Source organism: Ascaphus truei, chromosome 8 (genome assembly GCF_040206685.1).
Source record: "Ascaphus truei isolate aAscTru1 chromosome 8, aAscTru1.hap1, whole genome shotgun sequence".
Classification (NCBI taxonomy): domain Eukaryota; kingdom Metazoa; phylum Chordata; class Amphibia; order Anura; family Ascaphidae; genus Ascaphus; species Ascaphus truei.
The window spans coordinates 23,850,466-23,922,554 of NC_134490.1; the positions used below are offsets into that span (position 1 = coordinate 23,850,466).

At 42.0% G+C, this 72,089-nt stretch overlaps 1 protein-coding gene across 2 annotated transcripts; it reads left to right on the top strand.

Annotated features, from left to right (window-relative positions):
• The first annotated feature begins 2,495 nt into the window (after positions 1-2,495).
• Positions 2,496-47,594, top strand: PGPEP1 (pyroglutamyl-peptidase I). Of its 2 annotated transcripts, XM_075610823.1 has the most exons (5): positions 2,496-2,650; positions 19,477-19,529; positions 40,100-40,216; positions 41,617-41,849; positions 45,825-47,593. In XM_075610823.1, the coding sequence occupies exons 1-5, from the start codon at positions 2,617-2,619 to the stop codon at positions 46,015-46,017; spliced, it is 630 nt and encodes a 209-aa protein (XP_075466938.1). In that variant the 5' UTR covers positions 2,496-2,616; the 3' UTR covers positions 46,018-47,593. The 2 variants fall into 2 exon arrangements, with proteins under 2 accessions (XP_075466938.1, XP_075466939.1); XM_075610824.1 differs by lacking the exon at positions 19,477-19,529 and having other exon boundaries at positions 2,523-2,650; positions 45,825-47,594.
• Positions 47,595-72,089: the final 24,495 nt, after the last annotated feature.

Below are 72,089 nucleotides of genomic sequence, written 5' to 3' on the forward strand. Positions count from 1 at the left end.
AGGATAGAGAACATTGGTGATGTTTCTTTTTTTAATCACATACATATTATTGAATTTTTCAACATTACATATAAATGGAACAAATCCAAGATGAAGAGTAAAATAAAATTGGCACATAGAAATAAGTAGAATAACAATGGAGAAAAATATAAATGTGGGGATTTGCGATTGGCCATATTCTTTACAGTATATGTATGTAACGGGTAAAAATCGCATATAGTGTGTGTGTGTGTGGGGAACCTAATGTTACCTGGTGTGGTGCGTTATACCTGTCAGGCTCACAAGAGGCCTGAGCCTCCGCTAGTGAGACCTGGGGTGAATCTCTGGAACGTTCTCGTCGGTCAGCGCCTCCACCTATGTAGGATTCTATAGGAATGTAGAATGGGCCGAGCATAGGAACCCACCCAGAAACCACATACACCAGGGTTATGGCTAAAAGGTTTACTGAACAAGCAAATAACACAATAACATCACATCATATTGTTTAGCAACACAACACAGAGTATCATACTTTAACAGTGCAACATCATCAGTATGCACAACGATATATATGCCACCCTCTGCCACTAGCTGGCAGCTATAACCTTGCCCCTAACTGGGCTATAACCTCCTTACACAGTATCCCCAAAGTCCTTGTACCCAAAGTCCCAAGAGTCCCACAACCCCACCCACGTGTGGAACAGCGCTGCCCACTAAGGTGAAGTGTATAGGTGTGCACTTGGTGACTTGGATAATACCTGCACGGTGCTCCTGCTACCGGGTGCGCAGATGACCTTTGCTTGGAATCCCTTGCTCCAGGAGATGATCCAAGATGCCTCCGCCTCAACGGTGGGTGGCTCCCGCATGGAGTGATCCACCTTTATAATGTCTCTTATCTCTGCTAACGCAGAGGATGTATTACCTTCACAGCACTTGCCAGGATAGTCACGGTTCCTGGCTGGACCCTCACTTGTCCCTAGTCTAAGGGGAGTCCCTGTAGTAACCACAAGCTGAGGTGAGTAGGGCCTAGCTGGGGGCCAAGGGGAGACTTCTGGCCTAGTGCAGGAGGCTACTTTCCTCCCTGCACAAACACACCCTCCCCTCTCTGTGTCCCAGCTCCTAACGGACAATCCCTGTCTTCACACAACATTGTTGCAACTTTGCAGCATGAGAATCTGTCAGCCTTATTGGCTGTCTGGCTGCCTGTGACCAGGGTGAAAGTGCAGTCCCCAGAGGCTGCTGGGAACTGTAGTCCTTGGTGGCTCTCTTTAACATTGGGGCCTCGTGCGCGCTGTGTAATGACTGCGCATGTGCGAACTGGGGGATGTCCCTGACTATGGAGTACCTCTTCTCACTCCCTGTAATGGCTGCCGTATCGCATCTGGGGCTATACTGCGCGTGCGCGAGCTTCCGCGCATGCGCAAACGCACACAAGATGGCGGCGCCCTGTAGCTGATGTCGCCGGAAGCCCCCGATGACGCGATCACCCCTGCAACTGTCCTTACTCTGTCGCAGGTGAGAGAGGGAGAACCGAATGTCTGGGGAGCCAGAGGGGACCTGGCTACATGTAGATATCCAAAAACTGTTTGGTTTAGGCCAACTTTATAGATACGGTACTATAGGTCCGGATTTACCCAAAGATATAACAACAATATTTTAGAGAAAACACATATCACAAGTAACAATGTAGGCAAGTAGATCTCTAGCGGGTTCCGGATCTCAGCTGCTCTGCATGATTAAGCCGCAATGACGCTGCTGGGCATCATTCCTGATCCTCGCCTTCGGTAGCGTTGGTGCCCCGGTTCCTTCAGCGGTCATGGATTTTTGGGGGGATATCGTTCATTCTGAGGGCCCTGCAGGGAGGAAAATGAGTCAGCAGGATAGTTGGATGTATTAACCCTTTACACATACACAAGTCACATGCTCACACGTGTGGTGTACGTGACAGACGCCATGGAAAGATTTCAATCGGTCTGGGTACCCTGGTTATGCAAAGTTTTGCCAATCTTGTAATCGCAACTCTCTTTACCTGTTATAAATTGTTTAATACATATTGTGTAACCCAAGGTGATGCTATATGAACGTGATGTGTTTGGTCTGTAATCACAGGATTCCGTTTATATTCTTGTAAGGTTATTATGCTAAAATAGTTTTATCCCTCTCCCCCACCCGCCTTTATTTATTTCTGCACACCCTCCCTGCTTCCTTTGTGAACATAAAAGAAAAAAACTCAACAAAATTGAGCTTAAAAAGAATAATAATGAAACTGATAACCTATAAAGCTACATTCATGTTATGTTCTAATTTAAAAAAAAAAACTATTAGTGATATCAGGATATGTTTACTTATAATTATATTGTATGCACATTGTTCTTTGTTCCAATTTCTACTGTTTGTCGTATTTTCTTCAATAAAGTTTATTTAAAAAAAAAAAAAGCTACTCTGAAGACATCTCTGTGGCCTGTAATTGGATACACATGATGGATGGCAACATGGAGGCGTGGCTTGGTGTCAGTCACGTGACGCACGGCTGACAGCGCTGCACGCCAGGCACTGCCAGTTGGAGCCGGTAGCCGGGCAGGAAGGGTCTGTGACAAGGCGCTGGGTGGCGGGTGATTGCTGAGACCAGGGGGCGGAATGGAGAAGCAGAAGAAGGCCGTGGTGGTGACCGGTAAGTGAGGAGTATATGACAGGGGTCTTAGTGCCATGTAATAGAGTGGTAGCAAAGGAATAAGTGTTACAGTGTATTATATCTGAGATTTGCGATTGTATTCTGCACGAACACATTTTTTATTGGTAAAAGTATAACACAGAAATGATACCCATCACTTGCCTCAAGACCACATCATAAGACTCCAGAAATGTTGCATTTATCCTACACCAGTTAGCCAGACTGGGCAAGTCATTGTTGAATGTTTGCCTAACAGTTTTTTTTTTTCAAGTGCTAACAAGGTACCATCTTTATAACATACTTGCATGATATATCTATTCTCCATCCAGCAGTAGATTAATAAGGACTGAAGATGGAAGCAGATATATAGATCTATATATCATTAATATCTGGTGGAATTGCTGCTCTAGCCAAATTGCTACAGGGTAACAAGGGTGATGAGGCAAGAAAGTCTGTATTGCTAAGAAAGTGTTGACCACGCTGCAGTGGAAGCAGTGTTATAGCTAGGAGATAATGGTGCTCACAAGTGATATTTTTATTTACTAAGAAAAGTTTAAAATCTGCGAATTTGGCAAAAAAACTATTTTCGGTAGCCCTCAATTCTAGAAAATTGTAATATTTGCAACAATAAATAATGCATGTTTAAAAAAAATTGGCATAGAGACTTTTTTTCTTATTTGCATCAGTTAATCTATTTTGCAAAATGCGTGAATATTATTTTACTTTTTGGGACAGGGACTTAAGTTTTTGGTCCTAAAAGCTTATACAATGTATCAATATTTTGGTTTCTACAGTCCAGCAAAAGGCAGCACAACATGTCTTGTCTGATAATCCAAAATGTTCTCATGAATGCTAATTCTGAGTGCACATGAAAGTTCAAAAGGACATGTGAGAGCCTGGTGTGACCTCTTGAGCAGAACATGTATTACTTACTCTTTGAGTGGTGAACTACTGTGGTTGCAAACATCCCATGGTTCTTTCCATTGCTGTGTTTTTATCACCGCTCTGCACATTTTGGAGAAATCATGAGACTTGCCTCTGTCATGAAAAAAGGCAATATGTACTGAAAGCCATGTGCATTGGGCTTAGTGTGATATTGGCTGTTACAGTAACAATGTTTGGTTAGAGTTGTGTTGATGGTTGGAATGTTTGCGTGTCAGATGTTGTGGGCCGGAATGGCAGGGAGATGTTTAGGTTGTTAAATACAGATTGACTTCTCTCTTTATTTATTTATTTTTTTTAAACCTTTTTAAATTTTGTTGAGTTTATTTGTATTTGTGGCAATCTGAGACATTGGAAGGGTATGATTTTCCTCTGGCTTCTGTCGTTCCTTTTTTTTTTTTTGTAATCTCACTTTGCTGATCTGGAATGACTTAAATACGTACAGCTTGGACAAGATAGAAGAGGGGCGTAATCCTCCTTTATTATATGGTTCTAACAGGGTCGCGTGAGCAAGAGGTTTAGTAAACACTTGATTGCCAAGCGCCTCACAATGTATAGGCCCCAAATAAAATAAAACAAATATTTTTAGTTTCCAAGTAACCAAAAAAAAACAATGTTTGCTTTAAGTATTATTGCATTTTTAGGGCAGGCGTGTATTTTAAGTTGTTTTCAAATTGTGTTTTCTCTGTATGTTTGTTTGCAAACTATCATGAATAGCACCTCTTAATGGGTTTAATTTTATAATCCCTATATATACATTTAAATATTGTTTTTAATTTATTTACAAACAGAAGTTTAACTTCTATAGCTCTCCCCTTTTGTTTGGTAATGTCTTTCAATTGAACAGAACCTTCCATAATCCTAGTGTCTGCCTCTCATCCGGTTTCCTCAATTGCTCCTCTCATGGGTAGGGTGTGGGGGATAGATTTATGAAACCCTTGAGTGACATACTCTTTAAGGTGCTTTTTAAAAGAAAACCCATCTATTGCCAAAGAAACCAATAATGTTGAAGGAAGAATAAACTTAAACTTTAAAAAAAGTCATTAATATTATTAAGCTTCTTACTAAATGTTTTTTGTAACCTAATGTGGGCACACATTAGACACATTCCCACTTGGGTTACATGCACTGTAAGGCCTCGGGCATGGTCAGTGCTTATGCGCTGACCCGTGCGTAGGCGTGCTGCTGCTCGGCAGTGAGCCCCTGCGGAGGAGGAACAACCTTTGTGAGATAAGAGACTTGACACCATTATTGAAAGCATAAGAAGGGAGTGTTTTCTTCTCATGACAGCTGAATAATGTGTTTTTATGGTTGCACGCTGCAAGGAGAGTGTCCAGTGATGACAGGCAAGCTTCCTGCTGCAGGGATGAAACCCTTTTTTCAGGGTTGATGTTGAGATGCCCTGTTCAGAGTTTGAAACAAGTGGGCATGAAATGAGGAGAGCAATCTTCGACAATCTAAGGCCCTCAGACATGGTCAGCACTTACGCGCTGAGGCGCGCTGCTGCTCGGCAGTGAGCCCCTGCAGCCGCAATGAGAGCGGCTTTAGCAGGGGCTCGCTTCCGCAAGTGTGCGGAAGCGTAAGTCGTGGGTAAATTTTAAATTCAAGCGCTCAAGGGAGCGCAGCGCCGATCACAGCCCCCGCTCCCCCCCCCCGACACGCCCGCGGACTAAGGCCAGGGAAAGCACCCGCTTTCCCTCAGCCTCCGCGCGCCTCAGCACGGCTGCAGTCCTATGGACACAGCATAAGTAGTGGATACATATAACAGCGTCTTGGCATAGGTTGCAGGGGGCGAACATGGCAAAATAATTCTGTTCCTAAATAGGGAAGGATGCCAGAGGTAAAGTGATGTCTAAAATGTTACAGTATGCAAGGAAAATGGGGAAAGTCAGTATGTCCTTACCTGCTGTGAGTTTCCCATAGCCGTTTATCTGATTAGGCACTGCAGTTTGCAGACTTAGTGCAGAGTTCAAAACGTGAACTTGGTACTTCAGGACACTATGGGGTTATGTATCAAGATTGTGCAATTTTCACAAATGTGGAGCAAAGATTTTAATCTTGTCGGTTTGCAACAGCAGTACAGCAACGATTCCAAAGTGCAAAATACTCAAGGTATATGTGAAAATAAAAATAACGCATACAGTACATAGGGGAACAGTGTAAAAATAGAGAATTCCATGTTGTAAGTGGATTTCAAGTGTTTTCTGATGCATAAAGATGATTCATCGTGCCACTTGTATCACCTCCTGGAGGTGATGTGAATCCACATGTATGAATCCTCTGAAAGAAGACCCCCTGGAACCGAGTGAGGAAGTCCATCTCTACCCTCACTGCGCACAGATCCCAGAGTGCGACTCTCCGTCCCCAGTATCTGACGTCATCTCGATAGTAGTGCCAGCACGAGTGAGCGGCATGTTCTTTTGACCGTAGCGGTCTACAGGCTCGAATTATCGTGGAATATATGAGTGCATTACCACAGTTGTTGTTTTTTTTTTTTTTTTGTTTTTTTTATACCTTATAAACATTATTCTGCTATGTTCATTATCTTCTTGCTTCTGAGTATTCATACATTTGGATTCACATTGGATGACCTCCAGAGGTGCTGATTTATGCCACTTGTATGGGAAAACGCTTGAAATCCACTTACCACACGTGAGTGGGATACTTTTTACTTTTATATTTGGATTTTTCTATTTTTACACTGTTGCACTATGTAAGCATTATTTTTATTTTCAAATAAACCTAAGGATTTTGCTCTTTGGAATCGTTGTTTGGCTGTTGGGGAAACATCATTTTTTATTATTATTATTTATTTATTTATTTTTTAAGCGGCATCTTCCCCTGGGGTGAAACGGTATTTAGTAACTTGTATGCACTACGTTTTTCATGTATTTTATTTGCACTTTTAATATTTCCGCCTGTTTTTGTGGTTTTGCACTTATTGTTGCCACTCATTAGGGAATTTTTGCACTATTCTTTTTCCTTTTGTTTTCAGTTTGCAGCAGCGGTAGTTGTATGATGAATCATAACTCTATGCCCAGGACATACTTGAAAACGAGAGGTAACTCTCAATGTATTACTTCCTGGTGACACATTTTATAAATAATAAAGCAACAATCCCATTTTGGACATAATTTGTTATACAGAATTTGTACTTGGGGTTTCTCCAGAGCTGACTAGTGCTATTTTCTGCTTCAGGGAACCCTTATTTAATTGCTGGTTTAGTTCCTAATGTTCAAAGATCGTCCTGCTGTCATCCATTTTGGAGGCTGCAGCGTTGTCCATTGCTTCCTATTTTAAAGCAGCATTTGAAACTGTTAGTTTCTCTGGAATCCCAGAGCTAAATAGAGCACAGTTAAAATAAAATATGAAAAAAACTTTTAAACACGCTTGTAAACGCTTGGCCTGGCCCTCCTATCATGTGATCGCTCTGTCACTAATGATGGAATGGGAGGAGTCATCCTTCAGTCTACCATCAGTTCAGATTGCGTTGCAGCGCAGGACGTGATATCCCCTAAGAAATAGAGTATGACGTAGTAGTTACATCATAGGGCACTCAAAGGGTAAACTTCCTTCTTTCATTTGGCGCATAACTCTGTTGCTGAGTGTTCAGCAAGTGCTTGCACAGTCTGAACCCCCTCTTCCACTGCACTAGAAAACTGCTAAGAAAACACTTGATGAACAAACACACCTCCATTCAGAAGCCCCTAAGAAATACAAGTTGTCTAATTAAAACGAAAGCAGCCAAATGTTTGCTGTTACTATTTTTCATGAAATGCTATTATAAGTTACATTTGTTATGGGGACCTAATGCGACTAAAATTATTTACTGAATGTTTCCTGGCTGCCTATATGGGATTGCACCCTTTTTTTTTTTATTTTATTTTTTTATGGCCCCTTTTTCTTCTTTTACAGACTATAACAAATGCTTTGTCACCATGTTAAAGGGATAGTGTAATACCTTTAAAAAAAAATGTATGTCTTTTATATAGCGCCATTAGTGTACATAGCGCTTCACATTAGTAATAAACGTGACAATAATACAAATAACAGATCATGAGAATAAGTGCTTTAGTCGTAAAAGTAACATTTCGGAAGAGGGGTCCCTGCTCCGAGGAGCTTACAATCTAATTGGTGGGGAGAACGTACAAAGACAGTAGGAGGGCATTCAAGTAAGTGCGTCTGCAGGGGGCCAAGCTTTATGTATCGTGTATGCACAACTCCAATCCTCAAAGGACGCAAACTGGCCAGATCTCAAGAATATCCCTACCTCGGCCAGCTGTGCTGAAGGGACATCCCAAAAACCTGGCCAGCCTGCAGCCCTCGTGGACTGGAGAGGGCTTTAGATACAAAGGGGTTAGAGAGAAGACATCCTTGAGCAGAACGCAAGAGTCGGGATGGTGAATAGCGAGAAATTAGGGCTGAGATGGAAGTAGGAGCAGAAAAGTGTAAAGCTTTAAAAGTGAGGAGGAGAATTGAGTGCGAGATTTGATAGGAAGCCAGGAGAGTGATTTCAGCAGGAGAGACGCCGAGACAGATTTAGGAAAGAGTAGAGTGATTCTGGCAGCAGCGTTTAGGATAGATTGTAGGGGAGACAAGTGAGAGGCAGGAAGACTGGACAGCAGAAGGTTACAGTAATCGAGACGGGAGAGAATGAGGGCCTGAGTCAAAGTTTTAGCAGTCCAGTAACAGAGTAAAGGGCGTATCTTTGTTATATTGCGGAGGAAACAGCAACAGGTTTTAGATACGTTTTGAATGAAAGAGAGGAGTCGAGTGTGACCCTTAGGCTTTGGTCGCGCGGCAGCGGGTCACCAGCCCCTTTCCTCCAGTCTGGAGGTCCCCGCTGGCTCCTTCCGACGTGGCTGACTGCGTGCTGTGACGCGTCAGCCGGCCGATGCTGCAAGCTCCTAGTGATTTGCAGCGCTGATGCGGCACAGTCAGCCAATGAGGGAAGGAGGGAGGCGGCTTGGGAGGGGAGCAGGGAAGGAGCTGCGGGGGAAAAGTGTGTGTGTGTGGTGGGGGATGGCACCACGGTGTCATCAAAGTTTTTGTCTGTCAAACCACGCCCTCCCGCTCCCTCTCCCTACAGACCGCCTATAGCAGTCAAGTGCCCCTCCACGCGCCGCCTGTCTGCAGTGCGGGCGCGTGGTCTGAGGCAGCGGGACCTTAGCCCTAGGCAGCGTGCTTGGGTTACTGGGTGAATGATGGTGCTTCCAACACTAATGTGGAAGGAGGTAGTTGGGCCAGGTTTGGGAGGAACTATAAGGAACTCTGTTTTTGACATGTTAAGTTTGTCGGTGGATGGCCATCAGGGATGATATTACAGAGAGACATTCAGAAACTTTGGTCTGTACAGCTGGTGTAAGGTCAAGGATTGAAAGGTAAATTTGTGTGTCGTCAGCATAGAGGTGATATTTAAACCCAATTGATGTGATAAGGTCACCTAGAGAAAGGGTGTACATAGAAAAGAGAAGAGGTCCCAGGAGAGAGCCCTGGGGTACACACACACACACACACACACACACACACACACACACACACACCGAGAGAGAGACAGCGAGAGTACGATGGGTGAGGTAAGAGGAGATCCAGGATAGAGCTTTGTTACAGACACCAAGAGTATGGAGAATGTGAAGGAGAAGAGGTTGGTCCACGGTGTCAAATGCTGCAGAAAGGTCGAGTAATATGAGCAGAGTGTAATAACCTCTGTTTTTGGTCTTGGAGAGAATGGGTGTTGAGAAAATGTATGTATGAGAATACAATACGTGGCCCCCTGCAGATGCACTTACCTGAACGCCCTCCTACTGTCTCTGTACGTTCTCCCCACCAATTAGATTGTAAGCTCTCCGGAGCAAGGTCTCCTCTTCCGAAATGTTACTTTTATGTCTGAAGCACTTATTCCCATGATCTGTTTGTATTATTTGTTATTTATATGATTGTCTCGTGTATTACTAATGTGAAGCGCTATGTACACTAATGGCGCTATATAAATAAAGACATACATACGTACATACATACATACATAAACACATACTTGTGACGGGAGCTTTGTGACAGGCTATTAATAATACACAAAAAAAAATATATATATATATATATATATATATATATAACTGGGTTGAACTGGAACCAGACTTAGATATGATAAAATATAATTTATTCCTTGATAAAGGTGAACACAACAGATTATACAAATAACAGGCAAAATATAGACACTTACTTAAAGATTAGGACAAGAAAGCCATCAGGATACAGGATGGCCATTTCTTCCATATTTCAGTTGACATCACAGCAAGACAGGCAGGTCATGAAGACTTTGCATGAAGACATGCAGACATGAAGACATTTGCATGAAGACATTTGAGTAAGGGCTGACTCTGACTTAAATACCATGTCAAACTCATCTCTTGACCCCAGATGCCGAAAAGGCTAGCAAAAGTCTTTGAAGTTGTTTGACTTCCATTGTTTAGTGTGAAGTTTCACACTTAAATTCAGTTCCTTTGGGCCCTGGGCCAAGCATAAACAATTACGGAATTTAGCCTTTGATCACCAGGCTATGTAAATTCTAGCAATATGTCCTTCCTGCTCATTATCATAACAGATGGAGTCTGCAGTGTCCAGAACAAAACCAAAATTCCATATATACTGTAAATAACTTCATAACTTCAGTTCAGTAGTACTTACTGGCACGCGATACATATTGATACATTCCGTCACACCTGACGCTCCCAATGAGACTAAATATTACCATGTCGTACTAAAATTAAGAGAGAGATTAATATCTGGCTCTTAGTATCTGTTGGATATCAAGTGTTTAGAATCATTAGTTGGGGCTAAGTCCCACGAATACACCTATGTAACTCCTAGCACGTTCAGCCAAGGACATCTCATAATATTCTTATATTTAATAAGGTCACCCATTCTTACATCTCCGGGTGTAACTGCACCCCTTGCCCCCATCAATAAATCCTTTGAAGCAGGGACCCCTGGGTAGTGGACATTTGTCACCTGGTTTTAGATTACACACTCAATGCCCCAGACCTCTTGAAGCAGAGGCGTTTGTAAGTGTGAGTTATAACGCTCACAACCCACTCTAGCTTCCTGCAAACAGGTATTAACATACTGTACACTAAAAACCCCTTCTGCTTTTCACATTCAACTTCAATCAAGCCTTTTGAAGTTCAGATTTTCTGAAAAGACACCCCACAGTTGTATTTTCTTAAACTGTAGCTTATTAACCCCTTAAGCCCCAGTGTGTGTGGTGCAGACACTGGCCCAGAAACAATACATTTTTTTTTTTACAGGGGAATAAGCATTTGTATATTGCAGTGAGGTAAAAACACATTACGGGACCTCAGTCCAGTTAACCCCTTGCTCCCCAGGTGAGAGTAGAGGGTGGCCAATTGGGGTGTAACCCCTTTAATCCCAGGCCAAATCCTCACGACCGTCACAATACATACATACATACATGACGTTCCAGGAGTTTGGAGGCAAAAGGCAGGAGGGTGACAGGTCGATAGTTAGGACAGGTAGGGTCAAGCTTGCTGTTTTTGAGTAATGGTATAACGGTTGCATGCTTGAAGGAGGATGGAAAGGTACCAGAGTAGAGGGAAGAGTTCAAAATCTGTGTGAGCGTAGGGATTGTAGAAGGAGCAAGAGGTTATAGGAGATGAGAGGGAATGGGATCAAGATGGCAGGTGGTAGACCAAGAGGAAGAGATCAGCAGTGACACATCCTCTGTGACAGCGGAAACAGAGTCAAGGAATATATATATTATATATTGGCATAATTTGAGGACAATTTTTAAGATGACCCCTTTAAAGTTACAACAATCTGTAGATGGTATGGCCCATTGTAATGCAAGTTCCTCTTTCTCATCTACACGGTGGTGGTTTGATATCTGTATCCACAAAAATTCAGTTTAGCCATGAAATAGCTTGGAGCTATTTTGAGCAGGTGCTGTAATTATGTTTATGGTGCACTTATGATTTAATGACTAAGTTACCTAGGACAGTTAAAGGTGTTATGGCATATTAATAATAATGGAATTGATCAGAATTGCATGCTGCTGCTCATCATTTTTGCTCCTTTCCTAAATGTATAAAAAAAATCTTCCCAATTTGCAGCATTAACCTAAAAGAGCTATTACATTTGAGATGCTTATTATCCTCAAATTGCACGCAAGAAGTAGTCAAACTATGAACCCTTTGTTGCCAAAGAGGTCTGCAAATAATTTGTATACAAGGTGTTGCTGATACCACTGGTAAAGAAATGATTCAAGATAATGTACAGATTTACTAAACTGTTCTAAAGTTTAGAACCTTTTTGCTGTCAGATGGGCCTTGGGTCCCATTGTGTACACAGGAGAGAATACGAGAGCGAGGTGAAAGCACTAGGGACAAGGCAAGGCGCGAACGTGGGAACACAAGGCTACCAGGAACTATGCTCCGCCAAAGAAGGAATGGCTGAGCAGGGCATATAAAGGACCAGGGGCCAATGGAAACCGGAGGAGTGGCCCCAGCGAGGGCAGTGATAAGGCAAAACAGAAGGTTGCAAGTGAGGTGGATAATTACCCTGCTGTGGTGCTTGTGGGCAGTGTACGCATCCGTGCGTGTGCGAGGGGGGCGCGCGGCCCGAGCGGGAGGCGGGACCTCATTTCGTGTGAGGGCAGAAGAAGCCCTGTGTGTGCATGCGCGCGCCTTTACAGACGCTGGGAACGGAGCTACAGCGGGGGGAGGAGGCCGCTGCCTTTGGCGGCGTGCTCCTGGAGCCAGTTGTGCAGATCGGCGGGAGCGGGGATCAGCGTGGCGGGAAGAGGTCCCCATCTCTACCGGCTAACCCCCGCCGCGGGATGCTGGCTGGGGAGAGGTAAGGAGGGAACCCTCCTTGAGGGTTGAGGACTTGAGATTTTTTTTTTAATAATATAATTTACTACACAATGAGTTGTGCGCTGTCTTTTATTTCTTTCTATCAGCTATATAAGATGTTGAGCCATCTTTCCTGACTGGCAGCAGACTCTCTGGTTGTATATTAATAAGTCATATTTTCACTTGATTTACTGATCTAATATCACACTGATAATATTCATGTTTAAAATTCACGGATATTGAAGGGTTTATCAAAATGTATTATATTTTCCTATTATAGGATTATAATCACATTGTATATATAATTGTCACAATTGATTGCGCAGAATTGTTCACTTTTTTGATTTCAGAGTCAAGGCTGCCCTGAGTGCCATTCATTTTAATAGATCAGTTGGGTGGGGGGCTAATATAGAAAGCTTTCCTATGTAAGAGTGCATTTAATTTTCGTTTCTTTCCTAAGAAAGTGCTGAAAGATTTATTTTTCCCACTATGCTAAGCTGTTTTGCTAATGAAAGCGTACAAGTCGTAGCATTTACCCATATACAGCATAACGTAGCCGAGAAAACCGTACTGACAAGTATGTTCCTGAAGCTAATATTCCATAGTTATTGAATCCAATAGCAGCTTTGCACTGGACTGGAATCTTAAACCATTACTTTGGGACTGCATACATGCTGGAAGAAATGTGTAGACCATTTAAGTGATTTGGCCGCAAACTGCGATTATTTACAAAACTGTATTACTCCATAAGACACCACCTTGACTGGAAGACGCCTTACATTCATGTCAACGGGCTGTAAAGGGTCGTTCTAAGTGGTGACAATTGTGTAATGGAGTACAGTAGCATTGTTTAAGGCCCTTAATGTGAAAAGTGCATTAATGACTTCCACTGAATACAATACGTGCTGCATGTTGGGGGCTGGCAAATGGATCATACAGGCAAGACTTCAAGAGTTGGGGCTGCACTATTCGGCATTTCTTGAACAATAAGAAATTGGTCCCAGAAGTACAGTATTACCTTACACCAATAATTCTGAGCTTGGCGTCGGGTGAAGGAATTGGCAGTGACGTGTGAAAAAAAGTAGAATTGCCTTCCAAGAGAAAATTAGAGCACTTTACATCTTATAATTTTATTACGAAGTTTGCACAGTGTGGTACAGCGTAAGCACTGGAACTTAAACTTAAAGACCAGTATATAAACATCATGGCTACAGTACTTCCACTGATGGCTGGTCCCTAAAATTATCAATACAAATGAATGGGGTGCACAAGTCATACAAACCTACCTACCTCTTTGAAAGGCTCAATACGGCTCAGGATTACGTGCCAGCAATATATTGGAAATGGAGTGTGGTGGTGCTGCTCTAGAAATATAATCTGGGATACTTAAAGCAGCAGCGCATGTGAAATTTTATGGGGTTTTTTTTTGTTTGTTTTGTTTTTTTAAATAAGTTTTTTATTTTATTTTATTTTTGTTTTTTTGTATTTGTTTTTTTTTTTTTTGTTAGTATTAATGTTTTTTATTATTATTCAGCTCCTAATGAAAATTTTAAAGCATCCTTTGATTTCTACAGCAGATTTTAGCCAACCTCCCAAGCAGTGCAAGATTTTTGCAACACTTTCCTGTTTTTGTGATAATTTGTTGCCAATATTCCTAGCTGTTTGAGCTGTAAACTGTAACAAGAAATCATGTTACCTTCGTAATATTAGGATAGATTGTAGCTGCTGAATTACATTGACTGAAGCAACCATTATGTTGGTCACACAATAAGGATTTTGACAGATTTATAACAGGAGCACCAAACGATTGCGAGTTTAGGTATGAATCAATGTAGAATTATGCATTGCCACATGCTTTACATATACAAATAAGAAACAAAAAAAGGGAGAATGTAGTGTTGCTGCTTCAATGAGAACATCGTTTTAGTCATTTTTAACAAGCCGTTTATGGTGCCCGCAGCAATTCCTGGCCTTTTTGTGCTTTTCTGAAGACCTGTCCAAACTGGGACATTTTGATGGCTTTAGGAAGGTCTCCCACCCAGATACATCTGCTATGAAATTGGTATGGTGCTATATACTGGATCTGTTAACCTTTAAGCCAGAAGGCCAACACTTACTCATAGCAAAGTCTAAAAGTCACTTCTCCTTACTAATTCTCCTGGATCTCTGCTGCATTTTACACTGTTAATCAACCCCTTCTCCTGCACACCCTACACTCCATTGGTCTGATGCAGCCCTGGTTCAAGTCCTACCTATCCATACATTCTTTTTAAATGTTTCCTTCTCTGTCTCCTCCTCACTCCCTCTTTCTGTCGGAGTTCCACAAGGTTCTGCTCTTGGACCTCACTCTTCCTCTTCTCTTTGTGAGCTTATACAATCATATCTTTCAGAACTATCTCTATGCTGAAGACACCAACATCTATCTCTCTCCTACCCCCCTCCCCCCCGTGTCATCAACGGTGTATCTGTAATCTCCTCCTGGATGTCTCACAATTGGCTGAAGTTTAACATGTCCAAAACAGAATGAATAATCTTTCTCCCTTTCACGGTCACCTGTACGCACAAACTCCCTTATTGTCAATAATACCACAATCTTATCAACACACCAAATCTGCCCAGGGGTCATCCTCGACTCGGCCCTCTCCTTCATTCCTCACATTGATGCCTTAACAAAGTCCTGCCGACCCCCACCTCTCTCGCGACACAACTAAAATCCCAATTTACTCACTTATCCTATCCCGCCTTGACTACTACAACCTTCTCCTAGTTTGCATTTCCCTCGTCTGCCTGTCCCAACTTCCGTCCATCAAAAATGCTCCTGCCAGACTCCTCTACCTTACTCACTGCTCCACTATGCAAATCCCTACACTGGCACCAATGCCTCCTAGAATAACATTTAAAATCCTAGTTCTGACATATAAAGCATTCAGCGATGCTGCCCTCCTTTAACATGTCAGCACTTATCCCCAAATATATCTCTAAATGGCCCCTTTGTTCTGCCTACGACATCCGTCTCTCACTCTCGCCTACATGACTTCTCCCGTGCTGCCCCCTTTCTGGAATTCACTACCACGTACCATCAGACTCTTTCCTAGCTTCTAAAGACTCCCCTTTTTAAGGAGCCTATCTGGCATACACCTAACATCTACCCACCAACCCAATTGGTACCAAACGTGCGGCTGGACCTAACTCCATGCTATTTGTATATGGGATGTAATCCCAGTGTTCAGGGCTCAGCTATCCTGGGTACATATGGAAAAACAGAAATAAACTGTGCGCTACTATCTATCTCCTTATAATTGAATACAGTGCAGTGACTAAACCATATATAAATAAAGTAAACCACAATACCACAGTGAATAAGTGATTAAATAATTAAATTATAACATAACCGTGTGGTTGATAAGAGCATCTGCTGCTATAAACATTAGGGGTGGCTCAGCACCCCACACACTCTAAGAAATGGAAACAAAAAGAAAACAGCGCACAACGCCAAATAGTGAAGTAAGTAATAGAATGTATTACAATGTTAAAGGGGTAATAAATCTGCGTACATCAGATAGAAATAACATGTGCATTTAGTGCATAACACACTGGTTACCACTCTGTAGCTGTAAAACAGGACGGTCTGGCACTCAGCTGTCTCTGCAGGAGCCTCTATGATGGTTCTGGGGCATGGGATCCTTCATGCACTCCTCACACAGCAGGACGCTGCTCACAAGGGGATTCCTTTCAAGCAGCCTGGTAATACTGCAGATTCAGACACTTAGTGGGACCGCTCCTCAACCGGCGATATACTGCCTCCAGGGGAATTCCCCTACAGTCCCCCGTCTCTCCTGTGTAGATTTGCTGCTTTTCCCAGCTGCTATGATCTTAGGGCAGTCCAGAGCTGTTGGAATTGCTCTGCAAACACTTCCGCAGCTGCAGGGGCTTACACAGCGTGCCACGATGCCGCTCCGTCACGTGGTATAGCGGAGTGACGTCACAGTTCTCGTGGCAATGGAGGAATCAATAGGGAGGAAGAAGGAGAGTCCCTTACAGTCTCTTACCGGCGCAGAGATCGCTCAGTTAACACGGTGGCAGCCAATATAAGCTGATAGTGATACAAATCCAAAGGATGAATATAGGCAAAATTATGGCATTAATACATCCAACATGTTTCGTAGATCCCTGAAGAAGTAGTTAGATCTACGAAACATGTTGGATGTATTAATGCCATAATTTTGCCTATATTCATCCTTTGGATTTGCCCCAGAACCATCATAGAGGCTCCTGCAGAGACAGCTGAGTGCCAGACCGTCCTGTTTTACAGCTACAGAGTGGTAACCAGTGTGTTATGCACTAAATGCACATGTTATTTCTATCTGATGTACGCAGATTTATTACCCCTTTAACATTGTAATACATTCTATTACTTACTTCACTATTTGGCGTTGTGCGCTGTTTTCTTTTTGTTTCCTGGGTACATATATATGGATGTACACCAAATCACAGCAGTAATTAATCCAGACACACGAGCATGAATGTAAGCTGTATGAGACTCACTATAATAATATAAGCAAGGAAGTGTACTAGTGATGCTGGAGGAATAAACAGATCTCCATATATACCATAAAGGTACTGTATAAACCCCCAGTAAAACAAAGGTACATACCATAATCTGCAATCCGTGTGAGAACCTCAATAAACAGCTGCTCGGTCACTGATTAATGCGTGCGTCACGCCAAATACATGTGTAGAGAGAGTGTGGTCCCGTGGGGTCCGGTGGCGGAGCACAGCAACGCAAACAGTGGGGGCTGCAGACCAGTTGAGGATTAAAAACGATTTATTGGGTGGTCATAAGGAGTACAAAAACACTCTGACGCGTTTCAGATTAATCGTTTTTAATCCTCAACTGGTCTGCAGCCCCCACTGTTTGCGTTGCTGTGCTCCGCCACCGGAGCACACGGGACCACACTCTCTCTAACTCCATGCTATCTAATACACCGGAATGGCCACGCCACCATACATTAATAGATCCAGCAGTGCCGCTATACCATACTTCACCCCACAATGAGCAGCCACTTTACCTTTTGTTTCAACCTTGCCCCTTATTCCCTCTAGACGTAAGCTCTCGGGAGCAGTCTCCTCATTACTTTCTGCGTCTGTTTACGCTTGCCTGGCCTTATTTGTATGTAATTCTGTTTATGCAATTGATGTCACTCTGTACCGCTATTTTGCCGTGCTGCGGAATATGTTGATGCTTTACAAATAAAGTATGATATGGGCTATATCCACAAAACTGGGCTTGTGTGACTTTAGCCAATTGTATCATAATGCTGTAGCATAAGGTTGCGTTGCCTGCCAATAACATGTTAATTATGCCTTGGAGTCACTCCTATGCAGACCCTGAAATAGATGTTTAACGCAAGTTCAGAAAGATAAAAAATGCAGGTATTTTATACTTGATTAACTCATGCAGAACTGTGATGATTGGTGTAACAAGACCCAATAAATTCCGAAGCCCAATTTCCAGGACTTGAAGGGCGTAACGCCAAGTTTAGGTATGACCTAAGTAACGCAACATTAAGTCCCCACTTTAACCTTAACTGAATCGTGTCTACTAGCTATTTATTGTAATGCCTCATTTCCATATCATTATCACGAATGACCTTTCTAGTTAACGCAGTGCTCCTTACTGAAGAAAACATGACCAAGTTAAATAATGGCCCTTTGAAGATACGTGTTTAGGCTTAACATGGTGTTAAGTAACTTTTAGCTTTATGGATCCGGACTGACTTTTTTTCTTCTCTTTAATGGGACTTTTCCTCTTGTATGAGTTTAGTTTTAACAAATGCAGCAGTTTCTTGCCTTTATGGCAATGCAATTATCTAAGGTACCGATCAATCCACTGTCCCGTGATCCATCGTAGAAGATCCTACTTCTCAGGGCACGCAATATGGCTGCCTATTTCAAGAGGAAGTACTGTAGCTTCCTAAATAGTCACCATAGCAACCCAAGGCAGCGTAATACATTGAAAATGAAGTGGCATAGAGTGATTTTTATTGTATTTGTTATTTTTTTTAGAGAGAATTCACTTCTACTACACAAAGTATTTGTTAAAAAATAATAGGATTTTGAATGAAATGCTCCCAGAGGCATGCAAGGAAATGCAATGCATGTCCCACTGGCAGCAAAGGAGTGAGAGGAAGCTGGGAGGGGGAGGGAATTTAAAGAAATCATAAATCCTAGTTTACATCAGTCTATAGAAAAGCAGGTTTAACTGTGAGCTTGACAGCAAAAAAAAAGCTAAATTGTCTTTGAAATAAAATATTTCAGATTACATTTATAGAGGAGCGTTCTTTTATCTGCAATATGTTGATGGATCATGTAAACCTGTCCCATATGAGCCTTTAAGGCATTTGGGTGTGTGAAAAGCAGTCCTAAAGTCAATCTCTCAGAAGAAGCTCTAAATCATTGTGAAACCAAAAGCAGTTTCAGACTTTAATTCAATGCTGACAGAGCATAGCTAAAGGCATATCCGTGTGGCATGTTGATCCCCTTGATGTATTTGAAAGTTTCTTATATCTTTCTCCCCCCCCCCCCCTCTCCTTTTATTCAACCAAAGCTGCGTTAATTGCAACTCATACTTACAGATGAATTTACTGGTATCACTTCCTAGTTTCTACAGGGGGTTTACATTGTTGTTGCAGTTTAGGATAAAAAAAATATTATTTTTCTCTCAAAATCAGTTACCTAGATGTAACTCTGCCTCGAAGGATTTCCCTTTTTTTAAGATTTTTTTTTTCCCCGTATTTCTGATCGTTTTTTTTTTCATGCAAAAACATTTACCATTTAGTTGTTCTTCCCTTCTTTATCTCCTTATGTGCTCCAGAACGAAACGCACCCTTAATTTACCACAAAATACAAAGCAATGGTACTTTTGTGCTGATCAAGAGCAGCCGGAACCCAGAGGTTTTATAATTGTGGAATCACGATACACGTATTGTATTATAATATGGCATTCTGTTATTACAGGATTTGGTCCATTTGGAGAACATTCAGTGAATGCAAGTTGGGTGGCAGTTCAGGTAAGATTTTCCCATTATTGTCAACAGAAAGTTTTCAATGTAATCAACAGTCCTACTAACGCTCTTTTGTATAAATCCCAACCTCCCTTTTTTTGGGATAGGAACCTGATGGTCCCCGGAGCTGAAACACACTATTTGCTGCTCTGGAGACCTCCTTGTTCCTAAGATAGTAATCTGTGAATTTAGTGCATTGCAGTCCCCTCTGGGGAAGACAAAATGGCAGTTTAAATCTCCCCTCCCCCCGTCATGCTTGCCAATAGGGAGTTGTGAGTTTTGTGTTAAAATGTTGTTATAGGTTAGATCATTTATTTTCAAGTCATTGAATTGACTGATTTGATCCATGCTATATGCAATAAGAGCAATAGCCCATTTGTGTTTTAAATAACTACATATATTAAATTATAAGAGTTTGTTTGTACTAACCACACTTTGGAGATAAGATTGTGTATCTGGATATCCAACAGGAGAAACACGATAGATAAGTATAATACTTCCCAGGACATTAATTTAACGTGTTCTTCAATTGGATATAGTATGTTTATTGAATCAGAAGTAGGTAGAGATGAGGAACTGATACAATGTGTACCGTTATTTTAGAAATTGATACTATTATTACTACGGACTTCTGTGTTAGTTCGTATAGACTCGTAACAATGAATCGGGTTGAGGGTCGTGAAGCCTTTATTGATACGGTCTCACTGGTTCTATCAATTAGTACCAGGACGGAGTATATACTTTAGTTCAAACTTGTCCACTCAATGAGTTCGCACTATATGTGACATCAGGATATGCTAATTCCGTCTATGCTAATATTCTGTGGACACGTGAGAAACAACTGTCAAGATAAAGGGGAGGGACTTTGTATCTGGCGTGTGTATGTAATGCAGTATGTTGTGTACTTCACTTCTTTGACACGGAGCATCTGACAAAGGGATTAATCCCCTAAACCGTTATGCACTGAAGTGTTAATGCAAATAAAAGAATAAGAATAAATAACACTGGACTAAGTCTCTTATTTATGATGGAGTGCGGCGGAGAAAATCCCAAAAACTGTGTGTGTATATATGAAGACAGAAGCGCACAAGACAAAACGCCTTAAAATATATAGGACATTTTTAATGATGATAAAAAAAAAGTAAATATAAAGGGAATAAGGATAGTGCATTTAGGACTGAGAGTCTTCAGGTATAGCTTATCTTGAGCAGAGTCTTGATGGTTTATCTTTTAGTTCTGGATTTCTCTGGTGCTGCCTCCTAATCGCTGGAAGAGAAATCTTTTAGCCTCCATAAATATTGGCGTCCCTCTAAACAGGCTGGCATCACCTGTTAGAGCCTGATACCAGTCTGCTTCAACAATAGCGCACCTCTGCAGCGCAGTGAGGTTCCCTTACCCTCTGGGGTTGGTATCTCTCAACGCTGCTTGGTGCTGTCTGTGGTGATGCCCGATGACGTGGCTACGGAAGCCACAATGCAAAAAATTAAGTATGTTTCCTCAAAGGATCTCTCTGTAGCTCTAAGATACAGCATCATGGCGTTTCAGCTTGTCCGCAGTTCCTCATCGGATTCATCAGTAGATTCAGTTGCAATTCTTATCTTATATACTGCTTCCCAATAAACCTTTTATACAGGCATACCGCGCTTTAAGGACACTCACTTTAAGTACACTCGCGAGTAAGTACATATCGCCCAATAGTCAAACGCCAGCTCACGCATGCGCCTGTCAGCATGTCCTGAACAGCAAAGTTGTACTCCCTACCTGTACCGAAGCTGTGCGCAAGCGGGGAGACTATAGAGCCTGTTACAAATGCGTTATTTACATCAGTTATGCACGTACTGTATATGACGATTGCAGTACAGTACATGCATCGATAAGTGGAAAAAAGGAAGTGTTTCACTTTAAGTACATTTTCGCTTTACATACATGCTCCGGTCCCATTGCGTACGTTAATGCGGGTTATGCCTGTAGTATATTTACTTAAATGTGTATTGAATCCTTAACTGTTAATACAGGTCATATTGTGTTTACATATACACGAAGGAGCCATGAGCATTTAAAAAAATTAAATAAATATAACCATTATTCATAAACTATCCTACATTTAAAATGACAAAAATAATGATCTTTTATCCCATAAAAAATTGAGTTTCAATGTGTTTGTGTGTCAATCTAGCCCATACAATACGTGTACAGTAAGAGTAAATGATGACTACGAATGATTACGTTTTATTACTGTATATGTACATCCAAAATATTAGGTTAATAAAAATTGTTATATTGTGTATAAAATATAAATATTTGTAAAGCTACAATAAAGTCTATAGCAAACGACCTAGTAGAGAGAAGAGATGATGGTCCATTTAACAATTTTTTTTAACACAAAGAAGATGGATACTGACTAAGATACATAACTGAAATTTAGATGTCTACATGGAAAAATGTATAATACTAATATGACAAGAGGGATACAAATCTAAGAGAAATACTTACAAATAAGGAATTGGAATATAGCTGTAAAGGTGGGGAGTGCACTCGTAGATATCTATCTGTGGGCCAGAGTAGAGGGTAGGTCATCTAAGGCAGCGGTGCGCAAACTGGGGGGCGCGCAAGATTGTTTAGGGGGGGCGCAGGAAGCAGCGGCGATTTTGCCAGGAGCAGAGGGAAAAAAGCCGTCTGCAGCTGCAATTTTTCTTTTGGCCATTAGGTGGCGCTGTGCTGTGCTGTGCTACAGTACACAGCAGCATCTCGTTGCTTCCTGCTTCCTGCGTGTGTGACATGGGGAGAGGGGATGAGTGAGACTGGGACATGGGGGGGGGGAGTGAGACTGGGACATGGGGGGGGGGAGTGAGACTGGGACATGGGGGGGGGGGAGTGAGACTGGGACATGGGGGGGGGGGGAGTGAGACTGGGACATGGGGGGGGGGAGTGAGACTGGGACATGGGGGGGGGGAGTGAGACTGGGACATGGGGGGGGAGTGAGACTGGGACATGGGGGGGGAGTGAGACTGGGACATGGGGGGGGGGAGTGAGACTGGGACATGGGGGGGGGGGTGAGTGAGACTGGGACATGGGGGGGGGGTGTGAGTGAGACTGGGACATGGGGGGGGGGGGTGTGAGTGAGACTGGGACATGGGGGGGGGGGTGAGTGAGACTGGGACATGGGGGGGGAGTGAGACTGGCACATGGGGGGGAGTGAGACTGGCACATGGGGGGGGAGTGAGACTGGGACATGGGGGGGGAGTGAGACTGGGACATGGGGGGGGAGTGAGACTGGGACATGGGGGGGGACTGGGACATGTTGGGGGAGTGAGACTGGGACATGGGGGGGGAGTGAGACTGGGACATGGGGGGGAGTGAGACTGGGACATGGGGGGGTGGGAGAGTGAGACTGGGACATGGGGGAGTGAGTGTGAGACTGGGACATGGGGGAGTGAGTGTGAGACTGGGACATGGGGGAGTGAGTGTGAGACTGGGACATGGGGGAGTGAGTGTGAGACTGAGGCATGGGGAGGGTGTGAGTGACATGAGGGGGGTGAGAGTGTGAGATGGGGAGGGGGGTGAGAGTGAGTGTGACATGGGGAGGGGGGGTGAAAGAGCTACATGGGGATGGGGATGAGAGAGACATTGGTGGGAGGGAGGGAGACACTGGCAGGAGGGAGAGAGACACACAATGGCTGGAGGGAGAGTGTGAGAGAGACACCGGGTGGAGGGAGAAACAATAGCTGGTTGGAGAGTGCAAGAGAGACACTGGGGGAAGGGAGAGGCAATCGCTGGAAGGAGAGTGAGAGACAATGGAGGGAGGGGGACACTAGGGGGAGGGAGAAAGAAAGAGAGACACACAGGGGGAGGGAAAGAGAGTGGGGGGAGACACTGAGGGGAGGGATAGAGAGGGACTGGAGGGGGAGTGAGAAATACAGGGAGTTGGAGAGACTGGAAGAGGAGTGTGAGACTGGAAGAGGGGAGAGAGTGAGAGACAATGGGGGGAGGGAGAGAGTGAGAGACAATGGGGGGAGGGAGAAAGAGACACACACTGGGGGGAGGGAAAGAGAGTGGGGGGGGAGGGGGAGACACTGAGGGGAGGAATAGAGAGGGACTGGAGGGGGAGTGAGAAATACAGGGAGAGACTGGAAGAGGTTAGAGAGGTCCTGAGGTGTTCTAATGTGGCGGGAAGAGAGAGATTAATAATACAGCAGAAATGGGAACGCTATTAGACAAATATTATAATATTTATTTTTAAGTTATGTAATTTGTGCTATAAATACTTTTTTTGTAGACGCGTGGCGGGGGCGTTACAAAGCTGGTTCGCCCTCAATGGCTGAACCAGCTCACATGCGCTGACGTCATGTGATTTTGATTACATCAGGCAGGGGGGGCCCGAGAAATTTCATGGATGAAAAGGGGGGCTCGGCATAAAAAGTTTGCTCACCCCTGATCTAAGGTATTTAAATAGACTTCATTTAGATGATGGCTGCTAGGTTCACCTCCAAATTGAGACCATGTGGTGCTAAGGTGTAGAGTGTATTGATCAATATGTCTCGTGTCTGCAAAGCTCATTGAAACGTTCAGTGTGTGTGTGTGTGTGTGTGTGTGTGTGTGTGTGTGTGTGTGTGTGTGTGTGTGTGTGTGTGTGTGTTAAACAAACAAGATGAATGTAGAGCCAAATATTGGCGCAAATATAAACTGTGATTATATACAGTATGTTGTGCTTGCATAATGCACATCTATCAGATTTGTGTGTTTATCATACATTATATATTCAATATATAACCCCCTGGGCTTGCAAGCAGCATAGGACATTGCCCCTTTAAGAGTTGTGCTAAATAGTGGATATGTGACTGAGATCAGCCAGGGAGAGAGAGTGGAACTGTCCTGGAACAGGATTACACATTTTCTGTCTCCCTTTGCAGTTTATTGATAACTGTCTCCCTAGTTTAGCTGCATGTTTTTCTCCTGATCCAGCAGCTAACTGCCTGTGTAAATGCAACATTATTGCTACATTTGCCTTCTTACACAGCCCTTGTTGGTTGCCCTGGCAACCTTCCAATCTTCTTAGCTAGAAGGTTGGTTCAGCCCAGCTCCCCTGTCTTTCTGGCAAGTTACATTGGTCCTTAGACCTTTCCTGTCTGTCACAGTAAAATGTGCTCTTTTTCCCTTCAAGCTGACTTTGTGAGTACATGCTATCATCCATTACACCCCCTGCAAGGCCATCCTTTTTTACCGTCCCCCCATACCAAGGCACCTTCATCTAGAGAAGCACTAACTCACTACATACCACCATCTGAAAGTACCTTTTATATTTCTGTTGACTCCCCCAATAAAGTTGAAGAAAATAGAAGGACTTTGTGTGCTTCCAAAAGGGGATGAGTTAAACCACTGGAGTCATTCACATCCTACATGTGATCCTGGTTCCAGAAGAGGAACACTGAGGCTGAGGGAGGGGGCCATTTTGTGGGATTGCTGATGGGACTGGGGTGTCAGTTTATGATATGGTGAGGCTGCTGCAGAACACTCTGCAAGGGCCTGACCGATCCATGGAGTGAGGAGACTGGTGGATTTTTTGCTGGCCAGTACAAAGTACAGTGACACCTCAGGGAGCACTGCAACAGCTAAGAGGAGAAATATCAGGATTTAACAGCCAGAGGAAAGAAATCCCCCTGCATTATAATACAGGTTATGTTTTCTAATTAACTGTAAGGCTGCCACCAGGGTGATGCTGAGCGGGTGCTTGTGCTCGCCACGATGAAACACATTGCTGCAATGTGTGTGGCCAGCGTGATCGAGCACCTGTGCATGCTCGTGAGCGCACGGCGCTCAGCTGCTTGCAGAGGCAAGCAAATTTGTTTATGCCGCTCTCTGGCGCGTCACGTGAGTTGTTTACACTATGAGGGCAAACCAGCTCCGTGACATGGCCACGCCCCCACACGCGCACAACTAGCTGGCCAGGAAAAGCTAGGCCAAGCAGAGAGCATGATGTCACGGCGCTCGAGCGCCAGCGCGCTCGCCCCCTGCATGGCCACAGCCTAAGGCCTCGTCCAGGGTGGTGCTGGGCGGGCACGCTCACACTGGCCGCGATGAAACACTTTGCAGCAATGTGTGTGGTCAGCGTGAGAAAGCTCCTGCACCCGCTCGGCGCTCAAAGTAAGCAAATTTGAATTTGCTGCTCGCAAGCGCATCACGTGAGCGGTTCGCCCAATGAAGGCGAACCAGCTCCGTAACTTCGTGGCCACGACCCCCAGGCGAGTGCGCGCCTAGCCGACCCCGAATCACCTGGCCGAGCAGGGCACAGTGCACGAGCGCCAGCGCGCCCGTTCCCTGCCTGGCCGAGGCCTAAGAAGTAGCAGCCTGTATCTGTTTGAATCCAGAGCTCCAACGAAAGGTTATGGTACAAATACCCTGTCTGATCAACAGGGTATGTGAACTAATATGCAGTGACTGTAAGATATATAAAAACAGATGCGCAGCGTTAGGGATTAAGCAGGATTGCAGAAATAATGTGTGGTTATGTGGTAGCCCTGTGTATGTATCCCTGTTCCAAGTTATAGATAAAGAAATATAACGTTTATCATAATTCCTTACAGTTTTTTTGTCTAATCACTCCTGCTTCCCACTCTGTGTACCACCCACTATGAGTTAAACCCCAAATTGCAGGACTCGGGCCCCCACATCATTGACAGGTTCTATATTCTGAGGTAAAGAGGGGTTACAAATAGATTAGAAAAGGGTCAATGTGCAATGTTCTCATAGAACCATGATTTTGAAATAGTTCCAGATGAAAACTGAGACTTAGGCTGCGCTTATAGTGCCGGCAACGCGACGTTGCCTGAAAACAAAAGCATTGCCGCCATCGCAAGCGCTTATAGTAAACGCGACGGCGGCGACCAAACATTTGTAAGCCGATTTTTTTTAAATTTGATTTTTTTCAGAGGCTGTCGCCATATGTGACAGCCTCTGAACCAATCAATGGCCAGGTCGCCACATGACAGCCTCTGAACCAATCAATGGCTAGGTCGCCGAAAGTTAAATTATAACTTTCGCGGACAGCGACGGGTGACGTCACCCGTCGCTCGGCCTAAGGCAGCTTCTTGTCGGATGAACCACATCCAAAACCATCCTACCAAACAAAAATAAGATGCTCGTGCTTCCATAGTGTAATGTACAAACCATTTTAATAAAATGCCGAAGGTAAAAGAAGTGCACTCGCAAGGAAAGAGTAGTAAAACGCATTGAGATAATCTGTCACCAGCTGACGTGTGACGATATCCACACAGTAACGAAGAGCTGCTTAGTTCTATAATTGATAAGTCTTTCTTCCAAATAGTTGTTGTCAGTATTTAGTGTCTTTAGTAGCAAACAGCTCACCGGAGTTTCATGGCAGGAGTAAGCAGAAGCTATATGAACTATATGAGAGAGAGGCCACGCTTATAGTGCCGGCGACATTACCCGAAAATAAATGCATAGTCGCCTCTGCGTACGCTTATAGTAAGTGCAGTGGCGACGCGATTTTTGGAAGCCGGGAATATTTGATTATTCAGGGACTGTCGCCTCTTGACCGCCCCTGTACCAATCAAAGGCCTGGTAGCCCGCGACGCCCCCGCATAGCGAAATACAACTTTCGCTAGCGCGACAGGTGACATCACGCGTCGCCATCGCGGGCACTATACGCACGCCCCTAATGTTTTAGACCTATAATTCTTGCTTACATGTGAGGGTAACTTACTGCCTTTCACACGTTCTCTGGATATATCTGCTATTTCATTATGAAAAGCTCTCAACTCTCATCTGTTGGTGCAGAAGCAGTCTATACGTTGTACTGTTTTTTAAATTACCTGCTATTTTGAATTGTATATCGAGAGATTGTTTTCAGTGCTTTTCCTAGAGCTTATAGCATGACTTTTTTACTTGCCTCACCAGAGTTTCAGCCTTGTGTATCCGTCAATGTGTCTCTGGCCACGTGGTGACGCCATCAATATGCCCGATGCATATTGTCACTGGAACGTGACTTAATCGGGTGGCTCTTAATGTCCACATAATGGTCTTAAATAGTCTGTGGTAACGAAGAGGAATTACCCCCCACCCTCCCTCTAACAGTCAATCAATACAATTTCACCAGCAACAAAGGAAAGGGTTCTTTACAGTAAGGGCAGTTAAAATGTGGAATTCATTACCCATGGAGACTGTGATGGCAGATACAATAGATTTGTTCAAAAAAAGGTTGGACATCTTTTTAGATGGGAAAGGTATACAGGGATATACCAAATAAGTATACATGGGAAGGATGTTGATCCAGGGATTAATCCGATTTGACAATTCTTGGAGTCAGGAAGGAATTAATTTTTCCCCTTAATGGGTTTTTTTGTTTGCCTTCCTCTGGATCAATAAGTAAGTATAGATATAGGATAAAGTATCTGTTGTCTTAAATTTAGCATAGGTTGAACTTGATGGACGTACGTCTTTTTTCAACCTCATCTACAATGTAACTATGTAACTATCTTGTGCCGACCAGTAGTATAAAACAAATGGACAATTGATGCAAATGTGTGCAGAATATTCAAATAACATTGTGTGTGTGTGTGTGTGTGTGTGTGTGTGTTGTATACATATTCAATTTGAGACTTCTTTATGTGAGCAGAGAAGTAGTTAAAACTGCTAAGTGCAGGCATTGAGGCAGTTGGGAAATGCCGATCTGCTATAAAGCTGCTACTTCCGGGGCAGAGAGATATTGTAATTTTTGATATTTTTCATTATGGGCATACACCTAACAGGGATGAGAAAATATATTGTTTGTTTTTACTTTGGCACAGCGTGTATGTAATTTATGTCTATGACTAGCAAGATGCAGAAGGAGAGGGGCTGGTTTTGTGGGTTCTTTCCAACAGGCTAGAAAAGGTCAAGCAAAGGCACATTTGTACAATTATTGGTTTGGGTCCATGGATCTGGGGCTGTCAAATTTAACACTGATCGTTTTAGAGACATTTTACATACTTATATGCCAGTCGTTTTCAGCTGTTACAGGACTGTGGAACTCTTTAAAGAATGTATTGTGACTCCATGTACAGGCAGTCCTCGGTTATCCAACACAATGCGTTACTCAAAATGGCGTTGTAAAGCGAAACACGTTTTCGCATAGGAACACTGTTTAAATGAAAGGTTCCGTTCCTGAAGGCATTTTTAACACTAAAATACACCAAATATTTTATGCAGGCAATAAGATATGCAGCACACACATAAATTATATAGTGTATATACTGTATTATATATATATATAATAAATAATATATTATATAGTATAATATTATATAGTATAATATTATATATATATACGCTCTTACGACGCTTTGCAACAATGTTTATGTGAATGTGTATATATATACACACATACACAACGTTGCAAAGCGTCGTAAGAGCGTTGGATAAGCCATTTTGGCGTTGTAAAAATGAATATAGGTATGCATTGCATAGCGTTGGATAAGCCATTCGTTGTAAAGCGAAGCGTTTTAAAACGAGGACTGCCTGTACCTAAAACTGACCACTATATAAATATTTCTCTAACTGGCCAGCACTATATAAATAAAAATACAATGCAGTATTGGGAAGAAAATAGCCACAGGTTTAAATACATAAGTAAATGAAAATGCAGGGTAAACAGGTTAATCTACGGATTCTCACTTTGAATGGAATTACATACAGGTTTTTCAATGTTTGAACATTTAAATTAAACATATATCTTTAAAAGGACAAACTTATCCGGTCTTTCTTTGTTTTACGCTTCATCATTCTGGTCAACAAGTCGCTCTGAGCAAATAGCCCCTTGGTCCCTCAGCCTTAAGCTTAAAATCTTTCTCTAATAAGAAAAAGCTGATATCTTATCCCTTTTCAAGATAGGTTCTTTGTTTTTCTTGGTCTTGCTCTTTGTGGATTGGTAATATGATTCAAATACTATAATGTGCATGTTATGTTACAATGGCTTCAGTAGCCTTTCGGTTAAAGATGCAAAGAAATTAATTACATTAGTTTACACACACACACGAAATTGAAAACAAGTTGACAATGCAGTTTTTACATGTTTCATTGGAAATTAAGAAGAATTTTCTTTTCATTATTGGCTGGGGGAGTGTTAGTCAATGAAGTGTTTACTAAACCTCTAGCTCAACTTGTACCTGTTGAGAGATTATAAAGATAAGGAAGATGGAAAGAGGGGCGGGTTGCTTGTGCAAACTCCCGTTTAGCACTTGTGTTTTGTCCCAGGCTCCCTGTGGCTTGGTGAGTTAAAACAGGCAGCTATACTCATCTCCTTTTCCAGCACAGAGTCCTTCTTGAGTTTCTGAAACTTTATTGAAGTACAGACAGATAACAAAAAGAGACCTGGGGGTAGCAGAAGGGGAAGGTAAAAAGACAAAGCTGTCTCTGGGGAATCCGTGAGGGATGAACTGCTCACAATGGCTGCTGGCTTTAAAAGCAAGGGGCTATGACCCGACATGCAGGAAATAGGGCAGGGTCAAACCACGAGCCAGGGGTCCTGGATTGTACCAAATCAGAGGGGCTAGAAGTTACACAATCTAATATTAAACAGTAACTGCAGCCATAGGCCAAAGGAAAAACCCACACGGGGACAGAACAATGTGCTATGAGACAAAATCGAGAGCGTGTCAACCCCTACCCAACCTCCCCACTAACATCTCCACTCACCTAAAAATAATTTAAAATAATGTTTTAAATTTACTTTGTAAACAGGGTATGTGTTTTAAAGGGGGGAAAAAGGCCAATTTCCCAAATATAACACCATACATATCACTGCCATTGGTTCATTTTGGTCTTTTAGAGGGACTGCACACGTAGTTTAAATCTGGGTGACCAACACCTTTTTCAATTACAAAAAGGTCCCTTTGTGTGATGTCGCTGTTAAACAGGACTTACACAGTGCCCATTCCCTTCATAGGGTTGGTCCTTGGGCGGATCAATGTAAATGATGGAATTCAACATTGTTTCTTCTTGCTATAAGAGATATACAGGTTAAGCTAAGTGGAGAAAAAAAAATATTTCGTTGGAGTAGATTTGAAGGTGAAATATTATTTTTCTAATAAAATGTATTGTACAACTTTGTATTTATATACTGTATACATATGTATATGTAATGGTACTAGGCACACTTCCAAAATATAAGCAATTCGCATGTTGTGTGGCGTGTGCAAACTTCCCACCTGCGCCCCCCTGTCTGTGCTGCCGCCCTATTGTCTCCTATGGAAACGAGGCATCATTGACGCCGCCGGAGACAAAGTAAGTGAAGTTGCAGAGGCCTCACGCGATCCCCCGGCATTTAATTTAAACGCCTTGGGGAAGAGCGCGTGGCCACTGCAACCGCCACGCACCACTGTGCTAGCATACAATTAATAGATAACCATATACATTATCCAACACACAAACCATAATTCTCATCGCAGGATCGGACCAGAAGAAGAATGCAGCATGTGCAGGTAAATGGCCTATGTGGATGGTCTTCTAAATACATTATTTCCTGCCATTTACCTGTGTGGTGCTTTTCTTTCTCCTGTCCGATTGTGTGTTCAATATAGTAAGGCACTCCTAATGCGTTGAAACCAAGGTGGCATGGAGGCAAGTGTTTCTGTACAACATCAATAAGGAAATCCAGCACACTTGGAATTTTCTTAAACGTGTGTTTATTGACGTGATCAATGTTTTTAGGCCAAGGGGGCGCACACTTTTTTCCCTGCGGCCCCCTGCCGGCGGTCACTTCACCCCCGCGTCCCCCTCACCCCCACTTACCTTGTCACATGACCTCGTGGCGTCATTTGCTGCCGCGTTGCCATGGCGACGTGTGTGGAGCCAAGGTAAGTAAAGGTTTACAGAGGCCCTGCAGCTCCCCCGGCACTTCATTTAAGTGCCTTCGGAAAGCGCGCGGGGCTTATGTAAACCGGACGCCCCCCGCAGGTAGTCTCGCGCCCCCCAGTTTGCGCACCGCTGTTTTAGGCAAGACAAAGGTCCCAATGGTGACGAAACATCGATCACTTCGATAACCTCACGTTTAAGAAAAATGTGCGTGTGCCCACAAATTGCCTCCATTTATTTATTTTAATCCTGGACATGCACTTTCTAAAAATTCTCCAATTTTAGAGAAATTTGATATGAAAACACTTTTTGCCATGCAAGAAAATTGTTATGATTTTGTAAAGGGGGAAAAGTTATTGGCCAGTCTTCACTACAGCATTGTAATCTTGCCTTCATTACCCACTCTCAGCCTATCATGAGATATTAATCATCTTAATCAATTTGATGCTTTAGGGGTTAATGTAGCTACAGTTTGATTTTAAAAAAAAATACAAATATTGGGTTTATGAAAGGTCAAGACTTTTTTTTTTTTTTCCCCTTGGTCTCTGCTGATCTTCACAAAGCAGCTTAATTGGGGGACGTATCACTGATGGCCCACTAAAAGTGGAGTGTCGTTTAGAAGGCAATAAACGATAGCCAGGTACTGCTCTGTGAGCCTCAAAGAAAACGAAACATTCTTGAATGATTACTTGTGCACCCAGAGTTAACACACTGGTCACTCATTAGTTGGGGGACCTTAAAATGAGAATATCATGTGGCATTTACTCTGCATAATAATAGGTATATATTTGTAATTGTGGAAAAAAGACAAATCAAACCGTACCCCACACTACATGGGTTGAAGGTGCCAAGGACAGATATCCATTTGTCACTCAAATATAGGAGCAAGACTATCATAATTAGCCTCGTTACGTCTGTCATCGCCTGAATCTATTAATATAACTCACGTGTGTCTTAGAGAAATGAAGTTATGAACGTTTATATATTGAGTTAAGATTTTAAGCGCCTTTTTAGAGCAGGGTTTTTTTTCACTGTCGTAAAATTGTCAACCTAGCAGCTGATTTACGACGGGAGTGGGCTTATGTTGTTTCAATGGAGAAAAAATATTGTATAAATCTTAGTAAGGTATTATGAAAATCAGAATTCAACGGAGGTGTGTTTTGGACCAAACACTTGAATTTTCATATTACTACGCCAGTGACCTCTCTGGGGGGGGGGGGGGGGGGGGGAACCTATGACATGGTAACGTACTGTATAGGGATTTCTGTTTATCCAATTATTTATTTTAAGAAACTGTTCTGCATTTACTGTAATTTTATACTCTTGTAATTATCTTTTTCTGTAATCTGAAACACTGTACTTTTATATATTTAACCATTCTTTAATAAGTCATTCTTTGGGGCTCTGAATGAACTGTTGTATGCTCTGGAGAGAGTATTTACATTTTCTGACACATTTTGCTACAACAGATTTTTGTGGGTTAAGTGCATAGTTTTTATATATATATATATATATATATATATATATATACATATATACATATATACATATATACATATATACATATACATATACATATACATATACACTAAACCGGGACCTCAGACCCTGGCAGATATATTAATTTATATATTTTGCTTGATTTCTTGGGTGGTGGAAGTGTATATTGCAGTTGCGTAAGGGGTTAATAGTAACTCATTGAAAGTACTTTGCGGAGGAGAGGTGAGTTGGCTAGAGTAGACGTATGTATTAACTCTGCTTACATTTCTAAGTCGCGTGCTCACTAGTGTGCTTTTCGTGTCAGATGGCATAAGGGTACGAATTGAGGGGTGATATTGTTAATTTGAGGGACAGTTGCGAAGATGAAATGGACCAGCTTTGCGAGCCGTGTATTAACCCTTGTCCCGTATGCAGGTCTTGTGCTCACAGGTGTGCCTTACATGACACCGCACATTCCATTTACAGAGGAATCATAGGGCGATCATGTAAGCTGATGAGGTCAAGGCGGCTTAGACCTTCTGTTTTGGTGAGGCTAACCGAACTGTATTCCATCAATCCTGCTTTAATAATAGTTTCTAAATATATTGCTGTTGGTGTACACAAAGCTGTACATAGAATTGTGCAGGCACTGTGGGTCTCTGCCCCAAAAAGCTTACAATCTAATTTTGATGCCTAGGACACAAGGTTGGTTGTAACTTGCACTCCAAGGTCACAAGGTAAGCTGACACGGATTCGAAATGGGTTAACCCAGGGGGGGGTGGGGCGCAAACTTTTTTTCCCTGCGCCCCCCGTGCCGGCGGTTCCCCTCTCTCCTCGCCACCCCCAGTTACCTCGGCTCCGGCGGCATGACGTCACATTGCCATGGCAACGCGTCTAAGAAGCCGCCGGAGCCAAGGTAAGTCTGGTTTACAGAGACCTTGCCGCTAAGGGCCTTCGGGAAGCGTGCGGGGTCCTCTGTAAACCCTGCACCCCTCGTAGTCAGTCTCGCGCCCCCCCTAGGGGTCGCACCCCCTACTTTGCGCACCCCTGGGTTAACCTACTCCAAAGACTGTGTTCTTATCCTTAGTTTACTGTTTCAGCCCTACCCCATGTGTTGCTGGCACCTCTTGCATTGGCGGTGGGAGGTTGAAACAATTAGATCCTTATACGTAGGAGATGCCTTAACCCAAGTTTTGTGTCTCTAGAGCACGGGTGGCCAACTCCAGTCCTCAAGGGCCACCAACAGGTCAAGTTTTAAGGATATCCCTGCTTCAGCACAGGTGGCTGTCATTATGACTGAGCCACCAGTGCTGAAGCAGGGATATCCTTAAAATCTGGCCTGTTGGTGGCCCTTGAGGACTGGAGTTGGCCACACCAAAAGGTCCTCTATCTAGAATAGGGGTGGAGTGGGCATAGCTAAGAGAATATAGAGAAACATAGTATTCTTATACAGTGCATAGATTGGCTCCTTCCTTCCTCAACCCGGAAAATGCAATGCTACATTTTGAGTTTCATATTTTTAATGGACAGGCTAGTTAAGATGAATGTTGTATCTGCTGTCAATCCCCCACGTATCGGGTTATTTTTATCCCTCGCTGTTCAGAAAAGAAAAGCTTGTGCAGTTTATTGACATTACCACTTGATCTGTATGGCAACTATCTAAGAGAAAGCAGTCATATGAACCCTCTGTTACAGTTCAGCAAGAGGAAGGCACAGGATAAAATAACTGCCTGTTAACAAGTACATCCTGGATATTGCACACGATGCAATTTTTCTCCCACAGTCTAAGAAGGGTTGACATTGATTTGATTTACAATATGCAATATCGGGTTCTCAAACTGATGACCAGCGGTGGACCTTGAAGATTTAACTGGCGAGCCCCAAAACCGGTCAATATTAACTTTCAGGAGTCTTCTCTCACAGTCTGCATTTTGCTTATCTGAAAATGAGCTTTTTTTTTTAAATTAAATGTACTACACCTGTACAAGGATGAGCAACTCACGGGCTCCTGGTCACCTAAAATCCCTCCCCCTCCCCCCTGCCTGTGCTCTGCGCACTGATGAACATCAATCACAGCTGCACCTCACAGCTAAACCAGCAATATCAATGCTGGATCTGGTAGGCTGGGACCACCATGCAGTCCAGTGAGAGAAGCAGGAAGGGGGATCGGATAGCAGGAGGAAGAGGTGTTTTGAGTGCTGGGGGTGGAGCAACTCGGGGGGGATAGAGTTAGATGGAGCACTTTAGTACTCTGCCCCCCCTCCCCTACTCTCTATGCACACTGGAAGGGGAGGAGAAGAAAGTGTGGCACAGATGCATGGTGACACTGAGCGGTCGACGGGTAAGGAGGGGTAGCCAGAACGTCCTGTCCGCGTGCCTAACCATTGCGGGCCACCCATATATAATTCTGTTGTTGAACAGGGCTGGTCCTCCAAATGATTCATCACATTGAAGTGGTCAGAGATGTAGAAAAGTTTCCGAACCAGTGTGCTAGATGGCTCTGCGCTTCCACTTTATTAAACTGCATATAATATGTTGCTACGTGTAATTGCATCTTTAAAGGCCTCTACACCCCAATTTAGAAGTACTTTCAATATTTTGATGAAATAAGGTACAAATCTTGCGTGTTTTAATATACAAAGAGGTTTAGATAGCAATAAAATAACGCGGCTAAATCATTCCAATTAATGGACTTTGTTTCCCTCTGTGTGCCGCCATGTTGGTATTCTGCATCTCTGCTCTCCAGCTGTCATCTCCGGTTATCTCATTTATAACGCTGCTTATGAGAGGGACTATTTGGTAATGGCAGCAAGAGGATGGTTTGGAAGGAGTGATTTTAAATATGACGTTTTTATTGAGACTAGGCTTTTAATAGCTGCGGTGTATTTTCAGTTTTGTATCTGTTTGTTGCATTGGAACTACATTGTTATATTGTATTTTTATAACCTCTCTGAAGTTCAATTAAGTAATATTGATGAGTTTGATACCTGGAACTCCCTGTACCATAAACGATATAACCAAAGTAAAAACATGGCGGCAGCTCCCTGCTTTTTTTTTCATACTACTCTTAATCTTTTTTTAAAAAAAATAAAGGGGACACAATGGTGAGGGGCTTTATGGAGGATGGATGTCTGAATAGCAGTAAGGGAGTCTCCAGGTAAGTTAATTAATTATGAAAGTGTCCCAATTGCAAATGTTGCATAATCAGATTTATTAAATTGTTTTCAGCGGGATTATTTTATTTGATGTTGGTTTTGCTCCAGTTAGGCTTTGATAAATTAGGGCCCTTTTAATAGACTCTGGTCCAGATTTAGTAAACTGGGCTAAACCTCAACATATCTTGAGGTCCCATGAACAGCACAGATCTGTTTCAGAATGGCACAGCTGTGTGGTGGGGGCTTGTTGTAAAGGAACCATTATGTCAAGCTTTCAGGCAGGTCATTTGATAGAGTTGTGTGGGAGACAGACATGTCTGAGTTAATTCCCAGAGTGCGTGATGCGCATATCAATGGGGGCTGCAAAACCAGTTAACCCTTTCAGTGTGCTGAAGGGATTACATTTGTTAGAGATCCATCAACTCCGAGCTCCAGCTTTGTGAAAAATAAATATGGCAGCATCAATAGTTATCCGTGTCAACCGTCACACGCGCAAACTTTTTTTGCTGCGCCCCCTCTGCCTGTTCTACTTCGGTGGTACGCCCCACCGCTTACTTCGCGCAGCGTATGTGACGTTACGTGACCTGCAATGTCATTTGACGTGGGTCACGTCACATGACCACGCGGCATTATTTGTTGCCATGGACACGAGTCCTGACACCGGCAGAGTGAAGGTAAATTTAGAGTTGCAGGGGCCTCACGCGATCCCCCACCATTTAATTAAAATGCCTTGGGGGAAGAGCATGGGGCCCCTGCAAAGCCGTGCCCCCCCAGAAAAATCTCTGCGCCCCCCAGTTTGCGCACTGCTGATCTAGCCTAACAATTTCCTGTTTGTGATCATTTGTTGCCAATATTCCCAGCAGTTTGAACTGTAAAGTAACAATAGATAATGTTACTTTAGTATTCAAAGAATACATTGTAGCTGCTGAGTTACACTGACTGAAGGATTGATTTGAAACTGAAAGGCAGCGATGTAGTCAACCCTGGGAAGTAGGATTTTGCTGATTGATCACGGGAGAACAGATCAACTGGCAGCTTAGGTAATTCGTTTTCAATATAGGTAATCAAAGACTGCATATATTAAAAAGAAAAAAACTGCTTAGTTTGCCTCTTTAAAAACTTATCATTCCATTTTTTTGTCAGGATTTTTTGCAGTCTTCAAACCGTATTACAAAACTGAACAAAGAAAAAGCATTCATCTAGGTAACACCATCTGTATCATTTTTAACAAATACCCGTTTCTCTTTGTAAGTGGGAGTTTGCCTAGAAGGGCTGAGCAGCTAAATGGGGTGAAGGTCAAAGTTGTTCCTTGATATCTTAAAAGGATAATAGCTGTCAGGATGTCTAGACAGATCTGATAGGTTTATTATAGACCAGACAAAGATGCCTATTGTCCAGAGGTCAGGGAATCTGTCACGCATGTTCTTTCCATATCAGCAATACACACAAGGCAGCAAACATTATGCCTTGTAGTGTGCCAAAAACACCCTGCTGCTTCTGAACGGCTGATTCTGTATATTGGGGTCAGTCACACTTTGGAACCATGTGAACCAATGATATGTTGAAAGGCACTGTTCCCCCTGCATATTTATTTTTTTATTAAAGATTTCCAACTGTTTTTTTTTTCCCTGGAAAAGGAGCTCCAAAACCAAAGTTAATATGGCTGTTCTCCAAACCCACTTTGTGACATCACTGGACTTCAAAGAAACCTTATCAGAGGAGGTTATGATAACCATCTCTTTCATAAGTCTCTTTGAAGTCTGCATAGAAAACAGTGGTTTGTGCTTCCTGATGGGGCAAGTGAGAATAGCCAGCAGGAATTGTCATGCGAACATGCTACTGACGACTGGGCATTTTTAGAGAATAAAAATCAGAGGAAAAATAGCAATGTAGTGGTTGGATTATTTTTGCCTTCACTGGGATAAACCTAGGTGGCTGGTGCTGTTTTTAATCCAGCCAGAATGCTATTGTCCATTATTATTATTTATTTATTTTAAAGATGTTTTCCTAATTTCTTTTGTGAAAGTTTCTCCAGGCATATTTCTACCATTGTGACCGATTATTTCTAAGGAACCCGATTACATTGATGAATAGTTTTCCACTTTCATAATCCAAATAAGGAATTTATTTAATGAGCCTAGAAGCCATTGACTTAAATATTGAATACGCCTCAAAATCTGATTATAAAATGTAAAAAAAAAAATATATGTTTTGGTGGTTCAAATGAATCACTGTGTCAGGCCTAAAATTCTTCCTGATACGGTGACAATCCTCAAATGACAAATACATAAATAAATGGTCTAGAAGTCAGTTGATTGAGATTTATGTGTTTTTTTTATTTTGGGTGGTGGGAGAATTTGGGTAGCACCTTTAACCACTTCACTGCCAGAGAGGCAAAGCGGTTAAAATAGTTGAGCACGATTTAAAGCACTTAATGCATGGAAAGTCTGTATAATGGTAAAACACATTAAATTGCCTAAATCTAAAATAAACATATGTAGTTTATGTATGCTGATTACACAGTACAACGCAAATTGCTAGGTTTTCTTTAGAGACTGGTTAAGTTTTTACTATTTAACCATGCCTACGGCCAGGTCCATAGTGCCTTCGCCCGTGCGGAGGTGTGCGCGGCCGTGACGTCATCCGCTTGAAGCGGGTGTGTTTTTTGTCCATGGTACGTGCGCCATCCGTGTGCGTGTCTAGGGGTGTGACGTCACTGAGCTGGTTCGCCCTCATTGAACGAACCGCTCATGTGACCGGCCTGTCGCGCCAAGAAATCAGTTTCAACTGATTTCTTGCGCAACGCGCGGCCGCCGCATGGACGCGAACACTGCCTTACAACAGTCTGTCGCTCCGCACAGCCTTCGATACCATGGCCCCAGCCTAAGAACTCTATGATGTCCTAGTAACACACAGCATTTTATTTCCAGAGAAGTGGAACAATAGCACAAACTCCTAAAGATCTAGGGTAGGAATGGCCAACTCCAGACCTCAAGGGCCACCAGCAGGTCAGGTTTTAAGGATATCCCTGCTTCAGCACAGGTGACTCGGTCATTATGACTGAGCCACTGATTGAGCCACATGTGCTGAAGTGGGGATATCCTTAAAACCTGACCTGTTGATGGCCCTTGAGGACTGGAGTTAGTTGGCCACACCTGATTTTAGGACTATATTTTACTAGACCGTGATGCTCCATAAGACACCTTATGGATCATACACCTGAATTGTCCATGAGGGGTTTTCCATGGGCCAGGTGGCTTATGGAGTAGCACCACTTAGAACTAATGGCCCTTCTTGATCAAAAAATGCAGTCCTTTAAAAAATATATTTTTGCAGAAAATAGAACTTTTTTTAAATATAAAAATTTGCGTCTTGTCCTTACACGTCTGATGAAGCATATAATCGCTTCTAATACTTTACATATAAAACAGAAGCTGTATTAAGTGGTCAAAATCCTACAAACACAAGCCGATATGTCTTTAGGGCTATATAAAATGGAAAGAAGTCTGTAGCTGTGTGGTGAAAGGATATATCAACGATGTATATTTTAAACCGGAGCTGAGGAAGTTGTAACTCTCACTGGATTGAACAGCAAACAAACTTATTATAAACCTTTCAATAATCTTGCCTGTAATAAACAGGAAATCCTTTCTTAGCATGCCTCTTTTTTGTGACCAATGTCCATCTCTGTGTGACCATTATTTCCCTGTCCCTTTAGACATTGAGATGTAGATTAGAAACCATTTGGGACAGTGCCAGAAAAATGTCTCAAAATAAGTATTCAGGGTCTTAAATGATCCTTTCATCAGGTCATTTGACCTCCTGAAACCCTTTTTTTAATTTATTTTGTAGTAAAGTAAAATTCCACTGAGTATGTTTGTTTAATACATTAGTGAGAGGTGTCTTTGAATGTGAAAGCTGTATCATGTAGTACATTGGCTTGTTATTTGCAATGTTTTGCAGGGTTTAATAGCAGACATGACATTTAAAAAAAAAGTAATTTTTGTTTAAAGCACGTTGTGTTCTTTACTAAATTTGAACTGGAGTTATTTTCTTGTAACAAGGTTTTTTTTTTTTTTTCTTTCTTTCTTTTAGGAATTTGAAAGGTTAGGGCTGGGAAATGGAGTGGACCTACATGTTTACGAAGTTCCTGTTGAATACCAAGCCGTTCAAAGGTTAATCCCGGGATTATGGAAGAAGCACCGGCCACAGGTGAGTTTTGCCTGATAACTGCGGTTCACCCAGCACTACACAATTATCTATGCAAAGAAAGATGACCATTTGCAGGTAACTGTGCTGTGTTATTTTTACACAAGAAGCAAATAAGTGAAACGTTTACTTGAAGGGGAAGTGTACCCAATTTATTACATTTATCTGGCAAGGCTAAAGCATCCCAATAGGTATAACTGGAAGAGAGATACAAAGGTGGAGGGTGGCAGGCTCATGGGAAATGTAAGGAAGTATTACTTGATGCAAAGGGTGGTTGGTCTCTTAAATAGCCTCCCAACAGAGGTGGTAATGGCTAATACACAGTAAGGGAGTTAAAATGCTTTAGGCTATCAAAGAAAATAACAGATCCTGTGTTCCTACCAATTTTGGCTGAAAAATATTAGTGGCATGTTTACATTTAGAACTCAAGTCTGTGTGACAAAGGAGTCCATATATGGAAGGCCAATCCTTTTACCAGCAGCGTACTTCATAAAGAGAGGAGCACCGTGTGTGCGTGCGTGCCAGGGATTAAAGAAGGTCCTGGTTTTACAACAGGGAAATGGCCAGACTAGATTGACCAAGTGCTTCTGATTTATCGTCAAATTCCAGGTTTCTATGTAAATCAATTACAGTACATTGATTTGGTTGTTTAAAAAAATAACCATAATTTGTTACCTGCTATCTGGTACTGTCCATTCAGCTATGCTTGCCATTTGTGTAATGCTCAAAGAACTAGATTGGTCATCACTTGAGTCTAGGCACAAAGTTCATCTTTCCTGTCTTGCCTTCAAATACTTTCTGGGCAAGCTACCCATCTACCTGAACAAGCTCCTCACCCCTACCACATGCAGCACTTATCTGAGATCTGACTCCAAAAGACTGTTCATGGTCCCAAGGCTTAACAAAGTATCCGGCCGCTCCTCCTTCTCTTACCGTGCACCCCAAAACTGGAACAACCTACCGGAGACTCTCACATCCACCACCAGTTTAAGTTCTTTCAAAACTAAGGCTGTCTCACATTTTAATCTGGTCTGTAACTGTTACATACGCCTATAATATACCTCTCCTCTAGCTGTGCGTGCAATGTATTGTATATAATGTATACCGTGTTCATTTATGTAACTGTATTTGTCATTAACTATGTCCAGGACATACTTGAAAACGAGAGGTAACTCAATGTATTACTTCCTGGTAAAACATTTGATAAATAAAATAAATAAATAATATGTATTGTAATGGTATATATTGGATACTGCGTTTATGACTGCAATAATAATCCCCAGTTTCCATAGGATTTCTATGGCAGTATTGGTGCAGAATATCACAACATGCAGTTTATCCCACCACAATGGGCACAATGAAGCCTGCTACATCTGAATTGTGGTTTTTGTTTTTTCTCCCAGTTGACTGTTCACGTAGGAGTCTCCGGAATGGCTTCGACTGTAACGCTAGAGAAATGTGGCCACAACGTAGGTTACAAAGGCCTGGACAACTGCCAGTTCTGCCCTGACACACAGTGCTGCGTCGAAGGAGGCCCTGAATGCTTAGACTCCATTATCGACATGGACGTGGTCTGCAAAAGAGTCACAGCAGCAGGATTGGACGTTCTGTTCACTGTGTCTACTGATGCGGGCAGGTATGTTTCCACAGATACAAGCCTTTAGATACACGTGTTCTCAAACAATGGTTCCTGTATCATCAGCTGTGCCTGAGGAGTTGCGTGGTAGCCTCTACAGCTTCTTAACTGTACGAGTTGGCATGGCAGTGGCCCCTTTATGGTGTGTGTGTGTGTGTGTGTGTGTGTGTGTGTGTGTGTGTGTGTGTGTGTGTGTGTGTGTGTGTGTGTGTGTGTGTGTGTTAAACTTTAACCTACAGCTGAGATGGGAAAGAAAAAAAATTGCGCTGAATTTTCTCATGTGAACTGTTGTGCGTGCGCACCTGTTGCACACGATTTGTGCCGTGTCTGAACACAATAACATTATGTGCAAGTCAGCATGAGGGCAGGATTGACCACGTGAAGACCTGGAAAACTATTTATATAGGGATGGCAAATGCTGGGTTTTCTTCAATCAGCGGCTGTGAACGACTATGCAGTCTACATCCACGAAGGCAGGAGGGTGCGAGATTTTCTGGGGGGTGCGCGGCGCTTAGAGGCATCTTTTTCCGAGATGCTACAGGTAGAAGAATGCAGTAAGGCCTTTGTAGCAGCCGGAACAGCATGTAGAACATTAGTTGCAATAACATAGATGGCTAGAGCAATGGAACTATGGAAGGCTAATGTAGAGGAAGCATTACTGAAAGGGTTTGAGATCATCTATAGTTGGTGCCCTTGCAAAAGTGAATTTGGTCATAGATTACATTTTAGATGCATCCCTAGATTCGGTAAGATCGCAGTGAGGAGGAACAACCTTTGTGAGATAAGAGACTTGACACCATTATTGAAAGCATAAGGAGGGAGTGTTTTCTTCTCATGACAGCAGAATAAGGTGTTTTTATGGTTGCACGCTGCAAGGAGAGTGTCCAGTGATGACAGGCAAGCTTCCTGCTGCAGGGATGAAACCTTTTTTCAGGGTTGATGTTGAGATGCCCTGTTCAGAGTTTGAAACAAGTGGGCATGAAATGAGGAGAGCAATCTTCGACAATCTAAGGCCCTCGGGCATGGTCAGCGCTTAGGCGCTGAGGCGCGCTGCTGCTCGGCAGTGAGCCCATGCAGCCGCAATGAGAGCGGCTTTAGCAGGGGCTCGCGCACGCTTCCGCACACTTGCGGAAGCGTGTGTCTTAACAAATCTTTCGTTTCTGAGCTCGCCGGAGCGCAGGGCCGGTCACGTGAGCGTTTGCCCAATGAGGGCGAACCAACTCCGTGATGTCACAGCCCCCCCCCCCCCTCCCCGACACGCCCCCGGACGGCACGCGGTCTAAGGCCAGGGAAAGCAGCCGCTTTCCCTCAGCCTCCGCACAGCTGAAGTCTCTATGGCCTCAGCCTAATAAGCACACGGAAAAAGCAGATAAACTAATATCTGTCCCAAGAGACTCAGACGGTAGGAGAAGATGGGAAATGTTAAAGGGATGTACTTTGGAACGAGACTGGTTATATTTAACAACTAACTTAAATGCACAGGATGAGGGGCCTAATGGGATATGTTTGTAGCCCATGGGTACTGACCCAAAAAGGTGAGGATAGAGGGGTTGTTGCGTACAGTAAAGGCGGTATAGGAAAAGCTAAGGAAAGCCATGAAACATACATTCGGACAATCTGAATGTGGTCTGTCCAATCAAAAAGCATGGAGACACTAGAAGTTGGACTCTCCTAGGAGAAGTTGTGCCACTTGGGCAGAGAAAATGTTAGAAGATATATCGACAATACATGTTTCCGGAAAGTTCAATGTGAATGCAGATTTCTTGAGCAGGAATGGTATACGGATCAGATGGAATGCTTCCTAAATAATAATAAGGATCTAAGATGAAGATGGGGTGTTCCGAAGAGCACCTCAATAGCCTTCGCTGAAAACTGGATAAAACGCTGTTGAACAGAAGTGTGCCAAAGGCCTTGTATTTAGTTGCACTCTGTGAGATGGGATATCCAACTGGCCTATGTGTTTCCATCTGTTCAGGTGATACCATGGGTACTTGACAAGATAAAATCAGACAAGACGATGGTCATTGCAGTACTTTTTTTTTGGGACGCGAAGAGCGTGGTACGCCCAGCTTGTCCCGCATGTGAGAAGAACAGCCATGGATACTTCTTCTATCAGTCGCATCCATTAAAATAAGGTTCTGATTGGGATGACAAATCTACAAAAGTGAGTATTAGTGGCCTGGAGATTGAGTAAGGCAAGCTGCTTAAGAGAGAATTATAAAAAAAAGTTGCAGATACTTTCTTGGCAGCAAGCAAACATTCAACTTCAAAGGGGTACTGTAGAATTAGGTTCTGTTTCTGAAATTTGTGTGATGAAATACATTACAGTATTTGAATTCTTGCTATCGGGACAAGACGAGGGACTGATGGGGATTTTCACTAACCGCTGATGCATAGTATTGCACATCCATGTCAATGGCTGTTAACGCTGAGTCGAGGTCCAATACCCCTTTATTGACGCTTGGTGAATTCCAGTCCTGATTTCTGTTCTTTAAAAGTCCACTTTCAGCATTATTGGAAAAATGGTTGGCGTTAATTGATCTAGTGGCCAACTTCTTGCAAGCAATATACAGATTGAAACCTCAAGTTAAGTGCAGTGCTTACTTGGGACTTGCCTGCATTTCTGAACGTTCTCACCGAGCATTGCTGTTAGACCATACAGCAGATCTCCGACATGTATCTCATATTTTAAACCCATGCTTCTTGTGGCAATTATATCAGCACACACAATTGGTGAACTGCAAGCCCTGTCTTTCAGGGAGACTCAAAGCTTTCAACAAGGATAAGATGGTACATAAACCATTGTGTGCCCAACGTAGTATCAACCTTTCACATTAGCCAAGAGGTTATATTACCATTCTTTTATCCAACCTTGCGAACAACGACAGATCTTTTCATTCTTTAGATCTGGTTTAGATGTTGAAGTTAATGCAGGACCCAGGACGGGTGCTTTGTACTTCCGTCCAAAGGAAGGAAGGATCAAAATCTTCCATAAAACGAAAATCCAGTGTGTTATAACCTGCATCAAGAAAATGTACATCAGCCAGAGCAAGCCAATTTCAGGTCAGACAGACAGAGATACGTGCACCTCATTTAAATATACTTTGCATACGAGCCTCTGATTGGAGGGGAGGGCTTGTAAATCAAATGTACTCCTTCTGTTAGAACACCCTCCCTGTTGGAACCAATAGAGATAAGGAGAGCAGAATGGCTGGGCTCTTCCTGTGCAAACTTTTGTTACCGCTTTCCATGTTTACAATTTAAAATATTTTAAAATACTTCTAGACATTTGATCTAAACAAACCCTTAAACAGGTCACTGCCATTGGTTGGTTTTAGTTCTATGATGGACTGCATATTTAAAATGATCTCAAACTATGAAACAGCCTTATAACAGCTGTTTTTGCCAGTTTAATGGTTAAGTACATTCACTTTACTAAAATTTTAGCATATGTAAAGTGGGACTTTTTATTCTTTCCAATCCTACTTGTACAGAGAGAGAAAGATCACGTGTAGTCCAAAAGATGAAGAGGTAGTTGTATAGTACTCGGCTCCCCGTTGCATTCACAACTATAACCCAGATGGCTGTCAAAGCAGACCTCACAAATGTAATGAATGTGTAAACTGAATACCAACATTGTCCTAGGCAGTAGTGACATATGGTCTTTTGTATCAGTCCTCTCCCCCCCCCCCCCCCCCCCGCAGTATGTATGTGGTAATACAACTCCCATTGAAGAAAATGCTGCACTATATTATATAGAATGTAAATAAAAAGAATTATTGGGATTTATTTACGTTTTACCATTCAATCTGCAGTAAATTGCAATGGAAACAGACTAAAACTGTAATAACATTGTAACACACACAGCAAGTGCAAAGTGTGCCGAATCAGAAAAGCTACTGTACAGTATGCACTTTCTATTTGAATCAGGACTTAAAGTGCCAATATTTTTTACATGATTTTGTTTTTCACTAGGTACCTATGTGATTTCACCTACTACACCTCCCTGCATCAGAGTCGGGGCAAATCTGTTTTTATCCACGTGCCACCCCTAGGAAAGCCTTACACAGGCGAGCAGCTGGGCAAAGCTGTGAAAGCCATTATCGAAGTGATTCTGGACATGCTGGAGCAAGCTGAAGACCAAATCAACTGTGACCACAAACACTGACCCACAGAAACTACTCCCTGCTGCCGTTCTCCCTTCTCTTGCACTTGTCTAAAGCTCTCCCTGTGAAAAGAAGTGTGCAGGAAACCCCCCAAGAGAAACAACATTGGCACTTATTTTTAGACGACAGAACATTCGTTTCTTTTTCTATGGGGAGTGCTTTTTTTGTTTTCCTCTCACGATTCACCTTAAGGTCTTATTATTCGATTGTAATATACCTGGCTTCTTCAGTGTGTTCATCCTTTCTCCTGGCAGCTTTGCAATGCGCTGCTGACACCTCTGGTATGACGGGGTTAAGAGCGCAGTCTCCCGGGCACTAAATTTAACTAAAGACAGTGATCTTTTTATTAGTTAAAAATTAGGTTGTCATTTTTTGCATAGTGAGTTTACAAAACAAGTTATTTAATAAAATATACAATTTTTATTGTCATACAAGATGTATTTTCAGAAGTGTCAGATAGTGACTGTATTTAATGACTGGATGGATTCATAATTTGGGGATCTTAAACGCTGATTACAAACTGTTGCACAGTTAATTTAAACCTCAATTGTGTTCACTTTTCTACGCAAATTTGTATTGTAAAGTTGTTGGGTTTTTTCTTTTTAAAGAAAAAAACGTTTTAAGAAATGTAAAGTTTAGGGTGTTTTTTGCTCATCTTGTGTTCTTTTTCCCCTTCTTGTGTTCTTTTTCCCCTTCATGGAGGACATAGAGTAGGCATGATTTATAATTGGAGCAGGATAAATAGGATTATTGATTGTGCTTCCCCTGCAGTTACTAACCGCAACATTTTTCAGGCTTTCAGAAGCACAATTTAGTGAGTTTTTGGAAATGTATTTCTTTTTCTTGGTTCTAAACTCTTAAATGCATCACTGTCATTAGTTAAATTAGGTTGAGGGCCCCTTTCTGTCATGTTTGGAAACCACTTGTAAATGCGTGTTTTTTGTTTATCAAAATGAAAGCTCTTTTTTTATGAATGCAGCAAAGATCCTTAGTCTGTAGGATAATATAGAAATATGTATGGTTACGTAACTGAAAGTGTTGGGAATAATTTGTCGTTGGTATTTACACTTTCCTTTGACATTTCAACCTTTTGAATATCGAATGTCCAATATTCCTTGGTACAATTGTAGCAGACGTGATTGCACCCGTTATCGCATGATCATGCATTATAACCACCACAAATTTTGTTGTGCGATTTGCCGCGGCTTCATTCAAACAAATGGAGCCATGAGCCAGATGCGAGATTTAGTGCCTTACCGCAAGAGAACAGGTGCAATATAACATCTGTTACATTTGTATGTTGAGATTTTATTAACATTGTCTAATGCACATAATCTTTTTTATGATAACATGTTTGTTCCGTATTGCAATTTGGTGGGTTTAAGGCATGGCAAAAGTTTATATACTATCAACTAATCATAAACCAGGAGTAATTTAATATTGGGAATCCGCTATTCATGTTTTTATCAAAGATCAGGAGGCCATGAAAATTTTTTAAATTAATAATTGATTTATCTTTACATATACTTTGTCTCATGGCTTTAATGGGAAAAAAAAAAAAAAAAAAAAAAAAAAAAAAAAAAAAAAAAAAGTTCTTGGAACCAAACATGCTGCCATATTTTTCCAGAGGGTTAGCTAAATATACCCTCTGTACACTAATGATTAAACACTGATTTATTAAAATAATATATAAAGCCTGAGACATGTTTATGCTGTTTGATCATCAAGAAGATTCATATGAATAAGTAATGCTGCAGAGTTCAAATAATATAATTTGTATAGAAAACATGCCTTTTAATTACATCAAATTTCTTATAGCTTCCAAATGGATTAACTACAATTGTACTGCAGGCAAATCATTCACTAATCAAAGGGATAATGAAACATGACATCTTTATTCTAAGAAAACGGATGTTTGTCTCATGACCTTCGGAGCACCCATACCCTGATCAACACCTTTGTGCTCAGAGAGGGCAAAGGGGGTCAATCAACTTGGGGGGGATAGAATTATTTGATGGTGACCAGACTCAAATCCCCAAGTGGGGTTATGCACAGTTATCAATGTATTAACGTATGTGCGTTAACACTTCTCACTGTGGCCCCCTATTCAATATGCTGTGAAAGTTTTCCAGTGCTTGAAGAGATCTACTTTTATATATTTGAGACCACAATTTCTTCCAGCATGGGGAAGACTGCTTCTCTGTGTGTTAAATAAGGGTGGGGTGAGAGATGGGGAAGTTATATTGCAATATAAAGGAGTCTTCTCAAAGCACAGTGGATTATGGCAGTGTGGTTTTCGGACCATGAATTAACGATACAATACATGCACTAAATGGAGAACAGGGTTAACATTAGGTGACAAACGGAAGGTCTTTTGGAACAAAGGACAGTAATACGCACAACTGCCTTTAATTATACAAGCATTACCAGAAGGTACATGAGGTTGAAAAAAGACATACAATTCAACTATGCTAAATTGTGATGACAGATACTTTATCCTATATTTGTATTTACTGTATATTAATCCATTGGAAGGCAAATAAAAAAAACCCAGGGAAATATCATCTAGTGATCTCTCATAAGGGGAAAAATAAATTATTTCCTGACTCAAAATCTTAGCAACCAGATTACTCCCTGGATCAAAATCCTTCCCATGTTTACTTATTTGATTTATCCCTGTATACCTTTCCCTTCTAAAAACATGTCCAGACCCTTTCTTTAATTTTTTTTTAAAAGATATCTATTGTATCTGCCATCTGTCTCCGTGGGTATTGAATTCCACAATTTAACTGCCCTTACTGTAAAGAACCCTTTCTTTTGTTGGTAAAATCTCCTTTCCTCCAACCGTAAGGGTTGACCCCGTGTTGTTTGTACCGTTGTGAAAAAATAGTTAGCAGAGAGTTCACTAGTTTATTTGCAGCATAATGTCCAGGTTGATGCCATAAATACCCTTTTTAGATTCGCGTTACCAGGTAGAATGGTGATGTACTGCCAATTCAAGTGAAAGAGCAGGAAAGTGTATTTTCCGAGGTCAGGAGGGGCCTCATGGCAAAAACTGCTTTGTAAATATAGGCCTCTATGCCCTAAATATTGTTAGAAGTTATTCCGATGGGCAAAGTGGCTGTGATTCAGCGTCCTGTTGGGAAGACAAATTGTGGTAGGAAAGTGGCATCAGCACATGCCATATTTAAGGGTAGAGATGCCCTTTTAACGCTTTCACTGCGAGCAGGCCAAGCAATGCCCCTCTAGCTCAAAGGGGTTCAATTACATGTAGTTTGTATAGAGCAGCGGTGTTTGAGGCTTTAACCAATGCACAAATCCTGTGCTAGCCATATGATTTAAAAAGCAAACTGTGCTGTTTGCTCCTTTCCACGGCCAGAACCTCTCACACACAACAGCGCAAGCTACTGTACAAAGCTCTGCATTTGCACGGATTCCCATATCTACCGCTGCTTCATTCAGGCGTTAATTTGTTGGGGTTTTTTTTTTTTGTTTTTTTTTTTGTTTTTTTTTTTGTTTGTTTTTTTTAAACCCTGCAGTTCCATTGGCAATGACCAGAGATTGATCCCATGAGCAAAGTTTGGTAATACAAGTATCGAATATACGTAGCATATAGAATAGAATATTTTACTCTTCAGTCATTTTTATTTTGCCATTATTTTACTTGGTAATTAACAGAAAAGGAAATGAAATAGCATAAATAATATAGAAAGATGTTTATTAAAAAGAACCCCCTCTTCTCCCCCCGCCCCCACCCCCTTCAGCATTTTACACACAAGATGAGTGGGGTGGGTTTCTGTAAATTGTCCACACATTTTTCCAGGGTTTGACAGTTCATAGTAGTGAAAAGCTCTGTTCTAAACTATACAAAGATATGTTGTATTATCTGGGAGCTTTGGAGGCAAGTAGATGCCAAGAAAAAGCCATTCAATAATTTGCCAATCACTAAATACGAAGTAAACATTTGTCGGTTTTTTTTTTTTAAATATATATGTCTGTAATTACTGATATCCTTTTGTTAGGTTGTGATATGTAAAGTGTTCTGTAGATCTGTAGCCTGAATTTTCTTTTTTCAAGAAGTTGTACAAATAATAACTATACTGTAGATAGATTTGCTTGTTTTTGTTCTAAACCTATTTAATACATAACACAAACGTCTGACTACCTCTGCCGCTATGGTAAACATGAACTCTTGCAGTGCCAGCAAGACCTTGCCTTACAATGAGTTGCAGGCCCCATCTGGCAGCAAAGAGTTCAATGAATTTCATGTAACAATATAACGCCCAATGCCTTTTCAGGAATTGTTCTTATGAAAGCACCAGCCTGTATGAAACACAAGTATATGACATGTGTTTTGTTCAAGTATCATGAATGTATAGGAATGTGCACACAGTTATAGTTAATATATCACCACGTATCCTCGTGGAAAAGTGCCGAAACGGCTGTGAGCCGGGATCCTTCTACCTCTCTCTCTTTAGGCCAAGCTTTTTCTCCCACATCAATGAGGTCTGTGAATTCCTCTATCATGATTCAATGTTAAACTGCAATTATTTGTTTTGCAGAACTTTTTCTCCAACAAAATACAGAACATAATTTAAAAAATATATATTATACAGGAAATCTTACAAATTCATGCATATGTCCTGTTTCGTACAGATATGCAATATAAAACAAGCACTTTCCATCTGTCTTAAAATACAGTATTTTAAAGGGGTTGTCACATATAGTGGGAAAGAAAGAAAAAACATTTCACTTATTAATGAAATTGGCTTCATTAGAAGAATGTAATCATGCTTAAAGTAAAAAGTTCATCTAGTTGCTCTCTGTGTTTCCTGGCAGATGTCTACAATGCATTGTACATTCCCATTTTACTATGTAATTCAACCATCATATTGTAATATGAAATTGCACAAATGTATAATTCACTGACAATCTTATTACTAAGGGCATTGTACACACTTCTGTTAATAAAACCAAACACCTTTTATATTTGATATGTGCAGGGAGTGGCTCTTTTGGATAATAGGGCCATAGCATCTCTTTCTGTATGTGTTTAGATGGGGCTTCATTCATAAGAAGTAAGGAAGTCACTCTATTATCATGTAATGGGTAGCCTGCTCTGATACTATAAAATGTAATACCCGTGTATCATTTAATAAATGAATAAAATAAATGTGTTTTTCAAACATTTTCATAGCTTTAGCCTAGTGGTTAAATTCTAAGGAACCTATTCACTAATAAAATGCAACAATTGTCAACTGTTGTGTCCAGTGCCTATTAACTGATACTGATGGTTATTTCACCTTGGTGAATAGACTTGTTATAGTTCTGCCAGTTGGATCTCTGCACATGCCATATGGAAATATGAGTGGCTGAGCTTCAGTGTATGGTGTTTTGGGTTATACTGCTGATGTATGATGACGCATCTCCAAGTTTAAAGAAAGGCTATAGCCTTTTTAAATGGCTTTCCCCATAAGCTCTGCAATGCGTTTCTGTCCTGTACAAGCACTGGAGGGGTTACAATTCTCGTCAACTATTGTAGAGGTGGTAGTACTATATCTCAATGCACTTCAGCCTTCTAGTGTTATACTTATTTTGAAAAAAAGATGTTTATATCTAAATATAGTTTTTTCTTTTTGTATAGTGCAGAAACAGAGATTTTATTTTAGAAAGGATGTAGCCTGGCTTTAAATCCTATTGATTTATATACCAGCTACCCTAGACAGGTCCTTGTTCAGAGCCAAGTCTTTAACCAAGCTCAGCATTTTATTTGCGAATTGACCAACAGGACTACAAAAGTAAAAACCCGTCTATAGGATGATGGAGTCGTTTTTGGTCACCTCGATACAAGTGTCTTACCCCATCGCTTTTAGAGGTGTCTGCATGAGCAGTAAAAAGGATCAGTGGGAATGACCTATTATTTTATTCTGCAAACTATGATGGCTCCGAATTTGTAAAGCACCATTTGCTGACTTCAGTGGAACTTATGGGCAAGAGTGTCTATTGCAGTTTGCAGACTGAGGTCCTATATGTGAGGTAAACGTCTTCAAGGTTGATAAACGGATGGTTCATCTAGCCGGTGTTAAAATATCTCAGGTATTGACTTGTGAGTTTTTGTGCAATTTAGAAGCCTTACAGAGCCAAAACCACCACCCAAAGTGGCTTCACATCACTCCGTGCAATCTTGCAGTGCCTTGTAAAACCAAACCATTTACCATAGTGAAAGGGCTGTGACATCTCATCTGATTTCATTTTGTTCAGAACACTTCATTGTCAACTCTGGAATTCTACGTCTGTAATGAGTATTTGCATTTAATAAAATGAGAGGGGAAAAAATGAATGTGTTGTCTTATTGCTGCTACACACTTTTTTATTCAGTCTGATAAAGCAGGATAACTACTGTACTCCCAGCTAAAAAGAAACAGTGGGAATAACTGTGTCAGATTTATAAAAAGAAAAGGAATTCAATTGAACGGAGCTAGAGTTTTCTTTCCTTTCACAATTCTGGGGATATTTTACACTGTTTTTGCAAATGTTAGAAGGGGGGGAAAGTGCACTGAGAACTTAAAGTAACATCATTGGAGAACACAAATTCAGGTAAATACATTCTAAAATAAAAGAAAAACATTATTTTAAAAAGCTTAACCTATAGAGAGCCATAAAAATGCTTTGTATGACTCGTGTTCCTTATAACCTCTCTAATTATATCCCCTTTCTGTGATGCTTCATTTAATGTGTATTACTGGCCATATCCATAGTACTGTACTCTTTAAAAAAAAAATTTAATCTGATATATATTCTCAAAAGAAGTGCTACTGTGTGTGGACAAATGTATACAACAAAAGACAAGAATATCCAATGCTACATCCAATGTGACAAAATACATAGTTAAATACTTCAATGTTTATATTCTCATGAGTAAGGGTAATTTAGTTAAACCCTTTGGCCAAAGTGTTCTCAGCCTGCTGCCACGTCACGGTATGAACAGTAAGCAGGTCCTAACACTACCTGTGAATTTAACAGAATTCCAGCTTTCTCACATGATGATCAATAAAACCCTTATTCATGACGGGCAAGGAAAAATTGTTAAAGCTCAATACCATCCTGCAGATGTAGCAGACAGCACTGCGAAGATATTTAACGCATTAAATGACCAGGTTTCATTGTTTTCAATGGTAGCATTTGTTCTCTTGATCACGTTATTAGTGTTATTTCTTGCATTAACCTGTGTTAACTACATCAGTATCCTGCTCTAAATAAAGTGATTTTGAAGTAGATATTCTTGCAGCACTTATCTGATACAAATGTGAGCCCTTTTCTCTGTGTCGTAAGGCTATCTTGTTTTGGCATGCTTCTGGAGTAGGTTAGAATCGATACTTTGACTAGTAAAGTAACATTTTTCCATCACTTTCCTGCCTTCAAAAATATATTCAGTGTATTCGGCATTAGTAGAATTCCCTCCTGCTGAAAATTAACATGCTACTGTTGTGAGACCTATGGTGTATCTTCTGTATCGCTCCTTTCTAATTGCATTAGTCATCGCACTTACTTTTAATTATCCTACTGTAGCATGTAATCAAACATGAAGTGTTCTGTTGTACTGCAATAAACATTTTGTTGGCTTTTTCCTTCTTAGAAATAGCATGGCCCTTAGCAATATATTGTAGGCTCCTATTCAATATGCCATCAAGCTGTATCTTCCCCTTGTTCGGGAAGATTTAGGACCTTATTAATGAAGCTCTGCCATAAGCTAAATTAGATGGCTTCTGTTACTGGAAGACACCCTAAAGCCCACTTAAGTGGATTGGATGCACCAGAAGGTGTCCTGTGGAATATAACCGCTTAGTAAATATGGGCATTTAGAGGCCATCATTATCATCTGAGATCTGACTCCAAAAGACTGTTCATGGTCCCAAGGTTCAACAAAGTTCTTCTCTTACCATGCACCCCATAACTTGAACAGTCTACCAGAGACTCTCACTGCCGCCACCAGTCTAAGTTCTTTCAAAACTAAAGCTGTCACATTTTAATCTGGTCTGTAATTTATATACGCCTATAATATGTATTATCTTTAACTGTGCATGCAATGTCTTGTATATAATGTACGGTATAACCCTTTCCCCTCATTGTAACTATGTATTTGTCATACGTCTGTGCCCATCCCACAGCCACCGTCCTCTACCCATTCCGCAGCCACCGGCCCACCCGCAGCCACTGGACCCCCTCCTGCAGCCACCGGCCTCCCTCCCCGCAGCCACCAAGCCTGACCTGAGACCATCCCCAAGGTAAGTCTGATTTTTATATGTATTGGGGGTGGGGGTGTATTTCTTTATATGTATTGGGGTGTGTTTTTTTATTTATTTTTATATGTATTGGGGAGGTGGGGGTATTTTTTATTTGTATGTTGGGGTATATTTTTATATGTATTGGGGGGATCGCACATCTTTTACCATTGTGTCCAGTATTTTTGGACAAGCCACCTGGCAACCCTACCCAGGATATACTTGAAAACGAGAGGTATCTCTCAATGTACAGTACTACTTCCTGGTAAAACATTTTATAAATAAATTATGTGAAACTGTTTCACTTGAAGCCACCAGATGGTGCCGCTACCACCACCTTGAAAATTATACAGCAGCATAAGATTGAAGCCTCTTATAGTCTCGGTCGGGGATGACTGCCATTTCGGGTGTGTGTGTCCTCAAACCTCCCTCCAAATTATGAGGGAGAGATGCCGATGCACAGCTGAGGTACAGTAACAGTACCCTGGGATATTTCCTAAGTGTATACATATACATACACATACATACATACGTGAAAAAGAAAGTACACCCTCTTTGAATTCCATGGTTTTACATATCAGGACATAATAACAATCATCTGTTCCTTAGCAGGTCTTAAAATTAGGTAAATACAAACTCAGATGAGCACCAACACGACATATTACACCGTGTCATGATTTATTTAATAAAAATAAAGCCAAAATAGAGAAGCCATGTGTGAAAAACTAAGTACACCTTATGATTCAATAGCTTGTAGAACCACCTTTAGCAGCAATAACTTAAAATAATAGTTTTCGGTTTGACTTTATCAGTCTCTCACATCGTTGTGGAGGAATTTTGGCCCACTCTCTTCTTTACAACGTTGCTTCAGTTCATTGAGGTTTGTGGGCATTTGTTTATGTACAGCTCTCTTAAGGTCCAGCCACAGCATTTCAATCGGGTTGAGGTCTGGACTTTGACTGGGCCATTGCAACACCTTGATTCTTTTCTTTTTCAGCCATTCTGTTGTAGATTTGCTGGTGTGCTTGGGATAATTGTCCTGTTGCATGACCCAATTTCGGCCAAGCTTTAGCTGTCGGACAGATGGCCTCACATTTGACTCTAGAATACGTTGGTATTCAGAGGAGTTCAAGGTCAACTCAATGACTGCAAGGTTCCCAGATCCTGTGGCTGCAAAACAAGCCCAAATGATCACCCCTTCACCACCGTGCTTGACATTTGGCATGAGGTGTTTGTGCTGATATGCTGTGTTTGGTTTTCACCAAACGTGTCGCTGTGCATTATGGCCAAACATCTCCACTTTGGTCTCGTCTGTCCAAAGGACATTGTTCCAGAAGTCTTGTGGTTTGTTCAGATGCAACTTTGCAAACCTAAGCCATGCTGCCATGTTGTTTTTAGAGAGAAGAGGCTTTCTCCTGGCAACCCTTCTGAACAAACCATACTTGTTCAGTCTTTTTCTAATTGTACTGTCATGAACTTTAACATTTAACATGCTAACTGAGGCCTGTTGAGTCTGAGATGTAACTCTTGGGGTTTTTTTGCAATTTTTCTGAGCATTGCACGGTCTGAATGTGAAGTAGAGACTGCTGAGGATCTCCCAGGGCTCAAACCACTGTACCCAACCTGTATATGCCTTAAATTCATAAAGTCTTAATGGAAGCCCAAATAGCCACAATGGAATAAACCTGCAGGGTAATGGTTCAAAGTGTCTTGATGGTGATCACAGATGGCACTGTGTCCCGGTAATCAAGTGAACAGCAGCAAGGTAGATTGTCCTATGTACATAAGCAGCAAAATGGCATTGATAGGAATATTGATAGTACTCACAGTCTGTGACTAGTCAGGGCTTTCCTGCAGCGTGCATCTCGACTGGTGTTGCATAAACAGAGTAGTTCCTGTGGATCCACGTGGGTAAGGAACCGGAAGAGCACAGCAAAACGCAAAGCGGGGACCAGGCAATAAAGCTGCTATTAAAAGTGAGGTTTATTTATATAAAGCACACAACAACATGGACAGGAGGAGGTGAAGTATCCCTCTTACGCGTTTCACGCTCTCTCAGCGCTTTTATCAAAGAGTAAAATACTCGTGCACAACCTTCCTGGATATAGGCAAGGACATAACTCCGCCCTCAACGTTGCGTCCCCTCCACCAATGAAAACGGAGCCTCATAACAGACCCGGTTGGTAAACAAGGAGGAGGAGAACGCAAATGAGCCACGAAGGGAAAAGGGGGAGGAGACAAGACCGAGCACACAAACAGGACAGGACAATATAACAACATATAAACATATAAATAGTAGAAAAAACGGATATATAATGAAATAAAATTAATAAAAACAAATGAACACTAGCCCCTGTACCTTAAAACAAAATACACGGTCTGACCTTGGGGTGAATTTGCTGGGACGTCCACTCCTGGGAAGATTGGCAACTGTCTTGAATGTTTCCACTTTTGAATAATCTTTCTCACTGTAGAATGATGGACTTTAAATTGTTTGAAAATGGCCTTATAACCCTTCCCAGATTGATGGGCAGCTACAATTGCTTCTCTAAGATCATTGCTAATGTCTTTCCTCCTTGGCATTATGTTGACACACACCTGAATGCTTCAGACCAGCAAACTGATAAAACTTCGGCTTTTATAGATGTGGTCACACTTGCTGATGATCAATTAATCAAGGGCATTTGATTAGCAGCACCTGTCTGCTACTTAGCATCTTAATTCCTATGGAAGCAGTAAAGGTGTACTTAGTTTTTCACACATAGCTTCTCCATTTTGGCTTTATTTTTGTTAAATAAATCAGGACACGGTGTAATATGTCATGTGTTGTTGTTCATCTTAAGTTGTATTTAACTAATTTTTAGACCTGCTAAAGAACAGATGATTGTTAATATGTCCTGATATGTAAAACCATAGAATTCAAAGAGGGTGTACTTTCTTTTTCACATGAGATACATATATACGTACGTGTGTGTCTGTGTCTGTGTCTGTCTGTGACATAGTAATGTACAGTACAGTACCTCTAAGAATGTACTTTGGAAGACAAAAAAAGTAATGGAAAATGTTAGATATTACAGTTGGATACACACGTTCCTTTCTGGCGTCTGATTTTCTTAATATTGCTCAAATCTGGCAGGGACCTGTATTATTTTAAGAACCCATTTATCAGTTTTATTGCCATTCCTAGCATAGATATTTGCTCTTCTTCCAACTCCGACGCTCTCGGTCTGATCTCATCCTTCTGTTTATGCTACTGTTACGCTGCTATCTGCTCTGACCTTTTTACCAAAGTCATTTTGTGTGCTCCATAAATTGTCTAACCTGCTTCCTTTATGAAACACCAAGGCCCCGTGTATCAACACAAAGAAATGTTGCATTGACGCACTGCTGGGGTTGCTTAGCGGTAATATTACTGCCTTTGAAGTGGATGAACCCGGTTTTTAGCAGTGTCTGCTCATCCTGAATAAATCACTTTATCCCCTTGTGCCTCTGGCACCAATATTAGATTGTAAGCTCTGAGGTTTTTTTTTTTTTCTGATGCCTTTGAGCTGTCAGACGTAAGAAGCTTTGATTAAGTTCATCTGATTTGCAACAGATTGTAAGATGGGTTGACATGCAGTTTGCCATCTGAGAGGTTTCTGATGCAGAGACAAAGGATGAAAAATGATGCACATAATTTCATATACCGGTATCCAATTATAATATGTACGTCCTAATTCCTCTGTAATCCTTTTGACATTCTGGAAATCAAAGTGATGCACAAAGGGCAAAACTGGAGCAATCGGCAACTGCTCCCTATAACGCTTCCTTCAACTGCTCCCTATAACGCTTCCTTCAACTGCTCCCTATAACGCCTCCTTCAACTGCTCCCTATAACGCCTCCTTCAACTGCTCCCTATAACGCCTCCTTCAACTGCTCCCTATAACGCCTCCTTCAACTGCTCCCTATAACGCCTCCTTCAACTGCTCCCTATAACGCCTCCTTCAACTGCTCCCTATAACGCCTCCTTCAACTGCTCCCTATAACGCCTCCTTCAACTGCTCCCTATAACGCCTCCTTCAACTGCTCCCTATAACGCCTCCTTCAACTGCTCCTTATAACGCCTCCTTCAACTGCTCCCTATAACGCCTCCTTCAACTGCTCCCTATAACGCCTCCTTCAACTGCTCCCTATAACGCCTCCTTCAACTGCTCCCTATAACGCCTCCTTCAACTGCTCCCTATAACGCCTCCTTCAACTGCTCCCTATAACGCCTCCTTCAACTGCTCCCTATAACTTTTTCGCCAACTGCTCCTATACACACTATAACCCTCCCTTATGGCTCCTATAACTCATTTCTATAATTGCTCCCTGGAACTCCTGCGCTAACTACTCCTATAACCACTCTCCCTAACTCTTCCCTATAACTCTTCCCCTATCTGTTCCAGCAGAGTATCTTGATTAATTGACACACAGGTCAGCAACATTGCAATACCTCTCAACATTACAACTGTGATATCCCAGTCTGGATTGACATCCCTCAGCCATAACCCCTATAAAATGCTGCCTAAGTATAGAGTTTAGATTTCCATGTTCTGTATGTTTACGGGACACACCTCTGACTTTGGATTATGACACACAAGGAGACTCACAGATGTAATGAAAGTGAAATCAGAGCCTCGCTCTGCCCACGCTACCTGCTTCTAGCCATGATAGTGTAAATATTTAGAGTTCAGCCTTCTTTTAGCACCCCTCACCGCTGCGATAGAGAGATTTGGCAAGAGTGCATGCCAGCTTAGCTATTCACAGTGTGGAGTGTTCAAATATTTTGTTACAATTTCCTGTTTCAATGTTGCAGTGTTCGTGTTGTAAGAGAATTCATCCCCTCATGTTACTTGACAACATACAAGAACACATCAGCTGCCCCCATAGGTTATATTAAAATCCCAAGTTGCATCACTGTATATAACAAATAAATGGGTTAAATGCTAGTTGTTTGCATTTAAATCTAAATATGAACCTTACACGCATACATTTGATATAATTACACTCTTAAAAGTTAAGACCACACTCTATACTGCATCCTAATATTATTTTGTTAATCCCTTGAATTGGTAGAGTGACCAGCAAATGCATTAGTCTGCACTCCGCCGGGGGGTGGGGTGGTTTATTTGGGCTGCAGGGACACCAGGAATAAGACCCTTCCGAATTTCCCAACCCCTGTTAGGACAGAGTAGGATCAACTCTCAGATCATTTATTAGTGTGAATACTGACAGCTGAAAATGCATAAGGTTTTCACTGTCTTCTTGATAAAACTAACTTCAACCCATGGTTTGTCTATGGATGAAAAGATCTGTCTCCTATTCCTCAAAAACCATTGGGGAGAAAAGGTTGGGTTCATACAGTGCCGTATGATTTGGTTATCTATCTAAAGTGGTAAAGTAAACAGCAATGCAGCTCTAACCTAGTTACTGAAAACTGTCTCTCCAGCAGCAAAAGAGTCACCACTAACCAGTTGCGTTGAGTTATGTGTGGTTAATGAACCACTGCCAGTACTTAAGAACAAGATAGGGAGGCAGTCACGTCTGGAATGCAGACCAGAACAATCCACAGTGGGAAAAGTGCCAAGCAACAGACTTTAAGTCACATATTCAATTAATATAATTAACCTTGAGGAACAGAGACCAGAACGACATTGCCACTGGGTTCAGTCCCAAATACCTCAACTGTCTATCATGATAAAAAAAAAATTGCCATTTTTCTCCAGGCAGTTACAAACACTATACAACTCTCACTTATTCTCGTATTCTTTTGCGTTTTCTACATATAATCTACCTCTGGATGGTACCGGCCATCAAGCAGTCTTGAGGCCTTGTGTGTGTTCTATTCAGATCTTGGGGAGACAATCAACCCCAAGAGGGGCTGAAGGCCTGTCTCTCTCTCCCAGCCGTAGAGACTCGAAGCTCCACTCCTCTACCACATGAGGAGGAGAGCTGGACTGCAGGTCTGAACTCCAGGAAGGGGAGATCTCAACTGACTATAACTTTGAGTGCCTTCTCCTTAAGGCACAGAGAGGGAGGGCACAGAGTCTGCGCCATGATTGGCTGTACACAGACTCAGTTCACTTCCACCCCTGTCACTCAAGGAGGCAGCGTGAGGAGGGGTAAACCCCACAGGACTGCCTGCCACTGCCTATAACTACTGAAACTTGCGTGACAGTAGGCAGAAAGTATAGTCTGGACAAGCCATGGCTAAACAAATATAGGATAAAGTATCTGTCTACAGTTAGCATAGGTTGAGCAAGATGGACATATGTTTTTTTTTTTTTCAATCATCTTCTATACTGTATAACTATGTGGCTATGTAACTCAGCGGTGCGCAAAAATTTTAGTCTGCGGCCCCCTGCCTGCTCACGTCCCCCCTCCCCTTACCTGATTGCCGGCAGTTTCAGAGGTCATGACGTCATGTGACCCCACAGTGTATCGGCAGAAGCCGCCGGAGACCAGCTAAGTGAGTTACAGAGGTCTCGCGTGCGCTCCCCCGGCATTTAATTTAAATGCTTTGGGGGAAAGTGCGGGACCTCTGTAAGCGCCGTGCCCCCCAATTTGCGCACCCCTGATGTAACTGATATACATATGCAGAACAATGGTGGAAATGCTGTGAGGAAGTAGTAGCAATGTGGACAGTTGCAAGAGATCCTTAACTTGCTACGGGTCAAAAAATGGAGTTCTAATGTAGTGGAATTACCATTTCTTTCTTACGTACTTCTTGAAAAAGTACATAGGAAAGAGATTGTCGGAAATGTTTTTGTAGAAGAAAAAAAAGTGCTAGAATCCAAATAATAATAATTTAAAATAAACTATGTTAAATAATTCAGCTTTAAATAAAGAAATGTGGTACAAAATCCACACACCCTATTAATACTCCCATCCCATTCCTAATAGATTAATAATCACTGTATACAGTATAGTGTCTTATTGACCACCAGAAAAGGGTGCTGGGACTCTGGAGATTGTGCATTTTATGGCTGCATTACAAAGTGGGCCCTAATAAAATAGCAGGTTCCACTGCAGCAACATTACAACGTAGAACAAATGTAAACATAAAAAAAAAAAGAGATGGTTTGCATTCTCTAGTCTGTAAAGATGACGCACACAGCAGCAGTTATCAATGTAAGAAAATCCATTACATGCAAACCTAACTCACTAATGATCATCTAAAAGGAGCAACCCAAGCGGGCGATTTTGTGTGTGCAAATGTTTTATCATGGGGTTGAAGCAGAGGTTCTCTGGAGCTGAACCCCATTCATTTCAGCTCCAGGGAGTCCCTGCTTCCGGAGATGCTTCTCACCGAAAGGGAAGCTGTTATCTCTCTGCTTTTTAAAGCCGCGGGCCAAATAGGAAGCCGCAGCAGATGATGTCACGGCTTGCTATTGGCGCACAGGGCATGGGAGCTTTACGTGATCCCTGCTAGCCGAGAGGCTGCTGGCACCCCTTACGGAGCAAGGGGTCCACGGACCTGAAATGAATGGGGTTCAGCTCTGGAGACCCCCTGCTTCAATCATATATTTAAATTAAAAAAACAAAACAAATACAACAACTAAAAATCGCCCACTTGAATTGTCTCTTTAAATGGGGAATCGATAACGGCTGGATCGGCCTATGTAGAATAAGCCGCGAAATCTTCTGACCTCCTTACCAGTCTCATCTGAGAACACTAGAGGGCCACATTGAGCCTTCAGTTATATTCTGCTCTATGTGCTCCAGAGCCAGGACCAGAGGTAACTAATGGCAGCAATATGTTTAACAGTTTGAAACTACTGTGGTTGGCCGATTTACATCTTTTAAATGTAACCATTTATTTTTAAAGATGCTAAATAGCTGTGTATTTATTTAGCCCATCATTTGAAGAGATTGGGACCTAGACAAAAAAATATATATATATATATATATATATATATATATATATATATATATATATATATATATATATATATATATAATTTCAACTCTGATTGTTTTAATGTACAACGGGGGAGAGGGGACTTCCACAGCGTTCCTCCAACCCAGTGATGAGCCAAAGAACCAGATAAGGATAGTATACAGATAAGAATAGTTCCAGCTGCACTAAATTCAGGTAGCAGTGTATACATACTGTACATTTTCAGGATACATATTATTATTTTAAATACTTAGGAGATTATGTATGAAAGTATTCCCAACTGGAACTAAACCTTGATTTATCAAGAATAAATTCCCCTACAGTACAATGGGAATTCTTGCTTTGATAAACATGGGATGGTTTCTTTGCTCCGGTTCTGCAACCGGGACACTTTGAAATGCAGCTCACTTTGGGGTATGTGCTAAGTGCCACAAATTGATATGCATCAATTTTCCAAACTCAATGTAATTGTGCTTGTGTGTGCCTATGTAGTAACCTCAAATTTCTCCTTCTGCGCCAGCTGTGTAAAAAAAAAAAAAAAAAAGGTGTAAAAGTTGTCCAAATTCATGATGTAACATGTATTATTTTCACAGTGTGGCTATTATAAATAATATTACACTAATAATTGCTATTTACTTTTTTTTTTTTAATATACAATTATGTTTTAAATTACATGGTATTAGGGGGCGTGGCCTGGAGCTTAACCAAGATGGAGGTGCGAAGCTGAAGCTCCACAAAGAGGGATCATTAACTCATACCCATCCTGGCCCATACATGGTCAAATTAATCAAAGTTAAACAAACCTGAATAGCTAAAGAAGCAGTGAATATTTAGAGAACATAAATACAAATTTTGGACATTATATGGACAATCTATTAATAAAATTGTGTTTTGGGGTCTAGCGGGTGGGACAGCAAATTGCAGGAGCGGAGACTCATCAAGGAACTTGGGCTGCTGCCCTCTTCCCCCCCTGGCTTTCCTTGCCGGGTCCACCAGGGCAGACTGCCATAAGGGCAAGCTCATTGGAGGGAGAAAGAGGGGGGGGGGGTGAAGTGAGTAGCTGCCTCTCCAGAAACATAAACTTCCCAGCCAAACTGATAGTCGATCAGAAATGACACAGGAATACAGCCTAATTTAAACTAAATAACATACCTAAGACTCGGGGGCCCTTATGTATCCCTCTCCCCTACAACATATACACCGTCGTGCGGCCGGAGCAGGAGACCTGCGAGGGAGGGGGAGCGGCCATTTTGCCCCCTGAGCAGCGCAGAAGTGGTGCTAGAGCAGCTGGGACTACCATCAGAGGGAGGGGAATCAAACCCTCGCAGGGTGGCTGGAGCCCTGAGGTGTTCCCCCTGGGAAGCAGGATCCACCAACGACAGGCAAGAAGTGACGCGGAGCACCAGACCTGAACCCCAGTCAGACTTTGGGGGCAGGCGCTGGGTCTGGAGTAGCATCTTGTTGCCGTACCCCTGAGCAACTGCTGGTCTGTACCAGCAATCTCCCCCCTGGTGCATAGACTTGAGAGCGGAGAGTTCCTCCCTGGCGGACAAGCCCGGCTCTGTGGAGCGGGGATGGCATGCAAGCCCTGATCTGGACCCCGATCCAACGCCGGAGCGAGATGGCCACCACGGGCCTGTGAGGAGGAGTGGGGTGGAGGTGGCTGGGTTCGAGACAGGAGCGGCCGTCTTCACCCTGTTGGAGGGACCCCATATTTGCTGGAGTTGTTTAATGCATTTCTGGAAGGAAAAACAATCCCAGAACAAATGTCAAAAGCAGCACTAGCGATTCTACATAAAGAGGGCAACGACCCTCTGAGTTGTAGTAGCTATAGACCAGTCTGACTCCTCAACACTGATGTAAAAATCCATAGTAAAATTCTAGCCAATTGACTTCAACCGATACTCTCTAAACTCATATAGACCAGGTCGGCTTTGTTTCAGAGAGACAGGCTTCAGACAACACCAGAAAAATAGTCAATATAATCGAACATATCAACGCCACCAAACCAAAAGCTATACTACTAAGCCTCAACGCTGAAAAGGCGTTTGATAAAATAAATTGGCAATTCCTTAATAAAGCAATGGACGCTTCGAATTCAAGGGCTCATACCTGGCAGGTATACAAGCTCTATACAAATCCCCAACAGCCACCTTGAAACTGCCAGGAGGGAATTTGAATAAAATAAAAAATTCGAATAGTACGAGACCAGGCTGCCCCCTCTCACCATTTTTATTCGCTCTCACCATTGAGCCTCTATCTTGCACAATCAGAAATAACCCAAACATTCGAGGCCCTAGTATTGGCTCATAAGTATATAAATTGTCCCTCTTCGCAGATGATATTATACTGACAATTACAGACCCTTTAACGTCCTTACCAAACCTACAAGCCTCCTTGGCAGAGTTCGGGGCACTCTCTGGGTACAAGATAAATGCCGAAAAATCTGAAGCTCTAAATCTCACGTTATTCAAACATGAACTAAAGTTATTACAGCTCAACTTCAACTATAAATGAAAAGATAATTCTATAAAATATCTGGGAATCCACCTAACCAAGAACTATAAATCTCTGTATAGACACAACTATCAAGATCTGTTCTCCCAGATTAAAAAAGATCTGACAAGATGGAACGATTTTCAGATTTCTTGGTTGGGTCGAATAACCTCTGTAAAAATGAATATTTTGCCAAGATTGCTATATCATTTTCAGACGTTGACAGTCCCTATCCCCCTTAAACAGTTGAAAGATTTATAAAATACAATTTTTCAATTCATCTGGCAAAAAAAGAAAGCAAGAGTATCTAGGAAAATTATGACAGCCCCAAAGCTGGGTTGTAGATTGGCGGTCCCCGACATTAGAAAATACTATTATGCTTGCCACCTGAAACAAATAATACATTGGCACACCCCAGCTAAATCTTATTGTTGGGTGGATATAGAAACCCCATTTGCAGATCCGGTCTCGCTCCCAGCCCTTCTTTGGGTAAATAAAAATAATGATAAAACGAGTGACAAACAGAGACACTTGGGAGTGATCAACTTCACCCCAAGTGTTTAGTACTCCGCAAAATCTAAATACAGATTGATTGCATCCACCTCTAGATTGGTGCCATTGTTCGATAATCCTGGATTTCCTCCTGGGATGGCATCCAGAGCATACGATATTTGGAGGGAGAGAGGGTGTTAGATTTTGGTAACATGGTAATGAAGGATCATGTCATCGGGTTTGACGAACTACATCTCAAACAGGCTCTCCCAGAAAGCGAGCTTTTTAGATATCTTCATGTTAGGCACTATCTCCAATCTCCCCGCACCCTTCCTCCAGCCCCCTCTACAGGATTGTAATCCCTGTGCAGAAATAGGGGGTACCAGAAAGGGCTGATCTCTACTGTTTATAAATGCCTGGAGGCCTTGTCCCTTTCCCTGGACCTTGTATATAAGGGGAGGTAGGAGAGGGATTGCCAAGTAGAAATAGACCAGGACGTCTGGGATGAGATATGGGAGGTAACCTCGATATGTACAGTCACCAAAGAAAATATCTATAAAATCCTCTTTAGGTGGTACCTAACACCTGCCAGGTTACATAAGATGTTCCCGGGTTCCACAAATCTTTGCTGGAGAGGATGTGGCCAGGTGGGAGACATATCTCACATTTGGTGGTCCTGTCCGAAGATCCAGAAATACTGAGCCACCTCTGCTGAAGCAGGGATATCCTGACCTGTTGGTGGCCCTTGAAGACTGGAGTTGGCCACCCCTGGTCTATGCTATCCTTTCTGTGGTCTATTTACCGCAAAGTAACTGTTTTCTGTATTTGTATCTTGTGAAAAATAAATGTTTTTATTTTCTCCTGGAACACTGAATTCAATCATATCAGCTAGTTGCCTGATAAGAGATTTGCATCACGAAACGCTTTGGAAAGAGGCTTTTTGAGAATAACACAGAGAGCTCTCCTCTGCACCTTTTGGCTTCTGCCGGGTGTCTGCATGCACCAACAGCCCATGTCACTGGTGGAGCAGTGAGAAGAGCTCCACTCTCCCCTGATAAGCTCCTTTGTGTTGTTGTATACTTTCAGTGCAATGCTTTTTTTATCATTCAAAGATGAAGTTTGAGTTACACTGGTGTGTTTTGCTCTCTCTGTGCTCTAGATATCAGCTACTTATATTTATCTGTTTGACTAATGATGGCTTTATACTTTGCAACCACAGAGCAAAGCAAAAATAATTCATCTGTGTCTTTGAGTACTGACAAACAGTCTTATCACTAAAATACATTAAAGATTGTAAAACCCTCCCCCCTACACTAAATGTGCAACGGGGGCATGTGGGGCCTTATCCGGCGGCAATTGTAGAAGTTGGACCCGAAGTCTGGTGTGGCCTAGGGCCCCTGTAGAAATGCCGGAATGTGGCGTTCGTTAGTATGGACGGATGGGCCCCTAACAGTCAGTGTCCTGATGCAGCTGAACTGGCTGGTAGTCCTATGGTAGTTCCGCCACTGGTAAGATTTTTTTTTTTTTAAAGGGGTCAATCAGTTCAATTGACTCCATTAAACATGCCACTGTCCTTAGTTAACTTAAGTCCTAGAAGGGACTAGCCCTTTAACTATGGCAGACTATTGATGTTTGTATTGCACAATCTGAATAATTTGGAATCCCCACTGACCTTTTAGCTACATCCTGGAAATTATACACCGCGTGATTCAGGTATCTGCTAATCATCAGGTCTGAGAAAACTTAGGTTTGCTGTTCTGTGTCTCGAATTAGATATTCCTCTCCAACGGATTGGTGTGTCAGATAACTGTTTTCTAAACCAACAAAGGAGTGTAGCAGATCTAACCGCAGAAACATGTTTTGAGTGCACCCCACTGTCCCAACATGTTTAAAGAATTCCAGGGCTGTCTGATGCCTACACATCCTTGTTACCTATAGACTATCTCAGGAATATTTATTTACAGCCCGTCATCAAGAGTAGGATACACACCCTTGTAGACTCAAAATATAAACTATGTACACTTAAAAGCAAAATATGCTTAAGTTATTTTAAAACCAACTTGGGTAACTCCCTTACTTGCTCAAATTGTTTTTACGTTGTCTTTTTCAACCTGATTACAAAACACGTTGGAATCTATTTACTAATGGTTCCTTGTCATGGAACAAGAATCACATCTCTGTTTCACCCCCCTTTCCTTTGCATTTTCTGCTTGTCAGTTCCTCATTTCCAGCTGCATGTATTTTGCTCTGTACACACACACAGTGCCTGTGTGTTAGACACAGTGCTGCAGTCCCTGTCTCTGCATTATGCCAGTGAGTTGCTACAGCAACCTCAGCCTTTCTATCAGAATGGGATAGTCTGCTTTCTCCCCCTCTGCCTTGCTCACAGATGGTTTGTCCCCAGGCTATCTTGTTACCCAGAATACACTCACACTTACATTCTACACTTGCTGAGTGAGTACCTTCTGTAATTTGCTCTACTGGCAAGGCCTCATCCTTTTCACCTGCCCTTACTACAAAGCACCCACAGAGAGACATTTTTATAACACAAACATCTCATCCACAAGTGCCTGTCTTTATTGCTGCTTTCCTTAATAAAGTGAAGAAAATATACAGGACTTGTTGTGGTTTGGAAAGAGGGCTGAGTTGAACCTATCTGGGCTATTCATACCACACATGACTCTGGCCTCAGAATATTCCTGGTTGCCAAAGGCAGAGTAATGATCAGGTCCAATACTTATCAAGGAAAATGAATCCCGTTAAAAGCAACTGGATTATTTTATTCTTTTGTCTGGAGTTTCAAAAACCTTGGCCAAAGACCACCAGTGGCAACTCCCAAAGCACCTTATTACCAACCTTCCCTAATATCTCAGGAGAAAAAGGATGGAGAATACTCGTCTAAACAAAATAATAATCAAGATGTGTGTGTGTGTATAATATATATATACATTATCTATATGGGGTATGCGCCTACAGGAGTGCCAACTGCTTAATTTGTTATATATATATATATATAAATATAAATAACAAATTAAGCAGTTGGCACTCCTGTAGGCACATGCAAAATGTAGGTGCATACCCCATATAGATAATGTAGGAATACGATACCTTTCCGAAGTCAGGCAATCAAGAGGCAGCAATGTGATAACACAAGTGTATTAGATGAACAAGGGGTTACATCTAGACATAACGGTCTAGATGTAACCCCTTGTTCACCTAAAAAGTTATCACATTATGCTTGAGTGCTGCCTCTTGATTGCCTGACTTATATAGGACCAACAGTGAGAAGTATGCATCGTTGAACTGCAAATTGAAAAACAGCCCTCTCTCAGATGTGTCTCCAATCCCCAAATCACATTTAAAAATGATGGGAACCAGGAAAGGTTCATACTGTACATCTCTAGCACTAAGTGGTCCAAAGGAGCAGCCTCCTGAACAGGATTCTTCTTTTGAAGAACATTGTGAGGCTCTAAAGCTTGCATCATACTCATTATCTTTTTCTTTTATTTTCCCTTCACATAAAATAAGACTAATACAGCTATCATTCTTTGCTGTCTGAAATTAGCATGATGAGCAATGATCGGTGCCACCCCAAATAAGACACCCTTCAGATGTCGATGTGCAGAAGAAGACCACAATAAATGTGAATGCGGTGGCTGTGCTGACAGCAATGATCTTTGTGGGTTCATAAAGGAGTAAAGCATTTGAATGAGAACTTTACCTTTTTGACAACAAGCAACAGCCATTTTGGACTTTAGTTGCCAGTTGCATCCCAGGATAACTGCTCCTCTCTCACTGCTCCTCTCTAAATTCCCTTATTAATAACAGTTCTAGATAAGGGACCACCTATAAATTATACTAGGGGTGCTCAAATTCAATCCTCAAGCCCCCCCCAACAGGTCAGGTTTTTATGGATATCCAAGCTTCAGCACAGGTGGCTTAATCAGAGGCTCAGTCAAAAACTGATTGAGCCACCTGTGCTGAAGCAGGGACTGATTGAGCCACTTGTGCTGAAACAGGGACTGATTTAGCAACCAGTGCGTAAGCAGTGATATCCTGGAAAACATAACCTGTTGGGGGGGCTTGAAGACTGGAGTTGAGCACCCCTGAATTATACTATTATACAATGTACAGCTCAACCCCCTTATAATGCTGTGCTTGGGGTCCAAAGAATCACATCGCGTTATAAGCGGATCGCGTTAGAAATAATGTACAATTGTATGCATTGTACAATAAAGTATTTAAGACACCCATAATCGTGTTGTAAAGTGGATTAAAGTGGATTCGCATTGTAACGGATCGCGCTATAACAGGGTTGAGCTGTATGTATCTCTACACCTTCCCTCCCAAGAAAACCTAAAAGCCTACACCAAAATCTATGTATAAATAAAAACAAACCATCTGCTGCACATTCAGTATACTACTGCATTTGATTCTGATGTCTTGACAGCCGTTTCTGGTTTCATTTTGAAGCCGCCTCATTTCCTGGTAAGTTACCAAGTCTCAAGGAGTCTTTCAGGGCATTTGCTGTCCCTCACTGATCTTCTCACTGTTGACTCTTCACGTTGCAGAACAGGCTGCATTGTGTTGACACTGGTTTTTTTTATTATTACAAGATGAAGCAGGGTGTCTCTGGAGCTGGACTGTGTTCATTTCAGCTCTGGGGACCCCTTGCTTCCAGAGATTCTTACCTCCGTGGCGGTGCCGTTATCCCTGTACAGTTTAAATGTCCCAGTCACGCTGGCCAATAGGAAGTTGAAACTGATGACATCACCGCTGCCTACTGGCCGGCGGGACATGTAAAGCCACCCTATCGTTAGGCACTGTTCCCTGACTGCAGAGATAACGGCACCACTGCAGAGGTAAGTATCTCGGGAAGCAGGGGTCCCCAGAGCTGAAATGAACAGTTTAGCTCCGGAGACCCCCTGCTTCAATCCTGTAGTTAAAAACAAAAACTGTAAAACACATTGCAGCCTGTTCTGCCGCTTTCAGCTGCCCAAGTTGTCATCTTGTTGCATGCCCTTTTCTCATTATCTGTTTCAGGTATTACATTGAAGGGCTGTCCGTGTGTCTGGACTGGCATATATTATCCTTGGGCCTATTGATTTTTCTGAAATGTGTCCCCCTGGTGTTCGTGGACGGTATAGGACCATAGATAACACTTGCATCATGATGTTATTTCCCGGGTATAAGAGATGTAATTCCGCAGACAAACGGTCCTGTCAAAGTATTATTTTCCCCCTTTTCTACAGTTCTTTCATTTGTCCCATTTGTTCATTGTTTTAAAAGAGCAATCCACGCACATATATGTATATAGAAGAGAGAGGGGGAGAGTGTGTGTGTGTGTAAGTGAGGGAGAGAGGGAGTGTAAGGGGGTTGGGGTGAGGGGGGGAGAGATGGCAGAGAGGGTTGGGGTTCCCCAGAATTTCATGATCTAATTGTGGGGTTCCTTAATCAAAAAAAGGTTGAAAAACACTGATCTACAGTATACCTGTATGGAAAAAGACACTGACCAGCAAGCCATCTAAGGCGGCGTTTATAGTGACGGCGACGCGACCAATGATGTCACCCATCACTGTCGCCACTGGCGAAAGTTGCACTTAGGCTTGGGGCGACGTTGCTGGCGACAAGGCCAGTGACGTCACGAAGAGGGTGGGCAGAGTGCAGTAGGCGCTCTGTCATTGGTGTAGAGACACACATGAGGCGATTGTCTCTCCCAAAATCAAATTCTACTGACTTCAACATTTTTTGCAGCTCTGTCGCCGTCGCGCTTGCTATAAGCGCATGCGACGGATCCAATGTATTTGTTTTGGCGCAACGTCGCCGGGCACTATAAGCGCAGCCCAAGGAAGAGAAAGGTTGGCAGAGATTTGGGGTTTGGATGTGTGAGGTGTATGTTTACTTTATGAGCAACAGGAGATACATTGAGAGAGATCTCCAAACAGCAGAAACTCTATGAAACGTTATCAACACCAAGCTCCTGTAACACTGCTGATTTCTGTAACCCAAGAGAATAAAGAAACACAGCTAAGAAACAATCTAGAGTTGTCTTCTCAGATACCATCTTATACATTGTACATCTCTCCACATTGACTAGATGATAAGCCTGGATCTTCACCTCTGCTTATCCCAGAAGAGCCTTAAAGATAAGGGTAATAATACAGATCATACATTTCCCAGGCTGTGCCAACACGTAAAGACACGCTTCTCACCTCAATTGTCTCATATAAGTCTCAAATCTCCTCTAAACCCTTTTGTTGAGTTGTCACAACATTCATATGTCAACAAAATAGGTCTTGAGTTCCAAAGTCTGCCGTTTTAGCATCTACGTCACCAGTTCTGCTGACTGCAACGTGCTGAAATGTTGCACCTCATACCAGTCACGTAAAGTAATGGATGAGTGAATTCTCTTTAGTTTAAAAAAACATTTTGCACCACGTGCAGTTACCCAACAGATATGTTCTATAAGAGATCCATACAACACAAGGCCTATGGATTAGAAGTCTGCTGGGCAACCGGGGACAAGTTAGGTCCCTGAAAGTTGTGGTTAGCCTGGAACCATTCTCCACTGTTTTCAACTGCCCCCAATGTCGGCATACCTGCACAACACCACCCAAAAACTAGCTAGCATTCCAACGACCTTCACAAATCACTGAAAATACTAGGTATACTCATTGCTGCTCATGTTCCGGTTTTGCCTTTAAGTGCTGTTGGTTTTGGTTTTAGATTATGGTATAAAGTTATTATATATATTTTAAGGAAAAGAGGAAATACATGGGGTTTTCCTTTTTTATATTTATTTAATCAATATTGATTAAGAAAAATATATATATATTATTTAATCATTATTAAAACATTCTTATATTTAAGAGAGAGAGATTG

What these genes read in the sequence shown, in the direction of transcription:
- PGPEP1 (XM_075610823.1), top strand. Translation starts at nt 2,617, where the DNA reads ATGGAGAAGCAGAAGAAGGCCGTGGTGGTGACCG. An exon ending in GGAAGAAGCACCGGCCACAG is followed by an intron (nt 40,217 to 41,616) that starts GTGAGTTTTGCC and finishes TTTTTCTCCCAG; the next exon opens with TTGACTGTTCACGTAGGAGT. An exon ending in GTGTCTACTGATGCGGGCAG is followed by an intron (nt 41,850 to 45,824) that starts GTATGTTTCCAC and finishes GTTTTTCACTAG; the next exon opens with GTACCTATGTGATTTCACCT.